The 72,089-nt window shown below is 39.5% G+C and overlaps 3 protein-coding genes across 4 annotated transcripts; 1 reads left to right on the top strand and 2 right to left on the bottom strand.

The window, feature by feature from the left end:
• Nucleotides 1–37,601: 37,601 nt before the first annotated feature.
• LOC104119177 (heat shock protein 83-like) lies at nucleotides 37,602–42,008 on the top strand. Its single transcript, XM_009630608.4, has 4 exons — nucleotides 37,602–37,924; nucleotides 38,463–38,604; nucleotides 39,656–39,936; nucleotides 40,262–42,008. The coding sequence occupies exons 1-4, from the start codon at nucleotides 37,787–37,789 to the stop codon at nucleotides 41,810–41,812; spliced, it is 2,112 nt and encodes a 703-aa protein (XP_009628903.1). The 5' UTR covers nucleotides 37,602–37,786; the 3' UTR covers nucleotides 41,813–42,008.
• Nucleotides 42,009–42,488: 480 nt separating this feature from the next.
• LOC104119178 (uncharacterized) lies at nucleotides 42,489–47,726 on the bottom strand. Of its 2 annotated transcripts, XM_009630609.4 has the most exons (4): nucleotides 47,581–47,726; nucleotides 45,399–45,791; nucleotides 43,397–45,268; nucleotides 42,489–42,824 (listed from the first exon to the last, which is right to left on the bottom strand). In XM_009630609.4, exons 2-4 carry the CDS (start codon nucleotides 45,746–45,748, stop codon nucleotides 42,746–42,748), a joined length of 2,301 nt encoding a protein of 766 aa, XP_009628904.1. In that variant the 5' UTR covers nucleotides 45,749–45,791; nucleotides 47,581–47,726; the 3' UTR covers nucleotides 42,489–42,745. The 2 variants fall into 2 exon arrangements, with proteins under 2 accessions (XP_009628904.1, XP_018634141.1); XM_018778625.3 differs by lacking the exon at nucleotides 47,581–47,726 and having other exon boundaries at nucleotides 45,399–47,531.
• A 17,202-nt stretch (nucleotides 47,727–64,928) lies between these two features.
• LOC138903667 (uncharacterized) lies at nucleotides 64,929–66,552 on the bottom strand. Its single transcript, XM_070192106.1, has 4 exons — nucleotides 66,460–66,552; nucleotides 65,852–66,343; nucleotides 65,568–65,770; nucleotides 64,929–65,268 (listed from the first exon to the last, which is right to left on the bottom strand). Exons 1-4 carry the CDS (start codon nucleotides 66,550–66,552, stop codon nucleotides 64,929–64,931), a joined length of 1,128 nt encoding a protein of 375 aa, XP_070048207.1.
• Nucleotides 66,553–72,089: the final 5,537 nt, after the last annotated feature.

The following is a 72,089-nucleotide window of genomic DNA, read 5'->3' as shown; positions in this document are numbered from 1 at the left end:
ATGACACTACGAACCTACTCCAAATTTTCCACTGCCGACCAAAAATCGCCAAATTTCTAATTTCGCCAATTCAAGCCTAATTCTACCACGGACCTCCAAATCACATTCCGGATGCACTCCAAAGTCCAAAATCACCTAACGGGGCTAATAGAACCATCAGAATTCCAATCAGAGGTCAAATGCTAAAAAGTCAAACTCAGTCAACTCTCCCAATTTAAAGCTTCAACAATGAAATTCTTTCTTCCAATTCAATTCCGAAATACCTGCAAACCAAAAACGACGATTCACAAAAGTCAAAGTACATCATACAGAGCTTCTCATGCCCTCAAACAACCGAGCGAAGTGTAAATGTTCAAAATGATCGGTCGGGTCATTACATATAGCTACTGAGATGAGATGGTAGAACATCCTTCTACAAGGTGACGACATCAGCCTAATCAAATACGCAGGGAGAAACATCCTGCTCTACATCAGTCGTGCTATTAAAATTCCTCGATTCCAAATTTATAACTAGTGTTTCACGTCGCATAAGATTGAATGGAAAGGAAATGAAGGCATAAGCCTCAAAGGAATCAAATCGCACGATGGGGAATCAAGAAGGGAAGTGCTCCTAACAGTCCTGTATCCTCTCGAAGATAAGTAAAGACGTCTCTGTACCGATCCGCAAGACTCTACTAGACTCGCTCATGACTCGTGAGACCTAAGTGAACCTAGTGCTCTGATACCATGTTGTCACCACCCAAAATCCATAAAGGTCGTGATGGCGTCGTACACTACTGTCAGGCAAGCCAACAATAATTACTTAATTAGGTTCTCATTTTATTATTTTTGAAATCATATTTTCCTTCAATTTAAATAGTAAAGAATAGGTATTTACAGAGTAAATAATAATACTTTTAACAAATTTAATACAGGACAACCCATAATCATCCCAAAATATGGTGTCACAAGTACATGAGCATTAACCAGTAATATAAAATAAAATACAACAGTTGTCCGAAATACAAATTGGAAAGGAAAAATGTAAATACTCCGAAGGAGACTCTGCTGGCTACGGGTCGACAAATGGAATGTATCTCACCTAGGTCCCCGCATGTATACACGCCTCTGCTCTGACATGGCCTCTATACATATATCTACCTACACAAAAATATGCAGCAAGTGTAGTATGAGTACGTAAGCAACGTGTACCCAGTAAGTATCTAGCCTAACCCTAGAGAAGTAGTGACGAGGGGTCGACAACGGCACTCACTAGTGGTCCAACATAAGGTACAGTAAAGAGGTAGCAAATATGAGGTTGAGTAAGTGAAATATACAAATATAGATCATGTGGTACAAATCCCCTCTCTTTACGAGGAACTCAAGCCCTTCAATAGAAATTCCCTCCTTAACCGGAGCATATATATATATAGGTATAGTGAAACCCATCAAGTGGCTACCATAATTCAAATCCGGAATTTACAGATACACTGGCATCTTGCCAAGTTTTACGCACGACTTCATGGGAATGTGATATAGGAAATGCCGAGGCGTACGACCCGATCCAACATAATAAAAAAATTGTGCACTGCCGAGGGTCGAACGGCCCGAACTATATGATAAATCAATTAACCTGCCGAGGCGAATGACTCGCTCCCATGAGAGTGTGGTACATAAATCCTGCCGAGGTAAACGACCCGATCCCATAAGAAGTGAAATACATAATCCTGCAGAGGCAAACGGCACGATCCTATTAGAATAAGAAGCTTTGATGGGTCTTTGACCCCATTCACGAATAAACGTGTGAGTTGTAATTTATTTAATGAAAACATTTCGATAAAACATATGTTATATATATACCGGAGCCATGTCGTAAGAGGAGGAATATTATCTGATGGCTAATTGTGAACCCGTGAAGTCTCTACAATAGCAAGTCTAGTCTCAAATAGAATGTAAAGTAGGGAAATTAATAAGCGAGAGACTACTCAAATAGTACAACTATAGCATGATGTGAACCTAAGTCTACCCGGACAATAACATGAATGTAGCTACATATGGGCTCTCGTCACCTCGCGCGTACGTAGTCCCCACAACAAGTAGCACACATCAAACGTATCACCTAGGGGTAATTTCCCCCTCACAGAGTTAGACAGGAGACTTATCTCGCTCCAAAATTCCATAACCGGCTCCAAAGCTTGTCTAACACCTCAAATCGATGCTCGTCGCTCCAAAACTAGTCAAACAATATGCAAATCAATAAGGATATACTCTAATACTCATGACAAATCAATTTAGACAAATTCCCAACTCCGCTTGAAAAGTCGATAAAATCACCCTCGGGTCCACGTGCCCGGATTCCAAAAATTTTCGAAGATAACTATTACTCATAACCTCACGAACTCAAATGTATAATTTATTTCCAATTTCATGCCCAAATTCGTGGTCAAAACCCAAAAATACCAATTCTAGGTTTTCTATCAAAATCCCACAATTTCTACCAATTTCCATGCTTGAATCCATATAAAATTATGTATTTAACTAGTAATAAATGAAAATCACTTACCTTGTGTTGCTTGATGGAAACCTCCCTTTGAAGCTCTCCAAAATCGCCCCAACCAAATGAAAAATGGGAGTAAATGGGCCAAATCCCCGTTCTTAAAGGACCCTTCTGCCCAGCGACTCCCGCACCTGCAGCCGCTTCACCACATCTGCGGTTTCGCAGTTCAGGCCAAAACCTCGCACATGCACATGCCCTCTGTCCAGCACAGCTCCGCACCTGCGATGCCAAATGCGGCCCTGCGGTCTCGCACATGTGGAGACCTTCCGCTTCTGCGACTCCAGCTGCCAGCTCGCATTCCGCTTCTGCGGAGCTTTCCTCGCATTTGCGGGCTCGCAGATGTGGAAACATCCTCGCATCTACGGTTACTGGCCAGCCTTCTCTCCTTCGCACCTGCGACTCGTGGCTCTCACCTGGGAGCTGGCACCTGCGGCCCTTTTCACGCAGGTGCGATTGCACCAGATATCGGCTACCTCAGCATTTCATCCAAGTCCAAACTTGATCCGTTAACTATTCAGGATCTACCCGAGGCCCTCGGGACCTCAACCAAATATACCAACACGTCCCAAAACACATCACTAACTTGGTCGATCCTTTAAATCACATCAAACAACACTAAAAATACGAATCACCCTCCAATTCAAACTTAGTGAGCTTTGAAACTTCAACTTCTACAATTGATGCCGAAACCTATCAAATCACGTCCGATTGACCTCAAATTTTGCACACAAGTCACATTTGACATTACGGACCTACTCCAACTCCCGAAATCGGAATCCGACCCCGATATCAAAAATTCAGTCCCGGTCAAACTCTCAAAAACTTTCAAATTTCTAACTTTCGCCAAATGACCCCGAAATGACCTACGGACCTCCAAATCCACTTTCGGACGTGCTACCAATACCAGAATCACCATATGGAGATATTCCCAGGCTCGGAATCTCAAACGGACATCAATAACATTGAAATACACTTAACCCAATTTTCATGAAATTCTTCCAAAATTTCAACTTCCATAATAGGCGTTGAAACGCTCCTGGTTCATCCAAAACCCGATCCGGACATACGCCCAAGTCCAAAATCATCATACGAACCTGTTGGAACCTTCAAATCCCGATTCCGAGGTCGTTTACTCAAAAATCATACTTTAGTCCATTCCTCCAACTTAAGGCTTTCGGAATTAGAATTTTCTTTCCAAATCAACTCCGAACTTCCCAAAATTAAATTCCGACCACGCGTACAAGTCATAATACCTGAAGTGAAGCTGCTCAGAGCCTCAAACCGTTGAACAATGCGCTAGAGCTCAAAACGACCGGTCGGGTCGTTACAATTTCGCTTAACGATTCGGCTTATCGGTTATCGGATTATAAATGTAGGAATCCGCTATAATCCAATAAGACAACGGGCGGATTGGTATCGGATTACACGTCATATGTAACTTTAAATAATTTTTTTTTGCTTTTTTTCCGTGTTCAGTATTTATATTGGGGTTCTGACTAATCTGAGTTTGCACCGTGTACGACTCATTATAGGGGGATGTATTCCCTATCAAAATTTTGTTCATTCCCAAAGCTCGAAACCGAATCATCTAGCTAAGAGCGTAGGTATCTTATCTATCCCACTATAATCCGTGGTGTTGTTTAATTCCTTTATGTTATTAAGAAATGAAAATTAAGCTCACTAATCAAACTAACTAACCAGTGGCATTATGACATTTTTTTGGAATCTCAGAAAAATTGGTAACCGCTATAATCTGTGTCACAACCCCTGCTATTGGGGTGAACATTCTGTGCGGGTAATCGTTGTACTGTGTAATAGCAAATTGACAGCAAATTAGGCGTTAAGCCAGCTAACTCCCACCATTACGACTTTATTATAGGCTTTAGTGCTGAATCATGAACATTTTAAAATCCCACTTGCCATAACTAATGATTAAATATTAAAAATTCAGCCATCCTTATGAAAATAAAACTCTTCCATGATTAAGTGGTTAGTTCCAAACATTTTGATGATTATCATAATTTAACTCTCAGAAACTGCCTGCCACGAAGTCTAAACTCTAAAGTGTAGGATTGCAAGGCATTTATTCACATATTGGGTGTGTTTGGTAAGAAGTAAAATGTTTTCATGGAAAATGTTTTCTTAGAAAATATTTTATTACTTATTTTTCTTTGTTTTGTTGGTGAGTGAAAAACGTTTTTCAGAAAATACTCATTTTGTTGAAATGAAAGAAAATACTTTTTACTACATCATTTTGTTGAAATAAAGAAAATACTTTTTTCTACATCATAAAAAGAAAGTACTTTTTTTGTTAAAATGAAAGAAAATATTTTTTCTACATAATAAAAAGAACGTATTTTTTTGTTGAAATGAATGAAAATATTTTTTTCACATCATGAAAAGGAAGTATTTTCTTTTGTTGAAATGAAAGAAAATACTTTTTCTACATCATGAAAAAAAAGTACTTTTTTTGTTGAAAAGAATGAAACTACTTTTTTACATTATGAAAAAAATAATCATTTTGTTGAAATTAAAAAGAAAGTACTCTATCTACAACATGAAAAAAAAGTACTCTTAATAATAATTCTATTTAGGGTGGGGATAGGTCAGGGTTGGAGATGATGGGGGGGTGGGGTGGGTTATGGGTGTGTGTGGGGTGGGCTGGGGTGGGGTGTGGGGGGAGGTTGGTGGGGATGGGGAATAGGGTGGGGAAGGTTGAAGAAGAATTTTGGAAAATGTTTCCCTTCTTTTGACAGGGAAAATATTTTCCTCCAATTGAGTTTATGAGAAAAATATTTCTCAAAATATTTAAACCAACCAAACATGAAAAAATTGAAAAAAGAAAATGTTTTCCTTTCATACCAAACACACCATTGTCTTTGTTGATAAGCATGGATTTTGAAAAGATTAGTCGATAAGCATGTATTTTGGAACGATTAGTTACCACGTTATTAACGAGACATTTTTCAACAACTTGCATCTTAAAAGGTTTATATTAATCACGCTTAGTTGTATATGTGAGTAAAATACAACTCGGTGCATAAAATATCTCGCATTCATGCAGGGTGCTGGAAAGGTCGCACTTCAAGGCGTGTGAAGTAGACAGTCTATCTTAATGCAATCATTAATAGCTGCTTCCATATTCCGAACTCGTGACATGTAGATCATACGGGCAAAGACGGGGCTAGGATTTTGATTTTATGAGTTCTGAATTTTAGACCAAAGACAACTTTATGGGCTCTGAATTTAGTATTTCTATATACTTAATGAACTTATTAACTCAAATACATTATTTGAGCAAAAGTTACTAGGTTCGGCCGAACCCATATTAGAATTTCTAGCTTTGCCCCTACATATAGAGACGATTTTATCATTGCTCCAAGGATCCGTTTCATTAACTTCTGATGATTTCTGATGGGATTCTATTCGTTAATGCTAGTACTAGTATGATCACTTGGGGAAAGATGTGGAGCTAGAGTTTTAATCACAATTAATTAGACATATGAAGATTCCTCGAATCCAACTTTAGTAAGTGGAAGAAACCTTATAATTTAACTTGAAATCTTTACTCTAAAGTTTTCGATCTTTATAATATTACTAAGATTTTATTTTTTGAGTTAGTTATCATTGAATTGTTTTCAGTAGTGCATGCGTGAAGATTTATCTTCATCAACTTTCTCCTATTGTGGAAATAATTAAAAAGATTTTATATGCAAAAAATTCCATTATTTCTAAGTAAGTTTTCTTTGCTTTTCCTTTATCTTTTGTCTTGTCATTAGATTTAATGTCCAAAGTAGCGTGGCATTTTAGGGGGAAATCACGATATGACTTTCTTAAGACTTTTAAATATTTTATATTATTTAACTATTATGACATATAGTATTTTTTATGTAGTCTCTAAATATATAAATTTTATTTTTAAAAATCAAACTTAAAATTTTTATATTCGAGTTCACATAAAAAAAATTAAATAATTTAACCATCATACTTCACAGAAACGAGGGCAGAAAGAGTATTAGTCAATTTACTTAGTCAAAAAGAGCCTAGAACATAGTTGAAGCAATATCGTGCATAAAACTTCAACACAAAATGTTGATGGAAGTTTATATCCTTCATAAGTATATTATATATTGGATTAAATTTTAATTACAATTACGTTAAAAGCTTCCCTATTTCTTGTGTTCATTATTTGAACTATTTATCCAATACAAAATTATTCACCACAAGAAATTACCATCTGTTAAAAAGCTACAATAAAATTTCAAAACTTTTAGTTTCTCATTATGTTCATTATATGACTTTTCTATAAATACAAGAAAAAATTATTATTTCATTTTATTGCCATGACATTAGGAATGTAATGAATCTCGTTTTCTAAGTTTTTAAGTTATTATTTCATTTTTTCAAGTTTTCAACTGTATAATTTTATCTAATATTTTAGAACTTTGAGTTAAACAATTCAAATCTTCGTATCTGTCGATAAGGTTTTTGATAATAGAATCAAGGTAGTGTACTGAGAGAAATGTCAAATTTGTATATCGAACTACCTGTCATATACTTTACTTTTTATCTTATAATACATGTGTTTACTAGTTATGTATAATAATAACAATATTTGAGCATTTAATTCTTGGGCCTTAAAGCAGAAGCTTTAGTGGCCTTACCCTTGAGCTAGCCATGCCTTTTCCTCTTTCTTTTTCAAATCTTACTATTTCTATCTATGTCTTTGGCTTTGCGATTTATATAGTATATATATTTGTTCCTTATTTCGACCTGTAAAATTAAAAAGTATGAAGTTTTCTCTTTCGATTTTAATATTCAGTTCAAGAACAAATTCCAGTTTTTCTTTAATTTTTGCTTCCAACTTTAAAACCCTAATCCCTATCTTGGAAATTTTGGTAATGGACACGGCGAATATCGTGGACTCGAAGAATACCTAGATGGAGAAAAATATTGCGATTTCTATGGACCGATGCCTACCAAAGACTTACTCATTTCTGCTTATGCATGACTAACAATTGCTGTCTTAAGACTTAGATACCAGGGAGGAAGAGGAAGGAAGTGCTCAATTCTACCCTAATACCGAAGCTGCTCAATATTACGTGAACCAATTAAAAGACGTGCACTGCACTTTCGTTATGAGAGCATATTCTTGCAAAGAAAATGCAGATGATAAAGGCATTGTGATTGTTGAAAGAGTTACATCTGTGTAAAGAATTGGTTAAAGAAAAAGAAAAAAGAAAAGTGGATGGGTGAACACTTGGGAAGGATCTGAATTTTTTTTTGGGCAAGTAATTTGATCAAATTATCTTATTTCAAGATTATTTGTTACATTTTTTTTTTGTTTTTCTAAAATATTTTCTGGCAAGCTGCATTTTATCTCCAATATATTCACAGTCATGAACGTATTCACTGTAATATTTCTAATGGTGTATTTTCGGACAAAGATGGCAATGTTCGGCTTGGCTTCTTTTCTATGAAAAATAATGATAATGTTGTTAATCCTCTTCCGTGTAATCTCTTATGATATGTTACTCTTTTTCTTGAAATGAATGGTAATTTTTTTTGTACTTATAATTGTTTTTGAAACTTGTAATTACTGCAGAGGATATACTCTTTTTCTTCTCTTTAATGTCCACTGTCGTCGCCATTCGTCGAACTGAAAGTATTTTACGATATATTTTAATTTGGGGAATACGACTTGTTATCAGGTGATTATTCCATGGATGAAGTCAAAGTGTTGTGGAACTTTGACGAGCTTTGGGCATATAAGATTTTTGTACTCATACTGTATCAAATTCTAGTATAGTTTATGATATCGTCCCACATAAATTGAAAAATCTAGGCTATAGACGTATAATATTTTTACTACTATTGGAGAGAATCATATTGATGAAAGGTTGATTTTGGAATTTTAAATTACTTAAAATAAAAATAAATAACTTGCGAAAGATTTATATTTAAAAGGCAGAATAGTTAAAGACCCCCTGAACTTGACACTTTTTGGCGAGTGTACACCTTAACTATTCGAGGTCCTAAATATCCCCTTCAACTTGATTTTTTGAAAGTTATTAACTCCTTAACGCGCTGCATGGCAAAGAAAGTAACTTCAAATGAGTTTGGGTACGTGAAAGTGCTATTTAATTGCCACATCAGTCTAAAATTACCATTTTTGTTAATTGTTATTCTATCTCCAACTATAAAAATGATGAAATGACTTTTTTTTTTAAATTCCATTCCCTATATCACCATTATCATTCATAATTTCATTCATCTTCATTATTCTCATCATATACTCATATTCATTTTGTGATATAACATCTTCTTCTTGCTTTAGCAAAATAACAAATTTCTCCCTAAACTTACAACATAAATTATGATTAATAGACCTTGTAAATACCTCAAAAATTAGGTGTACTTTCGGAGAACACTACCCACGGTAATGATGTTAATCCCCGCATATGGGACACATTTGGATAGTGATTGAGACCCATTTGGATTGGGTTTGCCGGTTTCTTCCACCGGAGTTATACTTAAAACTGATTTGAGTTATCTTCCACCAGAGTCTTCGCCGGATTATTCCGCTGGAGTTATATTTAAAACTTATTTGAGTTAGATTCGAGTTTCGCTGATTCTTCCACTAGAGTTGTAGTTGTATTTAAAACTGATTTGAGTTCAATTCAAAGGACCCATTTGATTCTTCCATCGGATTCTTCGTCGGATTTAAGTTGTATTGCCAATGAAATGGCGTAAAAGCCCTGATCTTTTATTAGAGCTTTAAATTTTTAATTAAATAAAAAATAATTTATTTTTCCACTGTGTACAACCACGTCAGATGAAAAATTCATATGAACCGCGCGTGGATGCACAATGCTAAGGTCCAACAAGTTAAGGAGTCAATAACTTTCAAAAAACCAAGTTGAAGGGGGTATTTAGGACCTCGAATAGTTAAGGTGTACACTCGCCAAAAAGCGTCAAGTTCAGGGGGGTCTTTAATTATTCTGCCTATTTAAAAAGTATCGAAAACCGTTGAATTCACTTATAATATTATATAACAAAATCTCAACTTCTACATGTATTTCTCTAAAGAAATAATTGCTTATTTCTAATATAATTATATTTTACTCACTAATAATTAAACAGCTAATTACATTCCACGAGGTTATGATAATGCATTGATTTACGATTAGTGACGATTAAATCATAAATTTTAAAAGTTTTTATTTTTTTCTTAAATTCCGTACACAATCAAATACTGTCACATAAATTAAGACTAAGGGAATTAGTTTTACATAAGATATGGAATGATCAAAGCCATGGGCCCATTAGAACGGAGCTCCTCTTCCTCCTGAAACTTAGATTGATTTTTTTTTTTGTTTTTTAATCAGTGTATTTATATTGGATCCTAACTAATTCGGAGTCGTATCTCATAAGGTCCATTAAAGGAAAAGTATTCCTTATTTTTTATTCTCGAGATTTGAACCCGAGTATCTAGTTAATCATGACGGAATATTAACCTTTCTTTTTTATAATTAAGTGATGTTCGAGTCGCATTAATTGTATGCATTTTGATTACTAGTATTAGCACCCATGCGGATGTGCGGACACTAACCATGTCAAATATTTGAGTTATTTGGATTATATGTAAATAATCTTAAAATTTAAACCTTCCCGATAAATACAGATAATCATTGGATATTAATTAAGAAACACTACATGAAAAAGATTAACCATTTCTCAAATCTCCTAGTTATAATTCAATTTTTTTTGGAACCATTCTCGCTGGTGTCATTGGATACTAAAAATAGTTAGGAACCAAAATAATAACTCATATTTATGGCAAAAACAATCAAGGTTGAGACTATGAAGGACTCTTTGGATACAACTTGACTCTTTTACTACTACTTGAACTCTTATTTGGTGTGTTGATATCTTTCAAAATATATTTTTATTTTTAAATTTCAGTATCTAAAACTTCATTTTTCAATAATAATTATTTTTATAATAATGTAAGTGAAAATATTATCCTTAATTCAAAACTCATTTTTGTAACGACTCGACCGGTTGATTTGCTTTTTAGGTCCCCATTCCCCTAAATAAGACTCCTCGTATGTGTTTTTACTTTTTTATGACTTACGAGGATGGTTAGTTCGTGTTTGGAAGGGTTCGGGTTGAAATCGGAATACTTAGTTCCTTAATATTGACTTTAAAAGGTTAAGTTTGGAAGGGTTCGGGTTGAAATCGTATGGTTAATAATATTGATGATTTTGGACTTGGGCGTATATTCGGATCGGGTTTTGGATGACCCGAGAGCGTTCCGGCGCCTAAAGTTGAAAGTTGGTTTATTGAAGGTTTTGAAGTTCTTTAAATTTGGTTTGAAGTAGGTTTTGGAGTTATCAAGGTCCGTATGGATTTTCGAGCCTAGGAATAACTCCATAGGGTGATTTAAGACTTGATCGCAAAATTTGGTGTCATTCCGAGTAGTTTAAGTATGATTCGGCGCATTCGGAGCAAGTTGGAAGAACTTGAAGCTCATAAGTTAATTCGATTTGGTTTGGATGTGATTCTTAATTTTGATGTTGTTTTACACGTTCCAAGGGTTAGAGCGAGTCCGTCTTATGTTTACGAACTTGTAGGTATATATGGTCAAGGCCCCGAGTGGCTCGGATGAGTTTTGGACGGGTTCGGATTGATTTGGGCTATGTTGAAGATCTGGGAGTTGTTGTTGTTGGTGCGACCGCTTCTGCGGAAGTTTGGTCGCAGAAGCAGCCATGCAGAAGCGAGGTGAACCTCGAAAAGTTTCAGAATCTGGGCACCTGGGCCCGGGGGTAAATTTAAGAATCTTCCAATTTGGGTTGGGTAATTACTCTAATAGTTAAATTATTAACTTTTGAACGTATATTGATTATTTTATATGACATTTGGCTAGTTGCGGATTGTTCGGCACCAAGTGGGATCTTTTGTAACGACCCGACCGGTCGTTTTGAGAGTAATAGCCCTGATCCCCTATTAACTGCTTTCCCCAAATCTTTTTCTGCTATTGTGACTTGCCGGGATGATTGGTTTTGAGTTTCGGAGTGTTTTGGGACACTTAGTCCCTAAATGAGAGCTTAAGCCTTAGGATTTGGACCGTAGTAGGAACTGTGTGAAGACGACTCCGCAATGGAATTCCATCGATTCCGTTAGCTCCGTTAGGTAATTTTGGGTTTAGGAGCATGTCCGGATTGTGTTTTGGAGGTTCGTAGCTCATTTAGGCTTGAAATGGCAAAAGTCGAATTTTTGGAGTTTTGGGCCGGTAGTGAAATTTTTGATATCGGGGTCGTTTTCCGATTTCGGAAGTTGGAGTAGGTCCGTAATGTTGATTACGACTTGAGCGCAAAATTTGAGGTCAATCGGACGTGATTTGATAGGTTTCGACATCAGTTGTAGAATTTTGAAGTTTCAAGTTCTTTAAAATTGAATTGGAGGGTGATTCATGATTTTTGCATTGTTTGATGGGATTTGAGAGCTCGACTAAGTTCGTATGGTGTTTTAGGATTGGTTGGTATGTTTGGTCGAGGTCCCGGGGGCCTCGGGTGTGTTTCGGATGCTTAACGGGAAGAAATTTGGACTTAGAAAAATCTGGTGCCTTTGCTGGTTCTGGTGTTTCGCACCTGCGGAAAATAGATCGCAGGTGCGCGAGCTGCACATGCGAAGATGGAAGCACAGATGCGAGAAGTCGAGAGTTGGCCTGGGGTCGTAGGTGCGAGGAAGTTCCGCATATGCGATGCCCGCAAATGCACAAGGCTATTCGCAAATGCGCGAGTTGCGCAAAAGCGGAAGGGACGTCCGCAGGCGCGAGTGCGCAGGTGCAGCCCTTCCGTCGCAGGTGCGTAGGCAGAGGTGGTAAGTGAGTTGCGCAGATGCGCACGTTTTCCGCACAAGCGCACCTGCAGGTGCGAGCCCAGGTTCCGCAGGTGCGGAAATACCTGGGCAGTGATTAAAACCGAAGGGCTTCGCGATTTTTATAATTTTTGGCTTTGCAAACTCGGGTTAGGGCGATTTTTGAGAGCATTTTCGAGGCATTTCTTGAGGTAAGTCCCTTGTGCTTATTTTTTGTCAATAATCTTGCCTTGTCATGTGTTTTCCCACCTAGTTAATGTGTATTTAAGGTGGAAATTTGGAAGTTGGAGGCTAGGGATTTGGAAGTTTGAATTGTGGATTGGAGAACCATTTGGTGTCAGATTTTAGTAAATTTGATATGGTTAGACTCGTGAGTGAATGAGCTTTCTAGTTTCGTGAATTTTGTCGGGTTTCGAGACGTGGGCCCGGGGGGGCGAGTTTGAGCCAATTTCGGATTTTGGCCTAATTTTGTAATTTTTCTTGTGGGATTCATTCTATTAGCACGTATTGATTTTATTGTACTGTTTTGAATAGATTCGGGCCATTTGGAGTCGAATACTCATGGCAAGAATGTGATATCGAGTTGATTTAAGCGGTTCGAGGTAAGTGGCTTGCCTAACCTTGTGTTGGGGACTTTCCCCTTAGGATATCTTGATATTATTTGGTGTGTGGGCGCCGTGTACGTGAGGTGACGAGTACGTACACGGGCTATTATTGCAAAAAAATCCTATTTAACCTTTTTAAATCATAAATTATTTCTCTTATTAATTTTATTAATATATTTAATTATGTAGTTTAGACTAGAAAAGCATGCTTACGTGTTTTAACTGCCTAATTGACATTCTGTGCGTCATGTTCAGTTAAGTCCTTATTTTCCTTATCTGTGTCCAGTATAAACTGTATAACTCGATGTCATACCTGTCATTTCATCTTGCGTTGCATATTTAAATTGGGACTACGGACGTATTTCGGGAGATCCCCCTGTACTGCATATTTATTTTGGGACTACGGACGTATTCCGGGAGATTCCCCTGTACTGCATATTTACTTTGAGACTACAGACGTATTCCGGGAGATCCCCTTGTACTGCATATTTTCTTTGGGACTACGCACGTATTCCGGGAGATCCCCCAGCACTGCATATTTACTTTGGGACTACGGACGTATTTCGGGAGATCCCCCTGTACTGCATATTCATTTGAAACTACGGGATGGTATCCCGAGAGATTTCCCACTGTGTTTACCTTGTTTTAAGCCGAGGGCTCCCTTAACTGTTAAATTTTCGAAAATTTCTTTAAATGTGTTACCGTAAATTCTACTTATATCTTTTACTGTTTAATTTATTATATTTATTCCGGTAGGGCCTTGACCTGATCTCGTCACTACTCGACCGAGGTTAGTCTTGGCACTTATTGGGTACCATTGTGGTGTACTCATGCACATCCCTGCACATGTTTTCGTGTGCAGATACAGGTACGAGCTATCAGCCTTGGGGATAGTGCATGCTGCTGATTCTAGGAGACTTCAAGGTATTTCTGCTTGCGTCCGCAGATCTTTGGAGTCCCCTTCTACTCCCTCGCCTAGATACTTTCTTTATTATCCTCAGACTTTTGTATAGAGCTACATAGATTATAGCAGCTTGTGACTTTGTGATATTCCGGGTCTTGGAAAATTATTTTGTATATGCCCAGTGGTACTACTCTTGGCTATTTATAATATGTTGTTTATCCTTAAAATGTTGTGTTTCCTTTATATTTTTCGCAATAGTAGGCTTACCTAGTCGTAAAGACTAGGTGCCATCACGACACCTTACAGATGGTTAATTTGGGGTCGTGACAAGTTGGTATCAGAGCACTAGGTTCGTAGGAGTCGCGAGTCACAAGCCGGTTTATTAGAGTCTCGCGGATCGGTGAAAGACGTCCGTATTTATCTTCGGGAGGCTATGTAACTATTAAGAACAATCACATTTCTTTGATTTCCTTGTCGTGCGAGTTATTGACACCAAAAATTCTAAGATTCTATTCTATTCTTTCTCACAGATGGTGAGGACCCGCAATGGGAGGACCGACGATTAGGCACCCAAGCCCCCTGCCAGAGCCACCAGAGGCTGGGGTCGGGGTAGAGGACGACCACGCGGTGCAGCCCGAGCACCTACGAGAGCTGCGTCAGAGGAGCCCCCAGCAGCTCCAGCTGAGGGCCAGTGCCGGAGATCCCTATTGCTACTCCAGCCCTCCAGGAGACTTTAGTTCAGTTCTTGAGCATGTTCAGCACTCTGGCTCAGGCTGGACTATTTTCGATAGCTCCCGCTATATCTCAGGCCGGGGGAGGGGAACAGACTCCCGCAGCCTGCACCCCTGAGCAGAGGGTCCAGGTTGATTAGGCCCCAGAGTATATTCCTATGCCCCTAGTGGCTCCGGTTCAGCATGAGATCAGGGTAGCTGCTTCTGAGGCAGAGCAGCTCAGACTTGAGAGATACAAGAAGTACCACCCACCTACTTTCAGCGGATTAGCTTCAAATGATGCTCTGGGTTTTCTTGAGAAGTGTCATCGTATTCTCTGCACTATGGGCATTGTGGAGACGAGTGGGGTTTCTTTCACCGCTTTCCAGCTGAGGGGAGCAGTATATCAGTGGTGGCGTGCCTATGAGCTGAGTAGTCCGGACGAGGCAGCCTCACTCACTTGGACTCACTTTTCAGAGATGTTCCTCAGAGCCTCAAGGATGCTTGGCGCGCAGAGTTCGAGCAGTTGCGTCAGGGTTCTATGACTGTGTCAGAGTATGCAGTCTGTTTCAGTGGGTTAGCTCGCCATGCACCGCCTCTGGTCGCTACAGTGAGAGAGAGGGTTCATCGCTTCATTGAGGGACTCCACCCCAGTATTCGGATCAGTATGGCCAGGGAGTTGGAGATGGACATCACTTATCAGCAGGCAGTGAGCATTGCCAGGAGAGTGGAGGGCATGTTCGCCCGTGACCGAGAGGAGAGAGAGGACAAGAGGTCTCAAGAGACTGGTCATTATTCAGGAGCTATGCACCAGCAGCACGCTATGGTAGGGGTTTTGTGAGTTGCCCTGTTCATTCAGCTCTTCCAGCAGCCAGCGGTGTCCCAGCTCCTCCTAGACCTCAGGAGCCCTATTATGCACTGCCAGTATCCAGTATGCCTCTTACTCGAGGTGCTATTACCGGCCAGTCCAGCAGGCCAGGTCCGAGTCAGTCTCAGCCGCCGCGTCCTCCGAGAGGTTGTTTTGAGTGTGGTGACACTCGTCACCTGGTTAGAGATTGCCCCAGAGCCAGGAGGGGTGCACCTCCACAGACTTATCATCCTCCATGTGCTCCACCGGGTCCTCCGGCCATTCTTCCAGCACCAGCTGCCACCCCACCTCCTCAGCCAGCTCGAGGTGGAGGTCGGGGAGGTCGAGGTCAGGTACTATGCCTTTCCAGCCTGTTCAGAGGCCGTTGTTTCAGATTCAGTCATCACAGGTATAGTCCCTGTCTGTCATAGGGATGCATCAGTATTATTTGACCCAGGCTCTACGTATTCATATGTGTCTTCTTATTTTGCTCCACATTTGGGGATATCTCGGGATTCTTTGAGTTCCCATGTTTATGTATCTACTCCTATAGGAGATTCTCTCATTATGGACCGCGTATATCGGTCGTGTTTGATTGCTCTTAGTGGTTTTGAGACCAGAGCTGATTTGTTATTTCTCAGTATGGTAGATTTTGATGTTATCTTGGGCATGGACTAGTTGTCGCCCCATTATTCTATTCTTGATTGTCACGCTAAGACCGTGACGCTGGCTATGCCAGGTTTGCCGAGATTAGAGTGGAGAGGTACCTTAGAGTATACTCCCCGCAGGGTCATTTCATTTCTTAAGGCTCAACGAATGGTTGAGAAGGGGTGTGATGCGTATTTTGCCTATGTGAGAGATGTCAGTATTGATACCCCTACAGTCGAGTCAGTTCCAGTAGAGAGGGACTTTCCAGATGTGTTTCCAGCTGATCTTCCGGGTATGCCGCCCGATAGAGATATTGATTTCGGCACTGATTTGTTGCCGGGCACTCAGCCCATTTCTATTCCTCCCTATCGTATCGCTCCTCCTGAGTTGAAGGAGTTGAAGGAGCAGTTGCTTGATAAGGGCTTCATCAGGCCCAGTGTATCACCTTGGGGTGCTCCGGTCTTATTTGTGAAGAAGAAGGATGGTTCTATGCATATGTGTATTGATTATCGGCAGTTGAACAAGGTTACAGTGAAGAACAAGTATTTTTCTGCCTCGCATTGATGATTTATTTGATCAGTTACAGGGTGCCAGGGTGTTTTCCAAGATTGACTTGCGTTCTGGCTATCATAAGTTGAAGATTCGGGAGCCGGATATCCCGAAGACTGCTTTCAGGACCAGATATGGTCACTATGAGTTTCTTGTTACGTCATTTGGGCTGACTAATGCCCCAGCAGCCTTTATGCATTTGATGCACAGTGTATTCCGGCCTTATTTTGATTCCTTCGTCATTGTGTTTATTGACGACATCTTGGTATATTCCCGATCTCGGGAAGATCATGAGAAGCACCGGAGGACCATGCTTTAGACTTTGAGGGAGAAGAGGTTGTATGCAAAATTTTCTAAGTGTGAATTCTGGCTTGATTCAGTGGAATTCTTGGTCCACATAGTGTCTTGTGATGGGATCAAGGTAGATCCGAAGAAGGTGGAGGCAGTGCAGAGTTGGCCTAGACCGTCATCAGCTACGGAGATCCGCAGTTTCCTTGGTTTGGCGGGGTATTACCGTCGCTTTGTGGAGGGATTTTCATCCATTGCAGCAGCACCTATGACCAGGCTAAACCAAAAGGGTGCTTCGTTCAGGTGGACCGAGGAGTGTGAGCAGAGCTTTCAGAAGCTCAAGACAGCTTTGACTACAATCCCAGTATTAGTATTGCCTACAGGTTTAGGGTCATACACTGTCTATTGTGATGCCTCGAGGATTGGCCTTGGAGCGGTATTGATGCAGGACGGTAGGGTGATTGCCTACGCATCTAGACAGTTGAAGGTGCATGAGAAGAATTATTCAGTTCATGATCTCGAGTTAGCAGCTATTGTTCACGCCCTGATGATCTGGCGGCATTATTTGTACGGTGTTCCCTATGAGATTTACACTAATCACCGGAGTTTGCAGTACTTGTCTAGCAGAAGGACCTTAATTTGCGTCAGCGGAGGTGGTTGGAGCTACTTAAAGACTATGATATCACTATATTATACCACCCGGGGAAGGCCAATGTAGTGGCCAACGCCTTGAGTCGCCGGCATATCTTCCGGCAGCTGAGAGGCCCTTAGCCTTGGATGTTCAGGCCTTAGCCAGTCAGTTTGTGAGATTGGATATTTCAGAGCCTAGCCAGGTATTAGCTTATGTGGTTGCTCGGTCTTCTTTTTATGACCGTATCAGGGAGCACCAATATGATGATCCTCATCTTCTAGTTCTTCAGGACAGGGTTCGACGAGGTGATGCCAGAGATGTGACTATTGGTGATGACGTTGTGATGAGGATGCAAGGCCAGATCTATATGCCCAATGTAGATGGGCTTCGGGATTTAATTCTTGAGGAGGCCCATAGCTCGCGGTACTCCATTCATCCGGGTGCCGCGGAGATGTACCAGGACTTGAGGCAGCACTATTGATGGAGAAGAATGAAAAATGATATAGTTGGGTTTGTGGCCAAGTGTCTCAACTGTCAGCAGGTTAAATATGACCACCAGAGGCCGGGTGGATTACTTCAGAGGTTAGAAATCCCAGAGTGGAAGTGGGAGTGGATCATCATGGACTTTGTAGTTGGACTTCCACGGACTTTGAGAAGGTTCGATGCTATCTGGGTGATCGTGGATCGGCTGACCAAGTCAGCTCATTTTATTCCAGTGTTGACCACTTATTCTTCTGAGAGGTTGGTTGAGATTTATATCATAGAGATTGTCCGCCTTCATGGTATTCCAGTATCCATCATTTCAGACAGAGGTACACAGTTCACATCACAGTTTTGGAGAGCCGTACAGCATGAGTTGGGTACTAGGGTGGAGTTGAGCACAGCCTTTCACCCTCAGACGGACAGAAAGTCCGAGCGCACAATTCAGATTCTTCAGGATATGCTCTGTACCTGTGTGATGGAGTTTGGAGGGTCATGGGACCGATACTTTCCACTTGCAGAGTTTGCTTACAACAACAATTACCAGTCCAGCATTCAGATGGCACCGTATGAGGCCTTGTATGGTAGGCGGTGCCGGTCCCCAGTGGGATGGTTTGAGCCGGGCGAGGCCCGATTGTTGGGTACAGATTTGGTCCAGGATGCCCCGGATAAGGTGAAGGTGATTCAGGAGAGACTTCGCACAGCCCAGTCCAGGCAGAAGAGTTATGCAAATCGTAAGGTTCGTGATTTGGCATTTATGGTTGGTGAGCGGGTCTTGTTTCGGGTATCACCTATGAAGGGTGTCATGAGATTTGGGAAGAAGGGCAAGCTGAGCCCGAGGTTCATTCATCCTTTTGAGATATTGCGGCGAGTTGGGGAGGTTGCTTATGAGCTTGCCTTGCCTCCCAGCCTAGTAGGAGTTCACCCGGTATTCCAAGTGTCCATGCTCTGGAAGTATCACGGTGATCCGACTCATGTATTGGATTTCAGCTCAGTCCAGTTGGACGAAGATCTATCTTATATTGAGGAGCCAGTAGCCATTTTGGATAGGCAGGTCAGAAAGCTCAAGTCAAAGAATATTGCTTCAGTAAAGGTCCAGTGGAGGGGTCAGCCGGTCGAGGAGGCGACTTGGGAGACCGAGCAGGATATGCGCAGCCAGTACCCTCATCTTTTCACAGTTTCAGGTATGTCTTTATACTCGTTCGAGGATGAACGATTGTTTTAAGAGGGGGAAGATGTAACGACCCGGCCGGTCATTTTGAGAGTAATATCCCCAATCCCTTATTAACTCTTTTCCCCAAATCTTTTTCTGCTATTGTGACTTGCCGGGATGATTGGTTTTGAGTTTCGGAGTGTTTTGGGACACTTAGTCTATAAATGAGAGCTTAAGCCTTAGGATTTGGACCGTAGTCGGAACTATGTGAAGACGACTCCGGAATGGAATTATGTCGGTTCCGTTAGCTACATTAGGTGATTTTGGGTTTAGGAGCATGTCCGGATTGTGTTTTGGAGGTTCGTAGCTCATTTAGGATTGAAATGGCGAAAGTCGAATTTTTGGAGTTTTGGGCCAGTAGTGGAACTTTTGTTATCGGGGTCTTTTTCCAATTCCGGAAGTGGGAGTAGGTCCATAATATTGATTATGACTTGTGCGCAAAATTTGAGGTCAATCGGACGTGATTTGATAGATTTCGACATCGGTTGTAGAATTTTAAAGTTTGAAGTTCTTTAAAATTGAATTGGAGGGTGATTCGTGATTTTTGCATTGTTTGATGGGATTTGAGAGCTCGACTAAGTTCGTATGGTATTTTAGGATTGGTTGGTATGTTTAGTCGAGGTCCTGGGGGCCTCAGGTGTGTTTCAGATGCTTAACGGGAAGAAATTTGGATTGGGAAAAATCCGGTGCCTTTGCTGGTTTTGGTGTTTCGCACCTGTGGAAAATAGACCGCAAGTGCGCGAGCCGCACATGCGAAGATGGAAGCGCAGATGTGAGAAGTCAAGAGTTGTCCTGGGGTCGCAGGTGCGAGGAAGTTCTGTATCTGCGATGCCCGCAAATGCGCAAGGCTGTTCGCAAATGCACGAGTTGCGCAAAAGCGGAAGGGACGTCCGCAGGCGCGAGCGCGCAGGTGCGTCCCTTCTGTCGCAGGTGCGAAGGAAGAGGTGGTAAGTGAGTTGCGCTGATGCACATGTTTTTCACACAAGCGCACCCACAGGTGCGAGCCCAGGTTCCGCAGGTGCGGAAATACCTGGGCAGTGATTAAAACCGAATGGCTTCGCAATTTATATCATTTTTGGCTTTGCAAACTAGGGTTAGGGAAATTTTTGAGAGCATTTTCGAGGCATTTCTGGAGGTAAGTCCCTTGTGTTTATTTTTGGTCAATAATCTTGCCTTGCCATATGTTTTCCCACCTAGTTAATGTGTATTTAAGGTGGAAATTTGGAAGTTGGAGGCTAGGGATTTGGAAGTTTGAATTGTGGATTGGAGGACCATTTGGCGTCGGATTTTAGTAAAATTGATATGGTTAGACTCGTGAGTGAATGAGCTTTCTAGTTTCGTGAATTTTGTCGGGTTTCGAGACGTGGGCTCGGGGGCCGAGTTTGAGCCAATTTTGGGTTTTGGCCTAATTTTGTAGTTTTTCTTGTGGGATTCATTCCATTAGCGCGTATTGATGGTATTGTACTGTTTTGAATAGATTCAGGCCATTTGAAGTCGGATACTCGTGGCAAGAACGTGATATCGAGTTGATTTGAGCAGTTCGAGGTAAGTGGCTTGCCTAACCTTGTGTTGGGGGCTTCCCCCTTAGGATATCTTGATATTATTTGGTGTGTGGGCGCCGTGTACATGAGGTGACGAGTACGTACACGAGCTATTATTGCAAAACAATCTTGTTTAACCTTTTTAAATCATAAATTATTTCTCTTATTAATTGTACTAATATATTTAATTGTGTAGTTTAGACTAGAAAAGCATGCTTACGTGTTTTAACTGCCTAATTGTCATTCTGTGCATCATGTTCAGTTAAGTCCTTATTTGCCTTATCTGTTTCCAGTATAAACTGTATAACTCAATGTCATACCTATCATTTCATCTTGCGTTGCATATTTAAATTGGGACTACAAACGTATTCCGGGAGATCCCCCTGTACTGCATATTTATTTTGGGACTACGGATGTATTCCGGGAGATCCCCATGTACTGCATATTTACTTTGGGACTACGGACGTATTCCGGGAGATCCCCCTGTACTGCATATTTACGTTGGGACTACGGTCATATTCCGGGAGATCCCCCAGCACTGCATATTTACTTTGGGACTACGGACGTATTCCGGGAGATTCCCATGTACTGCATATTCATTTGAAACTACGAGACGGTATCCCGAGAGATTTCCCACTGTGTTTACCTTGTTTTGAGCCGAGGGCTCCCTTAACTATTAAATTTTCGAAAATTTCTTTAACTGTGTTACCGTAAATTCTACTTATATCTTTTACTATTTAATTTATTTTATTTATTCCGGTAGGGCCTTGACCTGACCTCGTCACTACTCTACCGAGGTTAGACTTGGCACTTATGGGGTACCATTGTGGTCTACTCATGCCCTTCCTTGCACATGTTTTCGTGTGCAGATCCAGGTACGAGCTATCAGCCTTGGGGTTAGTGCGTGCTGCTCATTCTAGGAGATTTCAAGGTACTTCTGCTTGCGTCCGCAGATCTTTGGAGTCCCCTTCTACTCCCTCGCCTAGATATTTTCTTTATTTTCCTCAGACTTTTGTATAGAGCTACATAGATTATAGCAGCTTGTGACTTAGTGATATTCCGGGTCTTGGGAAATTATTTTGTATATGCCGAGTGGTACTACTCTTGGCTATTTATAATATGTTGTTTATCCTTAAAATGTTGTGTTTCCTTTATATTTTTCGCAATAGTAGGCTTACCTAGTCGTAAAGACTAGGTGCCATCACGACACCTTACAGAGGGTTAATTTGGGGTTGTGACATCTTTAGAGTGAACTTGTGGCCTGAAAGTGAGCTTTGAGACGAGGTAAGTCTCTTGTCTAACCTCGTAAGAGGGAATTTACCCCATAGGTGATTTAAATTACTATTCTCTTCTAATTATGAGGGCTACGTACGCACGAGGTGACGAGAGTCTGTACATAACTACTAATTATGCTTATGTCCGGGTAGTTTAGGACCCAAAGTATGAAATATTTATAATATTTGCACCCTACTTGTTAATTAAAGTGCTTAAATTATATTGGGAATTGATAGAGGAATTTTAAAAGACCGAATTTCACTTACTTAAGTTTTGGCGGGTTACTTGACCGTTAATAGAAATTGTGCTTCCTTGTGTATTAGCCTTGTAATAGCTTTTAAATCGGATATTCATAAGTATCCCCTCTTCTTGTGGAGTGGGCCAAACGCCTCGGTAGTAGAATAGATGCATCTATGATCCGTGCCGCTCGACCCTTGGCAGTGTACATATTATTCTGGATCGCGTCGTACGACCTCATCATAAATCGTGCATGATAATACTCGGAGCCTAATTATACTTGATATTATTTTATGGCTTGAGCGGTTATAATTATTTTATGGCAGACTTTGACTTGAAATTTATTATTAGTGAAAGAATTATTATTCACTGCTTGTTATGGAGTTATATTTATTATTTACATAAACCATGCTTATTTAGAATTTCTTGTATTTTATTGTTAGCCCATAGTAAGTGTCGATGTCGATCACTCGTCACTACTTCTTCGAGGTTAGACTAGATACTTACTGGGTATATGTTATTTATGATTCACGTTATACTTCTACACTAATCGTGGAGGATCTAAGGCAGGTGCATCTGGCGGTCATATTGGCGCGCACCCCCGTTACCCCGAGGTCTAGTGGTGAGCTGCTTCCGAGCCATTCTGTAGCACCTAGAGTCTCTCTTTTGTATCTATTTTCTGTCTACTTTAGTTCAGACAGTAGTTAGAGTTTTGTATATTCTTCTAGTTACTCATACACTTGTGACTACAGGTCTTGGTACACATACTAGTAGACTTTATGGTTTTGGAGTATTTATGTCACTATATTTGCGCACTCAGTTTGCCTTCGTTTTATTTTATTAAATTTTCTACTCCTTAATCTCTTAGTAAATAAACTTTAATTACTTGGAAACTTATTGAAAGAGTAACCACATGGTGAGTTCACCGTTGGCTTGCCTAGCGGCAACGTTATGCGCCATCACGCCCTATAAGAGAAATTAGGTCGTGACAACATGGTATCAGAGTACTAGGTTCATGTAGGTCTCACAAGTTATGAGCAGGCCTAATAGAGTCTTGCGGATGGATGCGAAGACGTTGTACTTATCTTTGAGAGGCTATAGGGCGTTAGGAAACTACTCTTTCTTCATATCCTATCGTGCATTTGATGTTGTGCTAAGTATCTTTCTCTTATTCTCTCACAAATAGTGAGAACGCGCGCGACAGATGTACCCGATCATGGAGGAGTTGCTCCCCTAGTTGCTAGAGGCCCAGGCAAAGGTCGAGGGAAGGCTCCAGCCCGTGATAGAAGACAATGACGTCCCAGATTTTCCCCAATTGTGCCACCAGTGGATCCAGTAGAAGATCATATTATTGAGGAGCAGGGCAAGGTACATGTAGCAAAGCCAGCCCCAGTAGATTTCATGTCTGCACTGGGATTCCAGGAGGTCATGGGCAGTATGTTGCGGTTCATGGATTCTATGACTCAGGTTGGTTTATTTCCAGCGGACCCAACCACATCTCAGGCGGGAGGGGGAGCACAGACAACTACCGCTCAGGCTCCAAGGCATGCAGTTGCAGTATATCAGACTTCGGGCGCACTACTCATGGGCGGAGTCCATCCAGTTGCAGCAGCTATACCTAAGCCTAGACCAGTTGCGGTCGGCGAACCGCAGAAGCTATTGGATTATGGACCAGGCTACATCCTCCTGTCCTTGGAGGTGAGCGACATGAGGACCCCCAAGACTTTATTGATCGGTGCAGGGACAGACTGCACAACATGAGGATATTGGAGTCCCACAGGGTGGACTTTATCACCTTTCAGCTGGAGGGCAGGGCCCGTAGATAGTGGTAGTCTTATCATCTCGCCAGACCAGCAGGTTCTCCTCCCATGACTTGGGACCATTTCACACGCCTCTTCTTGGACAGATATATTCTAGCCTCTCAGAGGGAAGAGTTGCAATTTAAGTTCGAGCAGCTCTAGCAGGGCCAGATGTCGGTGACCGACTACGAGGAGAAATTCTCTGAATTATCTCGCTATGCACTTATGAAACTTCTTACCGATGTCGAGAGCGTGTGGAGGTTCGTTGCAGTTTTGCACTCTGGTATTCAGGCCACTAGTGGTTGAGATGGGGACTTCTTACGAGCTAGTTATGGAGATAGCTCGGAGGATTGAGGGTGTCCGTCAGTGGGGCCGAGATCAGGCGACGAGGGATAAGCGATTTTGATATTATGGAGAATTCAGTGGTGCCCCGGCTGGAGGCAGGGGTTAGTTTTTGAAGGGTCAGTCTAGCAGGCCCACATATCCAGCACCGCCGCCTCCTCGGGGTGCTCCATTGCGTCCTTATTTCAGCACCATTCCAGAGAGATCCTACCGTCCACCAGCTATTCAGGGTTCCTCCAGTGGGCCTTCAGGCCATCAGGGTCAGACTTCAGGACAGCAGTCCCCCGTACCGAGAGGTTGTTTCGAGTGCGAGGATCTTGGTCATGTGAGGAGGTTCTGCCCCAGGCTTCTAGGCAAGGTAGTGTAGTAGGGTCAGCAGCCTATGATTGTAGCACCAGCTGCTACACCAGCCGCCCGGCCTCCCAGAGGCGAAGGGCAGGTGGGTAGGGGCCGTCCTAGAGGTGGAGGTCAGCCAGGTGGCGCTCTAGTTAGGTCCTATGCGGTAGGGATGCTTCAGTACTATTTGATGCAGGATCTATATATTCATATATTTCATCTCTGCTTGCTCATTTCCTGGGTGTTCCTTGCGAGTCCTTGGGTACTCCTATTTATGTGTCCACTCCAGTGGGTGATTCTGTTGTTGTGGATCGGGTCTATCAGTCTTGTATCATAACTTTCTGTGGTTATGAGACTAGAGCAAATATTCTGTTGCTTGATATGACTAACTTTGAGGTCATCATGAGCATAGATTAGTTGTCTCCATATCACGCCATCCTTGATTGCCATGCCAATACGGTTACATTAGCGATGCCAGAATTACCTATATTGGAGTGGAAAGGTTCGACTGTCAGTGCATCTAGTCGGGTTATCTCTTTTTTGAAAGCTCGACATATGGTCGAGAAGGGTTGTTTGGATTATCTAGCTTACATTCAGGATACTACTACAGAGACTCTGGTGATTGATTCAGTGCCAGTGGTCCGGGAGTTCTCCGATGTGTTTCTTTCTCATCTTCCAGGCATGCCACCGGATCGTGATATCGATTTCTGTATTGATTTGGATCTAGGTACCCAGCCTATCTCCATTCCACCGTACCGTATGGTTACGAAGGAGTTGAAAGAACATCTTGAGGAGTTGTTAGCAAAGGGGTTCGTCAAACCGAGTGTGTTGCCTTGGGGTGCATCGGTGTTATTCGTGAAGAAGAAAAATGGGACTATGCGGATGTGTATTGATTACCACCAGCTGAACAAAGTTACCATTAAGAACAAGTACCCATTGTCACGTATTGATGATTTGTTTGACCAGTTACAGGATGCCAGGGTGTTCTCTAAGATTGACTTGCGATCGGGGTACCATCAGTTGAAGATTCGTGATTCGGATATTCCGAAGATGGCTTTCGGACTAGATATGGCCACTATAAGTTTCTAGTGATGTCTTTCGGTTTGACTAAGGCCCCAACGGTGTTTATGGATTTGATGAACCTGGTGTTCAGGCCATATATTGACTCAATTGTCATTGTCTTCATTGATGACATTTTTATCTACTCACATAGCATGGAGGAGCATGAGTAGCATTTGAGAGTAGTGCTTCAGATCTTGCGGGAACAGAAGCTATATGCTAATTTCTCCAAGTGTGAGTTTTGGTTGGATTCCGTATCATTCTTGGGGCATGTCGTATGAGGCGAGGGTATTAAGGTAGATCCCTAGAAGATCGAGGCAGTTCAGAGTTGGCCTCGTCCTACCACAACGACCGGGATCAGGAGATTCTTGGGGTTAGCAGGTTATTATCGACAGTTTGTGGAGGGTTTCTCATATATTGCAGCACCTCTAACTAGATTGACCCAGAAGGGTGCTCCATTCTGATGGTCCAATGATTGTGAGGCAAGCTTTTAGAAGCTCAAGACCGCATAGACTTCAGCACTGGTATTAATGTTGCCTTCCAGTTCAGGGATGTATACTGTGTATTGCGACGCATCACGCGCTGGCTTGGGTTGTGTATTGATGCAGAAGGGCGAGTAATTGCATATGCTTCACGTCAATTGAAGCCCCACGATAAGAATTACCCTGTATATGATTTGGAGTTGGCCACGATTGTTCATGCTCTTAAGATCTTGAGGCATTATATTTATGGGGTGTCCTGTGAGGTTTACACCGATCATCACAACTTGCAGCATTTTTTTAAGCAGAGGGATCTCAATTTGAGGCAGTGCAGGTGGCCTGAGTTACTGAAAGATTATGATATTACCATCCTTTATCATCTGGGCAAGGCGAATGTGGTTGCGGATGCCTTGAGCAGAAATGCGGAGAGTATGGGTAGTTTGGCATTCATTTCAGCAGAGGAGAGGCCACTAGCTTTGGACATTCAGTCCTTGGCTAACAGAATTATGAGATTGGATATTTCATAGCCCATCCGAGTTTTGGCATGCGTCGTTGCTCAGTCTTCACTATTCGAGCAGATCAAGGCTCGCCAATACGACGATCCGCAGTTATTGGTTCTCAGAGAGACGGTACTACAAGGTGGTGTCAAGGAGGTTACTGTCAGTGAGGATGATGTTATGCGACTCCATGGTCGTCTATGTGTCCTAATGTTGGTAGATTGAGGGAAAAGATTCTAGAGGAGGCACACAATTCTCGGTATTCCATTCATCCAAGTGCTACGAAGATGTATCGCGACCTGAGGCAGCATTATTGGTGGAAGCAGATGAATATGGACATAGTTGAGTATGTAGCGAGGTGCCTTAATTGCCAAGTGGCCTACTCCATCAGATGGTTATACCTGAGTGGAAATGGGAGCGTATTACTATGGATTTTGTAGTTGGGTTACCGCGGACCTTGCGGAAGTTTGATGTAGTTTGGGTCATTGTCAACAGGTTGACCAAGTTAGCACACTTCATTCCAATTGTGACCACGTACTCTTCAGTGAAATTGGCCTAGATTTACATTTAGGAGATTGTTCGGTTGCATGGTGTGCTTGAATCCATTATATCAGATAGAGACCCTCAGTTTACTTCGCATTTCTGTAGGGCAGTACAAAGTGAGTTGGGGACCCGGGTAGAGCTCAACACAACCTTTCATCCGCAGACCGACGGGTAGTCAGAGCTGACGGTTCAGATCTTAGAGGATATGCTCAGAGCATGTGTGATTCACTTCGGAGGGCAGTGGGATCAATTCTTGCCTTTGGCTGAGTTTGCTTACAACAACAGTTATCAGTCCAGCATCGAGATGGCTCCATTTGAGGCTTTATATGGTCGACGATGTTGTTCGCCCATCAGATGGTTTGAGCCCGGTGAGGCTAAGTTATATGGTACTGATTTGGTGAATGATGCCTTGGAAAAGGTGAAGTGGATTCAGGAGCGACTTCGCACAGTACAGTTCAGGAAGAAGAGTTACACGGATCAGAAGGTGCGTGATTTATCATTTATGGTGGGCGAGAAGGTTCTCTTGAAAGTCTCGCCGATGAAGGGAATCAGGAGGTTCGGGAAGAAGGGCAAGTTGAACCCAAGGTTTATAGGTTCATTTGAGGTGTTGAGACGAGTTGAGGAGGTTGCTTATGATCTTGCTTTGCCTCCCAGTCTATCGGGAGTTCACCCGGTCTTCCACGTATCTATGCTCTGTAGGTATCATGCTGATAGGTCGCATGTGTTAGATTTCAGCACGGTTCAGCTAGATAAGAGCATGGGTTATGACGAAGAGCCAGTTGCCATTGTTGACAGGCATGTTTGCCAGTTGAGGTCCAAGAAGATTTCTGCGGTAAGAGTTTAGTGGAGGGGCCAACCAGTCGAGGAGGCAACTTGGGAGGCTGAGGAGGGCATACGGAGCAGATACCTCCACTTATTCGGCACTCCAGGTACGATTCTAGACCCGTTCGAGGACGAATGTTTGTTTAAGAGGTGGAATGTAACGACCCAACCGGTCATTTTTCTTTATAGTTCCCCGTTCCCCTAAATAAGACTCTCTGTATGTGCTTTTATTATTTTATGACTTGCGGGGATGGTCAGTTCGGGTTTGGAAGGGATCGGATTGAAATCGGAACACTTAGTTCCTTAATATTGACTTTAAAAGGTTAAGTTTGACTTGGGTCAATATTTCTATTAAATGACCTCGGGGTCAGGATTTGATGATCCCAATAGGTTCGTATGATGATTTTGTACTTGGGCGTATATTCGGATCAGATTTTGGATGACCCGGGAGCGTTCCAGCGCCTAAAGTTGAAAGTTGGCTTATTGAAGGTTTTGAAGTTCTTTAAATTTGGTTTGAATTAGGTTTTGGAGTTATCGAGGTTCGTTTGGAATTCCAAGCCTAGGAATAGCTCTGTAGGGTGATTTAAGACTTGCTCGCAAAATTTGGTGTCATTCCGAATAGTTTAAGTATGATTCGGTGCGTTCAGAGCAAGTTAGAAGAACTTGAAGTTCATAAGTTGATTCGATTTGGTTTGGAGTGTGATTCTTAATTTTGATGTTGTTTTACGCGTTCTGAGGGTTCGAGTGAGTCCATCTTATGTTTACGAACTTTTTTGTATATTTGGTCAAGGCCCCGAGTGGCTCGGGCGAGTTTCGGACGGGGTTCGAATCGATTTGGGCCATGTTGAAGAGCTGGGAGTTGTTGCTGGTGCGACCACTTCTGCAGAAGTTTGGTCATAGAAGCGGCCACGCAGAAGCGAGGTGAACCTCGCAGAAGCAGCTTGGGCAGCCTGGGGGGAAGTCGCAGAAACGAAGAAACGAGCACACCTGCGAAAGCGCAGGTGCGAGCCAGAGGACCGCAGAAGCGGTCGAGGTCGCATAAGTGGCATGGAAGCCGCAGAAGCGGGCCTTTTGTCCGCAGAAGCAAAGGTAGGTCAGCTGGGGGAGGGCCGCATCTGCAATGCACTTTCTACAGATGCGAAGCCGCAAAAGTGACCATTTCTCCGCAGAAGCGGAAGTCGCTGGGCAGTGAGGTCCATTTAATACAGGACTTTGGCCATTTTTGGTTCATTTATTTCACTTCTTGAGCGATTTTGGAGCTTCATAGAGAGGGGTTTCCACCTAACTATTGAAGGTAAGTAATTCCTACCCAATGTAAGTTAAATACATAGATTATAGGTAGATTTTAACATGTAAAATTATGAAAAATATGGGTTTAGATGAAAAACCTACGTTTCGATAAAGATAGGATTTAACCACGAAAATAGTTATGGGATTGAGTGAAAATTATATATTTGAGTTCGTGAGGTTATGGGTAACAATTTACTTCGAAAATTTCCGGAATTCGGTCACGTGGGCCTGAGGGGTGAATTTAAAAATCTTCCAATTTGGGTTGGGTAATTACTCTAATATCTAAATTATTAACGTTTGAGCGTATATTGATTATTTTATATAATATTTGGCTAGTTGCGGATTGTTCGGCACCAAGTGGGGTCTTTAGAGTGAATTTGTGGCCGGAAAGTGAGCTTTGAGACGAGGTAAGTCTCTTGCCTAACCTTGTAAGAGGGAATTTACCCCATAGGTGATTTAAATTACTATTTGCTTCTAATTTGGGGGCTACGTATGCACGAGGTGACAAGAGTCCGTGCGTAGCTACTAATTATGCTTATATCCGGGTAGTTTAGGACCCAAAGTATGAAATATTTATAATATTTGCACCCTACTTGTTAATTAAAGTGCTTAAATTATATTGGGAATTGATAGAGGAATTTTAAAAGACCGAATTTCACTTACTTAAGTTTTGGCGGGTTACTTGACCGTTAATAGAAATTGTGCTTCATTGTGTATTAGCCTTGTAATAGCTTTTAAATCGGATGTTCATAAAATATCCTCTCTTCTTGTAGAGTAGGGCGAACGCCTCGACAATAGAATAGATGCATCTATGGTTCGTGCCACTCGACCCTCGGCAGTGTACACATTATTCTGGATCGGGTCGTATGACCTCGGCATAAATCGTACGTGATAATACTCTGAGCCTAATTATACTTGATATTATTTTATGGCTAGAGCGGTTATAATTATTTAATGACAAAAATTGACTTGAAATTTATTATTAGTAAAAGAATTATTATTCACTGCTTGTTATGGAGTTATATTTATTATTTACATAAACCATGCATTTTTAGAATTCTTGTACTTTATTGTTAGCCCATAGTAAGTGTCGATGTCGACCCTTCGTCACTACTTCTTCGAGGTTAGACTAGATACTTATGGGGTACATATTGTATATGTACTCACGCTACACTTTTGCACTAATCGTGTAGGATCTGAGGCAGGTGCATCCGGCGGTCATATCGACGCGCACTCCCGTTACCCCAAGGCCTAGTGGTGAGCTGCTTCCTAGCCGTTGTGCAGCACCTAAAGTCTCTCTTTTGTATCTATTTTTCTGTCTACATTATTTTAGATAGTAGTTAGAATTTTGTATATTCTACTAGTTGCTCCTACACTTGTGACACCAGGTCTTGGCACACATACTAGTAGACTTTATGATTTTGGAGTATTTATGTAACTATATTTGCCCACTCAGTTTGCCTTTATTTAATTTTATTAAATTTTCTACTCCTTTATCTCTTAATAAATGGAATTTAATTAATTTAAAACTTATTAAAAGAGTAATCACATGGTCAGTTCACCGTTGGCTTGCCTAGCGGCAACGTTGGGCGCTATCACGGCCTATAAGAGAAATTGGGCCGTGACACTTTTAGTCGGCTATCTAAAAATTTAAAAAATTCATTAGCGAGTGAATATTTGTCACCAGTATGATTCCATTTTGATATTTGAAATTAACCATGTTAAATATTTGAGTTATTTGAATTATATGTAAATAACCTTAAAATTTAAGACTTCTAAATAATTATAGATAATCGTTAAATATTAATTAAGAAACACTACCTGAAAAAAGACTAACATTTTCTCAAATCTCGTAGCGATAATTTTATTTTTTCACCATTCTCATTGGTGTCACCGGAACCTAAAAATAGCCACAAAGCGAAATAATAACTCGTATTTATAGCAAAGCACAAGGTTGACACAATATGAATGATTCTTTGGTTACGACGTGACTCTTTTACTACGACTTGAATTCTTATTTGGTATGCTGTTATCTTTCAAAAAATATTTCTATTTTGAAATTCCTCTAAAACTTTATATATATTTCAATAATGATTATCTTTATAATGATGCAAGTGAAGAGAGTATCCTTAATTTAAAATCCACTTTAATCGGCTATTTAAAAATTTAAATGATTCTTTAGCCGATGAAATTTTATTTCAGTATGACTCCATTTTGAGTTTATCGATATCTCTAGCGACATATTTTAAATTTTGAATATCCTATATATACAGATTTTTTGTTCTTTGAATCATTAAATGTTAAATTAGTTGATTGTTATTATATAACATTGCATATATTGTCTTAAAATTGCCAAGTAGTTTTTTCTCGACACCATACTTGGCTTAACCTCAATGCAAACTACTCAAATTGCATTTAAATTCAAATTCGAATATCATATCTGTCACGACCTAAAATTCACTAAAGGTCGTGATGGCGCCTAACATCGCCGTCAGGCAAGCCAACGATTGTTCACCAATTTAACCACACATTTTAGCATTTTGTAATCAAAATTTTTCTTAATTAAATAGTATAAAATAGAATATACAGGGTAAAAGTGTTAATAACTACGTGATCTGCAATGACTAACAACAGTAGAAACCCCCAAAGCCCGGTGTCACAAGTGCATGAGTATCAACTAGGAGATATAATAAAATACAACATCTGTCTAGAATACAAAGTTAGACAGAAAAAATATAAATAACTCTAATGGAGACTTTGTAGGCTGCGGAGCGTAACATGGAATGCGGCTCACGGTAAAGTCCCAGCAATAGTCGCGTTGTTGAGCCCAAAAAACCATCACACATATAAGTACCAGCACAAAAAGTGCAGCAAGTGTAGCATGAGTACGTAAATCAACGCGTACCCAATAAGTATCTAGCCTATCCCCAGAGAAGTAGTGACGAGGGGTCAACATTGACACTTACTAGAGGTCCAATAAGACAGATACAGTAAGAGTGAACATGTATGAATCAGCGTAAATAAACGAAAATAACAGGTGTAGATATGTGGTGCAGCTCTCTTCTCAAAAATATCTCAAGCTCTCAGCTAGTAGTCACCTCCTCAATCAGAGTATATATAATATGGACCTTGCCAGATAGGTCGTCATAGTTAAATCAGGGGAAGCTCACAGATATACTAGCTTCTTGCCCAATATTACGCATGATTTCATAATAGTATTTCATATAAATGCCGAGGCGTACGGCCCGATCCATCATAAGATTACCAAACCATAGATACATTTATTTTATTGCCGAGACGAACGGCCCGATCCCATTAGTGTGCGCACTGCCGAGGGTCGAACGACACGAATCATAGATGTATCTATCTTGCCGAGGCGAACGGCCCGATCCCATTAGAATAAGAAGCTTTGTAGGGTCCTTGACCCCACTCACGAGTAGACGTGTGAGTTTTGTACATTAAGGGAAACCTTTCGGTGAAATGCAATATGCGGAAGAATTTCGTAAGAGGAGTACGATCATTTCGTGGCTAATCATGAAGCCCGTCGAATCTCTACTATATAGAGTCTATCACTCTACACAAGTTTAGTGTCAAGTCGCAACGTAAAATAAAGGAATTTAATAGGCAAGAGACAACTCAAATAGTACAATTATAGCATGGTGTGAATCTAAGTCTACACGGACATAGCATGAATCTAGCTACGTACGGACTCTCGTCACCTTGTGCATACGTAGACCCCGCAATAAGTAACACATAACAAATACATCGTCTAGGGGTAGTTTCCCCCTCACAGAGTTAGACAGGAAACTTACCTCACTCCGAAGTTCCATAACCGGCTCCAAAGCCTCTCTAACACCCCAAACTGAGGCTCGTCGATCCAAAACTATTCAAACAAATGTGCAAACCAATCAAAATATATTATAATATCCATAATTAATCATTTTAAACTCCCAACTTCGCTCGAAAAGTCAATAAAATCAACCCTCGGGCCCACATGTTCGGATTTCAAAAAATTCAAAGATAAACTTTACCCATAACACCATGAACTCAAATATATAATTTATTTTAAATTCCATGTCCAATTTCGTGGTAAAAATTCAAAAATACCAATTTCTAGGTTTCTTCCAAAATCTCATAATTTCTACTAATTTTCATGCTTGAATCCATATAAAACTATGTATTTAACTCACAATGTGAAGAAATCACTTATCCCATTATAGTTGATAAAGATGGAACTCCAAAAGTACTCCAAAATCGGCTCTCATGCACAAAATGAGATGAAAATGGGCAAAAATCCCGTTGTATAAAAACATCTCTGCTCAGACGCCCTTCCGCTTCTGCGATCAGCTTGGCCGCTTCTACGGCGTCGCTTCTGCAGTGAAATCCCCGCTTTTGCGAAATCGTGCCCAATAGCCATGTCCGCTTATACGCTCCAAGCACCGTATTTGCGTTCACACATGTGCGAAAATTGCTTCGCACCTGCGACCCCCGACCTGATCACCTCCAATTGCTTCTGCGACGCCTCACTCGTAGGTGCGGTTCGGCTTCTGCGGACACTAGACCGCATATGTGGTCTCAACCTTCCCCAGCCAAAAGTCGCTTCTGCGCTGGCCTAGCCACTTCTGTGGAGTCGCATTTGCGGCCCTGTTTCTGCAGGTGCGATTACACCAGCAACTAGCCAAAACCAGCATTCCTCTACTTCAAATTTAATCCGATTCAAATCCGAAATTCACCTGAGGCCCTCGGAACCCCGTCCAATCATACCACCCAGTCCCAATATATGACATGAACCTACTCAAGGCCTCAAATCACATCAAACAACAACAAACCTACTAATCGACGACCAAAATCCTTCTTAAACTTTTCAAACTTCCAAACTTCGACGAACGCGTCCGAACAATACCAAAATATTCCGGAATGACGCCAAACTTTGTGCACAAGTCATAAATCACGATACGAACCTATTTCAATGCTCGAAATCCTAAACGGGCATCGATATCATTAAAAAGTCTATTTCCAACCAAACTTAGGGAAATTCTTAAACTTTCAAAATGCCAACCTTCCATAATAGGCGTTGAAATGCTCCCGGGTGATCCGATACTCAACCCGAACATACACCCAAATCCAAAATCATTATACGAACCTATTGGAACCTTCAAATCCCGATTCCGAGGTCGTTTACTCAAAATTCAAACAAGCTTCCAAATTTAGAACTTTCCATCCGAATCAACTCCGAACTTTCCGAAATTCAATTCCCACCACACGTACAAGTCATAATACATGAAGTGAAGCTACTCAAGGCCTCAAACCGTCGAACGACATGCTAGAGCTCAAAACGACTGGTCGGGTCGTTACAATATTAATTTGTTAGTAATAGTGATTTTTTAAAAACGATACACAATATAAATTAAAAAATATATATTCTAAGATATCCTTATCTTATAATCTATATATTTGAGTTTAAAAAAATACTTGAAATCGATGAGATCAACTTCGTATTTTTTTTTATACTTAACAGAGATGAAACAGAAGAAGAAATTCGTTGTCATCTCTTATTTCTGATTTTTATATTTTTCATACATTTTTTTCTATATTTATTTTATGTTGCCTTATTTTTATGCCTTTCTTTATTTTGTTACAAATAATTAACTTATTTCGCTATAAAAGTATAGTTTTAATAGAAATTGACTACATAAGTTTATATTTTTAGTCTTTGGTTGAAATTCTTTCATATTTTTCTTTTAGCTTTATCTAATCAACCTAAATAGGTGCTCACACAACCACTTAAATTGAAAAATTGAAGGATGTGTAATTTATATATAATCAATATATAATATGCATATAATCGTTTATTGTCGGTATATCATCTATGTATATTAGATATAAAAAGTAAACAATAAATCTAGTCGGATATTTATGTAAATATTCCATAAGATTTCGGTTTCTTGATTTTATCCATGATATGACATATATTATAATAATTTTAAAAACGATCTACTAAAATTCAAAAATATCTTATCTTTTTATTTTTAAAATTACATTATATTTTAAAAAATAATTCCATTTCGAAATAATTTGTTTACATTTAAAAAGAAAAATATTTCACTTTATACCCAATTTCTTTTAAAATATATTTTTTGTTAGACTTGAAAATCGCTATTGAAACTATCAATTAGAAACCAATAACCCTCTTGTTGAATTCGAGAAAAAAAATCTTTCACATTATCTAATGATTCAAAACTAATATTCTTCAACGAAAAAAATATTATACTCTTGGAATGTTGGCTTGACTGCTGCTAAATGAAGAGGTTCGGCTTATACCCTTAAATTCCTAGAAGGTGCTAATTGAAATTAATGATAGCAATTGTATAGCCAAATTTTTGTTATTTGTTTGATATCCATTTATAAAAGTTGACTCTTTAAACATTCTTCAAAAAGAAAAGAAAAATAACTTTTTTTTTAATATTGGCTGATTTTTGTTATGTTTCTTTCTCCAGTATGTAGGTTTACTTCATTATATATGTAAGTAAACTTTTATTCGATTTTTAAACTCTTTTTTGTTATCTGGATAAACATAGACGTGTACCCTATATATTACATTTATTTTATAAGAAATTCACTTTATTCAAATCTAGCTATAGTGTTTTAAAGAACTATAAAATTATAGGGTTTTAAATGTGAAAGAGTTTTATAGTTATATGGAGTAGCTTTTTTTTCTTTTTTTTGCTAGAGGCGAAGTAGTATTTAAATAATTAGAAAAGATAATAACAAATTCCAAACATGATTGCATATTATCATTAACCGAATTAAGTATGATAAAATGATAACAAAAGATAATTTTTTAAAATTTTAATTCAAATTTAAAAACTTTATCTATAACTTCAGAATTATCCTTTATTACTATGTTCACAAAAACATAGGCAAATACCAAAATGTTACTAAATAAATTTAGTTTGTTTTTATTGAGATTTGAATCCTTGTATTACATACTTTTAATCACTTCACTGACTTGTCGACCCCATAATTGCGTGCAGTTAATAATGTATATATCTTCCATATTTTTTGTTTATGGGGATTTTGGTATCTACCTTCTACTCTAACCTACAGACAGGGACCCAGAAATTTGACGCGATGGGCATCACTATTCTGCTCAATCAGTGTCACCTAAAGGCTTTTTAGAATTTTGAGTGTCAAGTCATTTAAATTAATTATTTTCAAATTATACACATATATATATATATATAAGATTTTTTTTGAAGTTTACGGGGTCCAATGACACCTTAAGGCTACACACAGGTCCGCCTCTGCCTACCGACTTACCAAGATGTAATTTGTTAGTAATTGTTTAATTGTTTTGTCCTTCTATCCCAGATTAAGCTCCGAATTTTTTGAAATAGTCTAATCTAGGTGATCACCACCTCCTATTATAGTAAATTACTAAAACTTTACCGGCAAGTAACAATTATATTTGTCACATTAAAGAAAAGGTACAGTCGTACAGGTCATACGTCGCATATGCAGAATGTAATTTATAAGCTACATATTCCAAATGCAATATATAAGTTGCATATGTCGAATTGAAATTATAAATCGCAATGAATTAATAAGTTGCATTTATTGATTGCAATTTATGGTTGCAATTAGACATGCCCAAGTTTTTTCTCATTTTCGATTCCACTTTGGATCCTTATTCGTTATGTATAATTTTTCTTTTCTTCAAAATTTTAGCTCTTCATTTATAAATATCTTTATACATAGTAATGAGTTAGTATTCTTCAATATAGCGCAACACATATTTATTAAATGTATAAAAAATTTAACTGATAAAAAATTGAGTCCACATATGCATTAGTGTATTATCTTTTATTATAAGCATTCTTTATCGAAGAATTATAAACAAAGGGATTGGAAATTTATATGTAATTATAAATAAGGAAATCCAAAACGGTAACCCCATAATGGGAAAAAAAACAGGAGCATTAAATATAGACTTAAATCGCATACGCTTAATGAGACTTATAAGTCGCATTCTTTGAATACGACTTACTTATAACGTATAGACAATTCCAGAAGCGCAAAACCAGATTAACATTCACATATTCCAAATCTCTCTACATTCTTCTTCAAAACTAACCGACTCCTCTAATCACCTCCATATAAATAGCAAATCACTTCCATTTCCACATCTTCCAAAAGAAAGGAAAAAATCGAATTCTCACTGTTCTCTTGTTCAAATCCATTACTTTTTTCGTGAAAAAAGAAGCAGCAAATTAATGGCGGACGTACATATGGGAGAGAGTGAGACTTTCGCTTTTCAAGCGGAGATAAATCAGCTTCTGAGTTTAATTATCAATACTTTTTACAGTAATAAGGAGATTTTCCTACGTGAACTAATCAGCAATTGTTCTGATGTAAGTTTTGTTGAAAAGCTTAAACCGGTAGAGTTTATTTACTTAATTATGTCTTCTGACTCCTCATGTGTGAACCTGATATGTTTTCATGAGCCAAGTACGTAAAAGTTCTTATTGATAATTGCTGACGGTGAAACAGAAGTCAGGATCTTTGTATAACATTTTGAAGTGTGTCATCGTATCACTTAAGTATTTAAGTTGTTAGATAAAGACATAGTACTATTTAATTATGTTGAAGTTTAAATTTATGTGTTGTTTTGATTGTTGATTGAAGTTAATTGATAATAGTTGATGGGTTGACGCTCTGCTATGATAACATATTGAAGTGTGTGTATCATTTTTAAGTTGTTAGATAAAAACCTACTATTTAACTATGCTGCAGTTTAGATTTATGTGTACTATTGAAGTGTGTGATCGTATCATTTTTAAGTTGTTAGATAAAAACATACTATTTAAGATTTATGTTGTTTTGATTGTGGATTGAATTTATTTATTTTCGAGCTGAATTTGTTGAATTCTTTTGGTGGCATTTGTGTAGGCGTTGGATAAGATTCGGTTTGAGAGCTTGACAGATAAAAGCAAACTTGATGCAGTGCCTGAGCTTTTTATTAAGATTGTTCCTGATAAGGTGAATAAGACGTTTTCCATAATTGACAGTGGTATCGGTATGACTAAAGCAGGTATGTATGTTGATGAAGTGGATGAATATTAAATATTTGTGGCGAGGAAAATTTATATATTTAAACGAATAAAGATTTTTTTACAGAGTTTAACATGTAAGACTACTTACAATGTTGAATTGATGATCATGGAAGTCAGTGGCGGATCCAGCATTTTAAGTTAATGGGTGCTCAATGCTCACTATTAATTAGTGCTAGCAAATGATGGGAGGAGTCGGATTGATATGGACGGATTGAATACGTTTTAGACAACACGGATAAAATTTTCGAACCTCTCGGATAAAACATAGATTTAATGACGAAAAATATGAATATTCACATTTTCTTGAATATTATCATTATTGTGAGGATTCCAAACCACAATATAGACTGTCAAAACTGATGGTGGTAAATTGAATATATTTTCTTTTTTTTCCACGATGAACTAAATGAATTGAAGAAAGAAAAAACGGCAAAGTTAAGAACAAAAGGGAAAGCTATGTAAAAGGGAGACGAAAAAGAAAGTCAAAGAGTGCACTACGTAAGAATCGAACTCCGGATCACGCAGAGCACATATTTAGATTTCATTAACCGGTAGCACTCACCAGTTTGTTTGAGTAATGGGTGCTCACCTAAATATATATCCATTTCATGCGAAATTGTCTATAAAATTATATATGTTCGATACCATGGGCAATGGGTGCTTGAGCACCACAATTTTCTATGTGGATCTGCCCATGATGGAAGTGCATGAATTCTCAACATTAGTGGTGCAGACAAATTTATGGATTTAAGTATATACATTAACAGTGTAAAGATTCTTTTACACTATCAATATAGTTTAACTTGTTATAGCAGATTAATTACTATGTTCGAGTGAGTAGATACGATCTCCATCTTCTTTTGTTTTTGACATTGTATTTTGCACCGAAAAGTAGAAAGATAAATGCATTCCCTCCAATTGAGTGTAATAGCAAATGAAATTCGATATTATAGTTGTTTTGCATAGATGTTCTGTTGGTGTATTAGTAGTATTATGATATTTGAAAAAGTGGTTATGTTTTGAACACAGATTTGGTGAACAATTTGGGAACAATAGCAAGATCTGGAACAAAGGAGTTTATGGAGGCGTTGCAAGCTGGAGCTGATGTTAGTATGATCGGACAGTTTGGTGTTGGTTTCTACTCTTCCTATCTTGTGGCTGAGAAAGTTGTGGTGACGACCAAGCACAACGACGACGAACAGTATGTATGGGAGTCGCAAGCTGGTGGATCGTTCACTGTCACCCGTGATGTCAATGGCGAGCCGCTGGGGAGAGGTACCAAGATCACCCTCTACTTAAAGGAAGACCAGGTACCAATATCGTTCATTGTTTCATTTTCTTGGACGATACTTAATAGTTGAAAATATATTGTAGTTTTGGTCATGTTAGCACTTTTGTAGGAGCTGTTTAGCCTTTCATAGATTTAGAACATGGTCTGAGATTAGTTTGTTGAGTAACATGGTCAATGAGGATTCATATAGCCGACCTCCTTGTTTGGGACGGAGGCATTATTGTTGTTGTCGTTGTTGCTTGTTGTGACGAGACGGAACAATCCATGAAAGTTATTACCTTTAGGCTTTTAGTATATTGAAGTTCTTAATCTCAAGTAAATATGTTTTTTTGTACTTTATGCAGGTTGAATACTTGGAAGAGAGGAGAATAAAGGACCTTGTGAAGAAACATTCCGAGTTCATTAGCTATCCGATTTACCTCTGGACTGAGAAAACCGCCGAGAAGGAAGTTAGCGATGATGAAGACGAGGAAGGCAGGAAGGAACACGAAGGCGATGTAGAAGAAGTCGACGAGGATAAAGAGAAGGACAAAAAGAAGAAAAAGAAGATTAAGGAAGTGACTCGTGAATGGCAGCTAATCAATAAGCAGAAACCAATCTGGTTGCGTAAGCCTGAAGAAGTGACTAAGGAGGAGTATTGTTCTTTCTACAAGAGTCTAACGAACGATTGGGAGGATCCTCTTCACTGGAAACACTTTTCTGTTGAGGGGCAGCTCGAGTTCAGGGCGATTCTGTTCGTTCCAAAGCGAGCTCCGTTTGATCTCTTTGACACGAGTAAGAAGCTTAACAACATTAAGCTCTATGTGCGTAGAGTTTTCATAATGGACAATTGCGAAGAACTCATTCCAGAGTATCTCGGATTTGTTAAGGGCGTGGTGGATTCTGATGATCTTCCGCTCAACATTTCGCGCGAGACGCTTCAACAGAACAAGATTTTGAAGGTTATTAGGAAAAATCTTGTGAAGAAATGCATCGAAATGTTCTTCGAAATTGCTGAAAACAAAGAGGATTACAACAAATTTTACGAAGCGTTCTCCAAGAACATCAAGTTGGGTATTCACGAAGACAGCCAAAACAGAACCAAACTCTCTGATCTTCTCAGGTTCCACTCGACAAAGAGCGGTGATGAGATGACTAGTTTGAAGGACTACGTTACGAGGATGAAAGAAGGACGAAAGGACATCTACTACATTACTGGTGAGAGCAAGAAAGCTGTTGAAAACTCTCCGTTCCTTGAGAAGCTCAAGAAGAGAGGATACGAAGTTCTTTTCATGGTTGATGCAATCGACGAGTATGCTATTGGGCAACTGAAAGAATACGACGGAAAGAAGCTGGTATCTGCCACTAAAGAAGGACTGAAACTTGAAGAAACAGAAGAAGAGAAGCAGAAAAAGGAAGAAAAGAAGAAATCATTTGAGAACTTATGTAAAGTCATCAAAGATATTCTTGGAGACAGAGTAGAAAAAGTGGTAGTTTCCGACAGGATCGTTGACTCTCCGTGCTGCTTAGTAACTGGAGAATATGGTTGGACAGCAAACATGGAGAGGATAATGAAAGCGCAGGCGTTAAGGGACAGCAGCATGAGCGCTTACATGTCGAGTAAAAAGACGATGGAGATCAACCCGGACAACGGAATAATGGAGGAGTTAAGAAAGAGAGCTGAGGTTGACAAGAATGACAAGTCTGTTAAGGATTTAGTGCTGCTGCTCTTTGAGACTGCTTTGTTGACATCTGGTTTCAGTCTTGATGATCCGAACGCGTTTGCTGCGAGGATTCATAGGATGTTGAAGTTAGGTCTTAGTATTGAGGAAGATGAAGCCAGTGGAGATGACACTGAGATGCCTGTATTGGAAGAAGTGGGTAAAGAGGAGAGCAAGATGGAGGAAGTTGACTGAGAAACAACTACCAGAAGTAAGCATGTTTGGATATAATTAGGTGGGATAGGGTTGTTGTTGTGGGTGTCTGTTTCACTGTTTTTGACGTCTTTTTGTCTATTGTCTGTACTTGGTTTTCTGGTATATGGTAGTGTTTCATTTCATGTGCGTCCGCGGTATTATATGCTGTGTTATATATAGTGTACAGTTGTTTCAAGCTTCGGCTTTACTATTTAGTATACTTTTCTCTGTAGAAAAGGTTTGTATAAGGTCTCATATTGCGCGTAATATGGACGAGATTCCCAGTCAGTTCATATCTATACAACGTGACTCAGTCAATCACGAACAAGACATGGCAAATAAACAAAAACATAGATCTTTGCTCAGATCATATGCAGCCAATATGCATATTTTGATTAACGATCTTTCCTTACAACAACGACAACAGTGACCAATATGCATATTTTGATTAACGATCTTTCCTTACAACAACGACAACAGTGAGATCCCACAAGTGGGGTCTGGGGAAGGTCTGCGTATGAGTGGGGTTTGGGAAAGTTATTGCGTACGCAGACCTTACCGTGTGAAAGTAGAGAGACTGTTTTCGAATAACGATATTTCCAATTCAAGGGAGAATGACAACAATAAAACCAGTATGCGCGACTTTAATAGACTAGTTCTGACTAATGAAACCAACTAAAAGAGATGACAGATTATTTCTTTAATCAAAGATCTAACTAAGGTTTTCCATCAACTTAACCACAAGATATCTGTCAAACAAGTATCTAAGTAATTTAACTTTTAACTCTAGTGAACAAAAAAAAAGGGCCATCCAATGTACAAGGCATCTTGCGTTCATGCAGGTATTCATACAGCCTACCCTAATGCAAGCACTAGTGGCTGGTGCTTCCACGGTTCGAATCCGCGACCTATGGTGAACAAGATACCAGAACTTCACTCTGTGCCTTCAAGGTGTTCAGTTACCAAGCCCGTAACAAGTAGAGGATCTGGTTCTTCGATCTGATTTAGCTTCCTGTTTCAAGAAGACGAAGTACTTTTCAGTTATAGACAGCAATATTTGCAGACAATGATATCAAAATCAAACATGCAAAGAAGAATGCATTTCTTCAAAGATTTAAAGGGCAGCAACAATACATACAACTTTACGACTAACTGGAAACAAGCAAGATTTATAGTTGCTGTGAAGTATTATTTCTGAATTTCACCGTACAAAGAACTACAGGCCGAGGACTCATTATACTGCAACTTTTGATAAGCACAAGAAAATCCATTCTCGCCAAGCTGAATGAGTCCTTCTAATAGGTCTATGACAGTGAAATGGAGAAACACTGTCCAACTATCCCAGAATGAGACGACACTGTCATTCTCGATGCATTATATGCTAATACATCCTCATACCCCTTTCCCATAAAAAATGAAGAAACAAGCATAGATGATAGCAGATGGTCCACAGGATACGCCATCGTTGACTAATTAAGCATCATGCAGTGGGTAAGAGTATGTATTAAACGATATACGTGCAATGCATCCATTTCTTTGATATTATTAGTATACATTCATCAAAGAAGAGTTGAGTACACTTACCCACATGTCTTCTTATTGTGACCCAGGCCCTTACACTTGCTACACTGCATTTGCCGTTTAACCATGTCAAAAGCGTCGACCTTTTTCATCTTTGGTCTGCCAGGTGGACGTTTGGTTGGTGGGGGAGTAATAATAATTGCCGCATCAATTTCACCACTTGCTGGTTTTTCCAGGTTAGGTATGGGGTTAATCGATTCAGCGTATGTTACATGGTAACTCTCGGTTGTGAAGTATCTGGAACAATAATCATATGGACTCCTTCCTATGCATTCAAAAACAGCAATAGCATGGCAGCAAGGCATCCCATTTAGTTGCCAACCTTTGCAACTACAATCCCATTGATCAATATCAACTACGTCAACAGACTCACCACGAACTTCAAATGTGCTCCCGTGCGAGGGTAATACTTGAAGTGACCTTGCTTTTGACGTTTCGCTCTGAAGTTTCTCTTCCATCAACGGTGTCAATCCTGTAGCCCACTGACTGGACTCGACACGCCTAGTATAGATCAATTCCATTATCTTCCCTCGTAATACATCGACCATTTGAACTATCGGCAGCTCATTCACCTCCATAACCCAATCATAAAAAAGCTGCCCAAAGTTGGATGTCAAGAGTCCATACCTTGTCCCACCAAAAAGGGCGTTGGCCCAATGGTCGGGCTCACTTCGAGTGACCCAATCATATGCAACAGGTGAGATTGCTCTTATATTCTCAGCACAGCGTTCAAAACTCCGAAGTGTTGGGGCACAAGCAGCAGTATATAAATCTTGGATCATAAGACGTCTAGCTTCATGAGAAAACTGTCCTTGCAAATCATTATTTAATTTTTCCGCAAGATAGCGCAGGCAATAACCATGGTAACCCTCTTCATTAAATATATCGTTAAATGACTCCCTTATGCCCCTTTGGAAATCACAAACAAATGTTATAGGACAGGACATTGAGACAGCAGATTTAAGTTCTGAAAGAAACCAATGCCAGTTGTCCTTGGTCTCCTCATCTACAACCGCAAAGGCTAAAGGAAAGACACCATCATTCCCGTCAACACCTACCGCTGCCAACAATGTTCCTTGATATTTTGCATAGAGAAGAGCGCTGTCAAGGAATAGAAGAGGGCGGCAACCTTGTCGAAAACCAGATAATGAGGCATGAAATGAGATAAATAGACGATGGAAGCTCGAGTCATCCTTTGCCACAACTGTAGCAACACTACCTGGATTAGTTTCTACAATTTTCTCACATAATAAAGGTAACTGACTGTATGCCTCTCTGTAAGAACCCTGAAGCTGCTCTCTTGCCTTCTCTTTTGCACGTCTTGCCTGAGAGTAGTTCAGCTGAATGCCATATTCACGCTCAATATCATTTGCAATATCCTTTGGCTTGTAATTGGGAGCATACTTCAACTTTTCCTTTATTATATTTCCCATCCATCCCCTTGTGGACCGGTACCCAGCTTTTACTGCAGCTCCTTCACATGTATGCTTCGGGTTCATTGTCTTAATACATATTAGCTCGGTGGTAGGCAACTTCGATGCATATATTGACCAAGGACAACCTTCCGACTTGCATTTAGCAGTTACTCGACGACTTTCATTTTTCTTATATTTATAAGTGAATCCTTGGGCAATCGAGTACTTATGTAGAGCTTCACGGAATTCAGAAAAGCTGTTAAATCTTTGGCCAACGCCAGTAATTGCATTCTCCCACTGCATAGCTGCTTTGCGATGCTTCTCATCATTGCTATTGCTACTTGGATAAACAGCTAGGGGACTAGTATCAACTGGGGCTTGAAGCAGATCATCAGGATCGACTATATCCACGGGGTTAGCAGGGGTAAGTGGAGGCTCCGACACAGTAGTCCTGCTCGACCTTCAGAGTTAAGCAAGTCATAAAGATATTTAAGAAATCAAAAACAGATTCAAAAAAACACTCAAGTTTTGACATATGCATGAGGAAGCAAAATAAACAAACAGAACTGAATATAAAAAAAAGTAAATACCTACTGGCAGTCACATTTGGAGTACTTCGAGCAACGGGTTCTTCTACAATTATAAACACCTCTACTTGTTCAGAATCCTTGAAGAAGTTGATCATACGCTTGAGGTCCTTATCTTTAGATATTGTAATGAGAGTCTTCTTATTCCCAGGGAGAAAATACTTAATCGTCATTCCATCAATACCACACTCAAAGTTTTCCGCTACTTCTTGCTTAAAATCTTTCAGAAGTGTCTGGCTATCAAGGTCTAGAGCATATGCCTCCCCACCAACATATGTCAAAGATCCATCTTCGTTGTTGATCACAAACTCCCCTCCAGATTGACAAATGGCAATTATTTTCTTGGAGGCCATCGCTAGGCCAGCATAAAAACTTCAACCGAAAAAATTGCACCAACTAAAAAGAACAAACCTTTATCATACACCACATAAAATAGAACGCAACGCAGAAAAAGTTATAAGATCATGAAAATCAATCTATATATCCAAATGAATTAATAAAGTTGAAGTCTTTAGAACATTGAGAAGCAATAGGCAAGTAACCATAGGCATAATCAAACATGAAGAGTTTCAAAGTCACAACAACAACAACAAACCCAGTAATCCCACAAGTGGAGTCTGCGGAGGTTAGTGCGTACGTAGACCTTACCCCTACCTTGAAGGTAGAGAGGCGGTTTCCGGCAGACCCTCAGCTCAAGGCAAGATGAAAATATAGGGAAAGTTTAAAGTCAAAAAACAAAAAAAACAAAGAAATTTTGTTATGCAAGGCAGATAATGGGATGCGCCTGACAAATAAATTAATGGGATCATGAAAATTAAGCTACATTCCCAATTTAACATATAAAGTTGAAGTCTTTGGAACATTAAGTAGCTATAATCAAGTCACCAAAAGCATAATTAAGCTAGAGACAAAAACCCCAGATGAAAATCAAGCTACATTCCGATTTAACAAATAAAGTTGAAATCCATTGGTATATTAAGAAGCAATAATCAAGTCACCAAAAGCATAACTAAGCTAAAAACAAAATCCCATATGAAAATCAAGCTACATTCCATTTTAACAAATAAAGTGGAAATCTTTGGTATGTTAAGACAATAGTCAAGTCACCAAAAGCATAATTAAGCTAAAAACAAAAACCCCAGATGAAAAGTTGACTACATTCTCAATTTAACCATTAAAGTTGAAGGCATTGGGATATTAAGAGGCAATAATCAAGTTACCAAAAGCATAATTAAACTAAAAACAAGAATCCCATATATGAAAATCAAGCTACATGTCATTTTAACAAATAAAGTTGAAATCTTTGGTATATAAAGAGGCAATAATCAAGTCACGAAAAGCATAATTAAGATAAAAACAAAAACTCCACATGAAAATTTGGCTACATTCTCAATTTAACATTTACAGTTGAAGTCTTTGGTATATTAAGAGGCAATAATCAAGTCACTAAAAGCATAAATAAGCTAAAAACAAAAACCCCAGATGAACATTTGGCTACATTTCACAATTTAACATTAAAGTTGAAGTCTTCGGACTATTAAGAAGCAGTAATTAAGTCACTAAAAGCATAAATAAGCTAAAAACAAAAAAACCCAGATGAAATCAAGCTACATTCTCAATTAAACCAATAAAGTTGAATGTCTTTGGAATATTTTGGATAAAGGTGGTGTGGCCAGCATGTGCGCACCTCGACTATTCATCGGATACCTACTACCTCTCATCAGCACAGTCGGTTATATTTGCCTAGTGTTTCTAAATTCTTTGGAATATTAAGAAGCAATAATCAAGTCACCAATAGCATAATAAAGCTAAAAACAAAAACCCCAAATGAAAATCAAGCTACATTCCAAAATTCTTAACAATAAAGTTGAAGTCTTTGGACTATTAAGCAGCACTAATCAAGAAACCATAAGCATAATCAAACATGGAAAGTTCAAAGCCAATAAAACATCAAACCTAATCAAATAAGACTTAATCAAGAATACCTAATCAACATAATACAATTTAATATGAAACATAAGAGAGACTAGTGGGGAAAAAAACAATCTTGGTCAAAAATTACAAGTCAAGAAAATTCATGGGGCAATGTGAAAAATTGTATTTTTTTTTCAAGAATGGAGGGGAAAAAATGAGATTGGTACTTATATATGATAATAAAAGAAGGGATTTTAGTGTTGAAACTTACTGGAATTTTAGATTTGCATGAGGACAGAGCGAGGTGTATAATAGGGGAAATTGAACTCTTGGAGATGTGAATGGATCTATTTTGCCATTTCGGGGAGGTGAAATGTAATTTGCCCTAGAAGATTTATTGACCACTTTGGCCCTGATACTTGGCTGAAAATGTCAAACCTCACCCTCCCTCAGTCCCTTGGCCGCACCAAACAGCTCCCTTTTTTTTTTCCTTTTCTTTTATGCTTTTGGTTCTCATAAAAATTGCTCTAGTTGATGTGAAATTATTTTTAAGAAAAATAATATATTTAATATTTAAAAATAATTTAACTTTAAATTCTTGTGAGAAATTTTTATAGCCAATAAATATTATAAATTTATTGTGGCATGTTTAAAATTACAAATTCAAATGGCTTATAGTCATACAAATATTATGACACATCTAAAATTATAAGTTTCAAAAGTCTTCCATCTTTCTTAAACTCATTATTGATGAGTCGTTTTACTCGCACCAAAGTTATACAAGGATTATATTATATTTATTATAATCTAGAAACTATATTATTGGATTACTAAGAATATATATTTCCTTTTTGCGTATGTTTGATTTATTGCATTAAAAATGAGATAAACACTATGTATGGAATTATAAACTTTATAATTTTACCTGTGCTTTTAAAGTATAAATAACTAAAAAGATGAAAAATGATTTTATTAAGTCTTTTAGGTATTATTTTAAATCTCCATAAAAATTACCACATGTTGGATTCGATATAAGATAATACTATAATTGCGGTATAAAATTATACTAATTGTTTTTTTTTTTTTGGAACCGACAATAAGACAAAGTTATTTTCAAATTCCAATAATCCAATGCTCCCAGAGAGTAGAGCACTTTAATTGCGATGCCAAAATTTTAAACTGATTAAATTAACACCTATTGTCAAAAAGAACAGTAAATTCAGTAATATCCAGCGCCTAGTGACATAAAATTATTGATTATTTAGTAGAATACTTTACTAATAATGTCTGTTATCTACAAAATGACCATGATTGGAAGAATACGAAGGGGGGGAAATGCTTAACCTGGGATCTTCTCTTTGTTTAATTATGTCCGGTATTTATTATCAAATGTTTATTTATTTAATTTTGACCATATAGGAAATTTCTATATTGGTTTTTATTGGATTAAAACCAATAGGGGTCAAGTGGCTCTAAACATAGTTGAGGAGTAAAGTGCATAACCATAAAACTTCAAACAACCCACAAAACTTTAAGGGAGTTAACTATATTTCAATCCAAGTATGGATTATTCGCAGTAGCAGTAGTAGTGTCTCCACTTTCAATTTTAGTTGGTTCGAGTCAAGCTAAAATAAGTAGCGTACATTCAATTTGGATCGATTTCAAAATGATTAGTATAAAAAGGATTTTGAATACGATAACTTTTTTTTTCCAAAACAAATTCTCATTTGTTTGCACTTAATGGATATCTGAATTTTTTTAATTATTCATATCTCAAATATTAAGTGTGTTTGTTTTTAATGTCTGAATCTTAATCATTTAGGTCTTAATCATTAAGTATTTTTTTACTTCACAACTACTTAAAGCCCGTTTGGCCAACTACCAAAATCTGCTTATTTTGAAAAGTTCTTTTTTCAGAAATACTTTTTTTAAAAGTACTTTTGAAAAAATATTGTTTGTGTTTGACCAATTTATTTAAGAAGTATTTTTGCAACATTTGGTAAACAAATTATGTTTGGCCAATCTTTATAAAAAGTACTTTTGAGTGTCAAATTACCAAAAACGATAGTACCAAGGTCTTATAATTCTTTTAAATAGAAAAATAAACTTAAATATTTATCGTAAGAGACTTTTATTATTATTTTATTTTATTTTATTAAAATATAAAATATAAAGTAAGCAAACATATACAGATTTAAATCAATTTTACATATATAATTATACCAAAGTATATGATATTATCTAGTATAATTACTTATTGTTATATGGTAATTTGAATATGTCACGACCCGAAATTCTCACATTCGGGACCACGATGACGCCTAACATTTCACTTGCTAGGCAAGCCAACGTTAGAATAATATTATCCATTTTAAAATAATTTTAAACTAATTAATAACAAAGAAATAAATGCGGAAGTAAGTTTGAAATGTAGTTAATAATCCATAATAATAGCGATGTCTAAATCCCATCCTAGAACTGGAGTTACAAGTGCATGAGCTTCTAAAATGATACAAATAAGGGTCTGAATAAAATAAAGTTGTCTGAAAGCAAACACACGGCTAAAGTAAAGTAGACGGGGACTTCAGAACTGCAGACACTATGCAGTTATACCTCAAGTCTCCTCTGGGTAGCTGAAATCCGAGCAAGTTTATGCTACACCGCTGGGACCAACTTTGAAATCTGCACAAGAAGTGCAGAGTGTAGTATCAATACAACCAACCCCACGTACTGGTAAGTGCCGAGCCTAACCTCGACGAAGTAGTGACGAGGCTAAGGCAGGTCGCTTTCAATAATAACAATAATAATAATAATAATAATAATAATAATAATAATAATAATAATAATAATAATAATAATAATAATAATAATAATAATAATAATAATAATAATAATAATAACGGGAATAGTAATAAGACCAGTAAATAATATTAATAATTAAAATCAATTCAGCATTCACAATCCCTCATCTTGTTTCCATTGCGGCGTGCAACCCATTCCCCCAAGATAAACTTTAAATAAGTCTGTTGCGGTGTGCAACCCGATCCCCCAATGTATTTACTTTCATTTCCGTTGTGGCGTGCAACCCGATCCCCCAATATATTTTAATAACTCATAAATGTAATAAAAATTACTCCAATAAATACCAAGTTCAATGAGAAACTATTAAACATTAAGGCACAATAACTATAATTTATTTATGAACAAACAATGATAATTAGCAATTAATTGTGGAAATCATGGAGAAAATAGGCAGTTTAATATTTAGTATGCTACATGTCAAATAGAAATTAAGACACATAAGTCAAATAAGCATGTGACAATTATTGCAGGAATTCAAGAATTAATATTTGACAAGGAATATGAGTGAAACAATTAATATAATAATTAATTCATGATTTAAAATGATTTATGATTTTTCAAGTAATTATGCAAACAATTAATTTGACGACGTATAGATACTCGTCACCTTACCTATACGTCATACACATGCATCTCACATAACAAATAATTTAAGGGTTCTATTCCCTCAAGTCAAGGTTAACCAGGCACTACCTCGCTTTGCAACCAAATTTCAAGAATTCAATAAACATTTGCCTCGCGAATTCGTATCCGAAATCTTCAAATCTAGTCATAAACAACTCAATATACTCAATACAAATCGTAGGAATTAATTCCATATGAATTTATAAATTTTTCGGATAAAAATCCGAAATTTATTTTAAAAATTAATAGTGGAACCCACGTCTCGAATCCCGAAAAAACTCGTGAAATCCGAACACCTGTTCCGATACGAGTTCAACCATACAAAAATGATTGAATTCCAACATCGGATTGACTTTCAAATCTTCATTTTACATTTTTGGAAGATTTTATAAAAATATAATTTTTCTTCCATAAATTCACGGATTCATGATGTAATTGAGTATGGAATCATGAAATATAATCAATATAGGATAAGGAACACTTACCCCAATGTTTTCCCGTGAAAATCGCCCAAATATTATCTTACCCGAGCTCAAAATCGAAATGGTTGAAAATGGATCGAAATCCCATTTTCAGAACTTAAGTTCTGTTTGCCCAGATTTTTACTCATCGCGATCGCGTAGAACAATTGCTGCCTAGGTCCATTTTACTCTTTGCGATCGCGAAGCATATTTTGTTGCCCGGAATTTTAACTCTACGCGATCGCGTAAATGGCCATGCGATCGCAGAGAGCATTTTTTCAACCTTACGCGACCGCGTAATGACTTGTGCGATCGCGTAGCACAAATTTGGTGCTTCAGCTTCTGCCTCATTCCTTCTTCGCGAACGCGAAGCACAAAATGTCCCAGTCCAACTTTCCTCTTCGCGATCGCGAAGCACAACGCACCAGATGACAGCAGAAGCTAAAAACTAGATTTTTCTCAAAGTTCAAATGGTCCGTAGGCTATCCGAAACTCACCTGAGCCCTCGGGGCTCCAAACCAAGCATGCACACAAGTCCAAAAATCTCATACGAACTCACTCGCGTGATCTAAACACCAATTTAACACCTAGAATTACGAATCGAATACCAAATCAAATGAAAGTTTTAAGAAAACTTTAAAACTTCTATTTTCACAACCGAACATCCGAATCACGTCAAATCAACTCTGTTTCTCACCAAATTCGACAAACAAGTCATAAATGACATAACGGGCCTATAAAACATTTTAGAACTCGAATCCGACCCCGATATCAATAAAAGTTAATTTGTAGTCAAACTTGGAAATCTTTAACCTTTAAATCACTAGCTTCCGTTAAATGGTCATAACTTGAGATAGGGACCCCCAAATTAAATTTCGGGCATACTCCCAAGGCCTAAATCACGATACAAACCTACCTGAACTGTCAAAACACTGATCCGAATCCGTTTGCTCAAAATGTTGACCAAAGTCAACTCAGTTGAGTTTTCAAGCTCTATTTCATAATTTAATCAATTTTTCATATAAAAACTTTCTTGAAAATTATACGGACTGCGCACGTAAGTCGATGACTGATGAATAGTGCTTTTTCAGGTCTTAGAACACAGAACTAACAATTAAATTTAAATATGACTTTTTGGGTCATCACATTCTCCACCTCTAAAATAAATGTTCATCCTCGAACGGAATTAGAAATGTATCTGAGCTAGTGAAAAGGTGTGGATATTTACTCCACATGTCCGACTCGGACTCTCAGGTAGATGCTCCTACCGGCTGACCTCTCCATTGTACCCGAACTGAAGGATAACTCTTAGACCTCAACTATCGGACCTGCTGGACTAGAATAGCTACCGGCTCCTCCTCACAAGTCAAATCCTTGTCCAATTGTACTGAGCTGAAATCTAACACATGGGACGGATCACCATAATATTTTCGGAGTATAGACACATGGAACACCGGATGAACTGCTGATAAACTAGGTTGTAGTGCAAGCCTGTAGGCTACTTCACCCACCCTTTTCAAGAATTTTGAAGGTTCCAATATACCTAGGGCTCAATTTGCCCTTCTTTCCGAACCTCACTACACCTTTCATAGGTGAAATCCAAAGCAATACTCTTTCTCCAACCATGAATGCAATATCACGAACCTTACGGTCGACATAACTCTTTTGCCTAGACTGAGTTGTGCGAAGCCGATCCCGATTAACTTTGACCTTATCCAAGGCATCCTGTACCAAATCGGTACCTAACAACCGAGCCTCTCCTGGTTCAAACCATCCAACTGGCGAACGACATCACCTTTCGTATAATGCCACATATTGAGTCATCTGAATGCTCGACTGGTAGCTATTATTATAAGCAAACTCCGCAAGTAGCAAGAATTGATCCCAAGAACCTCCAAAGTCTATAACACAAGCGCGTAGCATATCTTCCAATATCTGAATAGTGCGTTCTGACTGTCCGTCTGTCTGCAGATGAAATAATGTACGCAACTCAACCCGCGTGCCTAACTCACGTTGTACAACCCTCCAGAAGTGTGAGGTAAACTGTGTACCTAGATCTGAAATAATAGACACGGGCACACCGTGAAGGCGGATAATCTCACGAATTTAAATTTCAGCTAACTGCTCTGAAGAATAGGTAACTGCCACTGGAATGAAATATGCTGACTTGGTCAACCTGTCTATAATGACCCAAACTACGTCAAATTTTCTCTAAGTCCGTGGGAGCCCAACAACAAAATCCATAGTGATACGCTCCCACTTCCACTCAGGAATTTCTAACTTTTGAAGCAAACCACCAGGTCTCTGATGCTCGTACTTGACTTGTTGACAATTTAGACACCGAGCTACACATGCAACTATGTCCTTCTTCATTCTCCTCCACCAATAATATTGCCGTAAATCTTGATACATTTTAGCGGCACTTGGATGAATAGAATACCTGGAACTGTGGGCCTCTTCCGGAATTAATTCAGGAAGCCCATTCACATTAGGAACACAAATACAACCCTGCATTCGCAGAACTCCATCTTCCCCCACAACAACCTGTTTGGCATCACTGTGCCGCAACGTGTCCTTGAGGAAAAGTAAATGAGGATCATCATACTGCCGCCCTCTGATGCGCTCATATAAAGAAGACCGAGCGACTGTGCAAGCTAAAACCCGATTGGGCTCTGAAATATCTAACCTCACTAACTGATTAGCCAAAGTCTGGACATCTACAACTAACAGTCTCTCACCAACCGACATATAAGCAAGGCTGCCCATACTCACAACCTTTCTACTCAAAGCATCGGCCACCACATTAGCCTTTCCGGGGTGATATAAAATGGTGATATCATAGTCTTTCATCATTTATAGGATTTAAGATGAGATCCTCCATAACCATCTTCACATAAAGCGGCCATCCGCCTCACCCGATGTATGCAGGTGGAGGTGTACGTACAATACCACAACTCTAATCAAGCAGCCCTGCCGCCTCACCTCAATGTATGCGGGTGGATGTATAACCACAGTACAAAGAACCTACACAAAGCGGCTATGCCGCCTCACCCCAATGTATGCGGGTGGTGGTGCCACAACAATACCAAAATCATACACAAAGAGGTCGTACCGCCTCACCCAATGTAAGCGGGTGGAGGTGCAGTCCCACAATATAATAATCCCTACACAAGCGGTCATGCCGCCTCACCCCAATATATATATGTGGGTGGAGGTGTATGACCATCACAATCTCTATACCATAATCCCCACACAAAGCGGTCATGCCGCCTCACCCCAATGTATGTGGGTGGAGGTGTATCACAATCACAATCTCTATAAAACTGGGCATAATAACCTTCACATAAATCACGACTAAAAATTATAACATGTGGATACGTAATCCATAGTTTGGGACACATCCTCAATTTATAATGCAATATGATAAGAGCATTTGAAATACGAATTGAACATATATCTTCATCACAAAACCTATCGGAATACTCGATTTATAATCAACATCTCGGAACTTACAAGGATAATGAGAATTCCAATTTTTAAAGAAGAGTTTAGCCAACATACCTCAATTGAACTTCCTTAAACTCTTAAACGCTCCGAATTCTTAGCAACTTCAATATATTTTATAAATATAATAAATTGAACCACAATTAGGAAGATGATTATGGTTCTAGCTCATTTGAGCATTTTATCAAACACTAGGTGTGCATTAAGGTTCAAGGTCCTTTTATGGAGGATTCCATCCTCCCACAACCCCAACCTTTATCATTTTTATCTCAACAATCTTTCTTCACCCTTTGATAACACATGCATGTAAAATAACCAACCCTCTTGCCCAAAAATTATCTTGCTTATTATCCATTTCCATACAAAATTCGAAATTGAGGGTTAGGGTGTAGAATCTTACCTCTAGGATAAAGACCTAGTGAGTTTCCCTTCTTAATCTTCCAAATCTTGAGCAAGAATTTAAGAACAATTATTAAAGAATCACCTTCTCACTCTAGGGCACCCTCTCTCACTCTAAAATGCCAAATGATAGCTCAAAAATGACCCAAAGAGTGTATTTAACGAAATAGGGTCGGGTTTTAAAAACCCAAAAATGGAGCTCCGGAACAAGTTCTGCGGTCGCATATGCGACCGCATAATGGTTATGCGGACCGCATATCAGTCGCATAATTGGTTACAAAATAGCCAAAAGAACTGCATGTGTATGCGGTCACTATGATAGCCAAAATAGCCAAAAGAACTGTTATGCGGTCGCATAGTCGACCGCATAGCTGCTTCCAGAATAGCCCTTCTCTGCCTCAAATTGAGATCCTTTTGTTTGAACAGATAATGAAGGCTATGATGATCAGTAAATACCTCACACAAGACACCATAGAGGTAATGCCTCCAAATCTTCAGCGCCTGAACAATGGCTGCCAATTCTAAGTCATGAACATGATAATTCTTCTCGTAAACTTTCAACTGCCGCGACGCATATTCAATCACTTTTCCATCTTGGATCAATACTGTACCAAGTCCAACGTGAGATGCATCATAATACACCGTATAAGATCCTCAACATGTGGGTAATACCAACACTGGCGCCGTAGTCAAAGCAGTCTTGAGCTTCTGAAAGCTCAACTCATACTCGTCTGACCATCTGAATGGGACAACTTTCTGGGTCAGTCTGGTTAATGGGCTTGCTATACATGAAAACCCCTTCACGAACCGACGATAATAACCTTCCAAACCCAGGAAACTCCGGATCTCTGTAACTGAAGTAGGTCTAGGCCAATTCTGAGCAGCCTCAATCTTCTTAGGATCCGCTTTTATGCCTTCTGCCGATACAACATGCCCCAAAAAGGCAACTGAGTTTAACCAAAACTCGCATTTTGAAAATTTAGCATATAACTGATTATTTTTCAAAGTCTGGAGCACACTCCGAAGATGCTTCCCGTGCTCCTCTCGACTGCTGGAGTAAATCAAGATATCATCAATGAACACAACCACAAAGGAATCCAAATAAGGCTTGAACACCCGATTCATCAAATCCATAAATGTTGCCGGGGAATTTTTCAACCCAAATGACATCACTAGGAATTCGTAATGCCCATACCGAGTCCTAAAAGCTATTTTAGGGACATCAGATGCCCTAATCTTCAACTGATGGTAACCAGACCTCAAGTCGATCTTTGAAAACACCTTGGCACCCTGAAGTTGATCGAATAAGTCATCAATTCTTGGCAGTGGATACTTGTTCTTGATAGTAGCCTTGTTCAACTGTCGATAATCTATACACATTCGCATTGAACCATCTTTTTTCTTTACAAATAATACTGGTGCACCCCAGGGTGAGACACTAGGTCCAATGAACCCCTAATCGAGCAAGTCTTGTAATTGTTCTTTCAATTCTTTCAACTCTGGCGGTCCATACGGTATGGTGGGATAGAAATGGGCTGAGTGCCCAGTGCTAAATCAATACATAAGTCAATATCTCTGCCGAGAGGCATCCCCGGAAAATCTGCAGGAAATACTTCTGGAAATTCACGGACAACTGGTACTGAGTCCATAGAAGGAACATCCGTACTGGAATCGCGAATATAAGCCAAATAGGCTAGACACCCTTTCTCGACCATACGCTGAGCCTTCATATAAGAAATAACTCTGATGGTAGAATGGCCAGGAGTTCCTTTCCACTCTAACCGAGGTAACCCCGGCATGGCTAGGGTCACCGTCTTAGCAAGACAATCCAATATAGCATGATAAGGTAACAACCAATCCATACCTAAGATGACATAAAAATCTACCATATCAATAAGTAGAAGATCCACACTAGTCTTAAGACTATCAATAGTAACCACACACGAACGATAGACCTGGTCTACTACAACAGAGTCTCCCACCGGTGTAGATACACACACATAAGCACTCAGAGAATCATGAGGCACAACCAAATACGAAGCAAAATAGGAGGACACATGGGAATAAGTAGATCCTGGATCAAATAGAATTGAAGCATCTTTATGAAAATCTGGAATAATACATGTGATCACAACATCAGATGGCTCGGCCTCAGGCCTAGCTGGAAAAGCATGAAATCGGGGCTGGGCCCCCACCACTCTGAACTGTGTCTCTGGGACGGCCTCAAACTTGTTGGCCTCCACCTCTAACGGTCTGACTTCTACCTCTAATGGCCTGACTTCCACCTCTAACTGCCTGACCCCTACCTCTAATTGGCTAAGCAGGCGGTGAAGAAACTGGTGCCGGTATGATGGCACAAGAATCCTGTCGAGATCTGTTACTCAACAACCTAGGGCAATAACTCCTAATGTGACCAATGTTCCCACACTTATAACACTCATCTTGATGATGTGGCTGCATGATAAGCAGGGATTTTGACCGATTATTTGCTCTCTTGAACTGCGATTTAGCTCAAAGATGCTTAAAGGCATTCCCGGAAACTAACAAAATGTGCTTACTTGCAGAAATATTGGGATATGAGCCAAAGAAGTCAAAATCAACTCATAAAGGAGTCAAAAGTGAACAAGAACCAAAACATGGAAAAAAGGCCAGCAGTGCGAACCACACAATACTAGTGCGGTTGCAGAGAGGAGATTCAGAGAATAGTATATGGGCAAGCTGAAGGAGCGCAGACCGCACCAAAATTGTGCAACCGTAGAATAACAATTACGGCCACACTCACTATTATGCAATCCGCATGAGTGAAGAATCAGAGAGTTGGATTCAAGTTCAAAATCAAGAAGTGCGGACCGCATCATTTTTATGCGGTCGCACAATTAGAAGCGTGACCGCACTCGTTTTTATGCGGACCGCAGAAGCCCCGAAGTTCCAAGCCCAAAATTCCAAGAATGCGGACCGCACAATAATTGTGCAGCCGCAGAAGCTCAATGTGTGGACCCACTAGAATTATGCGGCCGCACAACCTCTGCAGGGGCAATTTTCAGCTTAGTATAAATAGAACTTTTTGTCATTTTTAGGTTAGGTAACGTTAGAGAAGAGCACCTTGTCGCGCCCCGTTCTTCTCGCAAAAATTGGGTTTCGACGTGGACAACTCTTTTTAAAATGGGAGGAAGGGTTATTAAAAGAGAGTCTCCACCTAACGGATTGAGGTGCGTTAGGGCACCTATTGCAAATGACTCGGGTTTACTAGTTTGCGTCACCAAAGAATGGGTAAGGGCTCAAATTAGCTCGAGGAGAAGGTGTTAGGCACTCCTCGAGGTCCACAACGGTGGGTTCCGACCAAACTCAAATCATGTGAATTAGTCTCCGAGAGAAGAGGAACAACGTGAATAAAGAACGAATTATTTTAACAGGAATGGGGGGGGGGTCCTAAGTTTTTTAGCCTAAAGGATCACCCTGTGCGATATAAATAATACTTCGCAACTCCCCCAAGACGGGGGTGTTACTTATATTATTCAACGGGCACAGACTATCATCTCCTTCTACCCGATTGCTATCTTTAAGTTATTTACCTAAAGCGCTCTAATCAATTCTAAATCGTACCCTATGAGTGCACTACCCGTCCCTTGCCTATGGCCTAGGAGGCATTTGGACCTCTATTTTGGATGATTCTAGACCTAACTTAGGTTGCTTAAAAATGATAAAAACTAGGCGACATACAAAATAAATTGGACTTTCATGTAAAGCAAATAAGGGCTCAGATTAGCCTCCACACTTAGGCAGCAAATGCACGCAAACAAATTAGGCATTTTGACAATTTCAACTAAAGTCCTTAGATCTTATAGACATGATTTCCATATGATTCAGGATTTTAATCATGCGAGCAGTTATGCAAAGTAATTTCTAAGTGGCTGCATAGCTGTATACTGATTATAAGTATAAGCGGCTGAAACCTATAAACATGCTATCTAGGTGATTTACTCAGTATTTGGCAGTAATAAACATGAGAGATATTTAGAATTACTCAGTTATTCCTATAGGCATGCTTTCTATTGGCGTTAACGAGGCAGTGTTTTAAAACCTACTTTTAGTGCTTAACATAGATAGTGATTACCCTATAGACATGATTCCTACCCTTGATGATGGAAACTGGTTTTAGTTCTTATATACTAAATGAGCAAGTATAACAATAACATATCAATCAATTAAGAATCCTACGGGCATGACTTCTAAAAATACAGATTTATAAATGACCCTATGGTCATGATGCCTAATGAATATGCTGCAATGCAAATTGAACTTTGATTATTTTATTCCCTATAGGCATGGTATCTAAAAAGCATAATAGCCAGGTTAGCCACATAGCTTATTCGAGCAAGTAAACACATATAGGCATTTTATCTACAGAGCACATTCAAGCAAAATAAACACCTATAGGCAGGTTATCTAATATACAATAGCAGAATCTATTTGAATAAAGTAAACACCTATAGGCAGGTTATCTAACACACAATAGCAGAATGAGCAAAGTAAACACCTATAGGCAGGATTTCTACCCATGCGAATGTTAAAATAGACCTAGTTTCCCAATTTACTAATACCCCAATCGTTATTACAAATAATTATTACAGACCAGAATTGAATGAATAAATTACAAAGTATAAAAACTATATGGAGCCTACAGCAGGCCTAAATACACCTGGACAGGCCAGGCCTTCAACTCATAGTAGTTCCAAAAGCCTATGTTTATAGATACACAATAACCAGTAGTGAATGATTCACCCATATTTCAAGGATAAGCATACAGAACCTAAATCTCTAGTGTGTCAGAGTTCCCAAGGGCTTCAAGAACCCAGGACAGTGCTCACACTAGAGAAGAATGATCAGAACAGTTCAAAGAAGACTAGGGACCAAATCCTAGTGTGTCAGAGTTCACGAGGGTCTCATATGAACCCTAAGCAGTGCTCACACTAGCGCGGCCAAGGAACAGAACCTAAATTGCTTTGGCTTTCAGCCAGCAAAGAGTGAGAATTCAGAAGGACCAGATAATAGAGGAATAGAATAGAGTCAAGGTATTTCACTGAAGGACAGAATCCAAATTGAGCATATACACACAAATAATAGGCATGCTCGAACCTATGCAGACTTAGTCAAGTTTCAGGAAATAAACTCAATCACATGCTAACAAGACAAGTCATAAGACAGATTTATAATGATAAAGGGAATCTAGATTAAGTTAAGTGCACAAATTAGTGTCATAAGAAGAAATCAATTAGCAACAGATAAGGACATGTTAGGAACTAATTAGGGTAGTTACTAGGGGGTGACAAAATATAATAAAGACAAAGTCAAACAAGCCACATTATGATGCACTCAGAAACATACTTGTTATCCTATTAAGGAAGACATCTATACCTAGTTAACTATTCTATAGCAGAAGATATGAGAACATGTTCAAAGAGCCAGATAATAACAAACATAAACTTCAAGAGATTGCTATCAGTGACATATAAGTTAAGCAGAATCGAACTAACAAAACTCAAAGTAGATTTAAACATGTCTCAAACTACAAATGACATAGCGTTTCCGATAATATAGTCTAATTGAAGTAGCACATTAAACAAATAATCAGAATGAAATGGCAGAGATATGACAACTCACTAGTTAAGATGAAGCAAGGAAGAAGAAAATCCAATAGTATTTTGAGTATCACCAAACAAAGCAAGAACTTAGCAATTTTTGGCCTTGGCTTTCAGCCGGCCAGGAATGAAAAATACAGAACAAGTTTCTTCAAGAATGAAGAACGTACAACCCTAATTTAATAGCTTTTCTTTTTTAAAATCATTTTTGAAACGTTTCAAAGGGGAGTGGGGAGGGGTTTTTATAGTTTAGAAACTGAACACATAAATACAGAAATATAATTAATTCAAATAATCAGTAAAGAAATTTTTTTTGAAACCCTAGTTTTTAGGTAAACTCCACAAAATCAGCAGAAAATAAAGGCAAAGAATCACATATTGTATAAAATGAACATAGACATGAATATTATTCACAAAACACAGAACCGAACCAGATTTGGTTCAAATAAAAAGGATATGAAACCCTTTATTTAGGGCAAGTAAAAATAATCGGCAGAAATAGACAGATTCATACATAATAAGGAGAATATAGACGAGATAGTACTTAATATTAAAGTTTGAACCAATTTTGGTTCGAATCATAGAGAATATGTAAACCCTAACCTTAGGGTTAAGTACGAATCAACGAGATAGGAGAGAATCATTTCAAAATAACGTGCTTGGACTCAAGGTTGTCCAGATTCAAGAGACAAACATAGATTTGGATAGAATCAAAGCGGGGTACTTGCCATGTTTAGGGAAGTACTAAGTTATATCGTAAAGAATCAACCAATAAAGGAAATATGTCGAAATGGTAAGTAAATGGGAAGAAAATCCCATTAGGAACGGGATTAGAGGAGGATTTGGAGAGGCGGCGGGCTAGGTTTCATGAGAGATGAGAGACGAGAGGGTTCCAGGGTGGAGGGGTGGTGTATAATGATTAGGGTTAGGGGTTTTGGTATAGTTAAAGGGGGAAGGTGTAACGTGGGTCGTTGATCTCAGAGATCAACGGCCACGATTAATCGGAGGTTCTTTGTCGGGTTAGTGAAACGGGTCGCGACCGGGTATGGGGTTGGGTTAATTTGTTTGGGATCAAGGGTTATTGGGCTGGGATTGGGTAGTTAGGTCCGAAATTAAAAGGAATTTAGGGCTAGATTTTAAATACCCAATGTTTAATAAATAAATAATTTATAAAAGTAATTAATAAATATCAAAATTGTCATTTGTGCATGAAAATGATTAAAAACAGTTAATTAACATTATAAAAATATAAAAAGTTATTTTCTGCATAAATAATATAATTATACATGCATATGGGCTATTATTGCTAAATGTGCAATTTGGCCCCTAGAAAAATGCAAATGTAATTATAAGAAATGCCCTAAAAATATTTAGACCTCATATTGGGGTAAATGATAAGTTTATATGATTAAATCATCATAAAATAATTTGGAGGATAATTATTGGAAATTTATATAATAAAAATGCGGAAATTAATTAATTTAAAGCCTTTAAAAATTATGGAAAATTATGAAAATACTTGTATATGCTTGTAAATCAAATGATGATGCATATGTAATATTTTGAAAGTATATATATATATATATATATATATATATATATATATATATATATATATATATATATATATATATATATATATATATATATATATATATATATATATATATTTGAAAAATATGAGGAAATAATTGGGTATGAACAGCTGCCTCTCTTTACCCAAGAAGGATAAAAGAGTTGTCGGGTAAAGAAATGATGACCAATTTTGACCGTATGGGGTGATTTGAAATGATATATATATATATATATATATATTTGAAAAATATGAGGAAATAATTGGGTATGAACAGCTGCCTCTCTTTACCCAAGAAGGATAAAAGAGTTGTCGGGTAAAGAAATGATGACCAATTTTGACCGTATGGGGTGATTTGAAATGATATTGGCCGGACCCTAGTCTCTGAGCTGCCTACATATCCCTGGTTTCACAGGAATCAGGCCATGTGTAGTTCCGGATCCAACGGTGGAATAAATCGATGGGGTTACAAACAAGATATTCTGAATAGGACAATATCGGGATTGGGAATAGATGTGTCTGAGAATGGTTATGGATATTTGAGCGGGTATTGTGATTGGTTACGTTTGAAATAATTGAAGGATATGGACGTTGAATGGAAACTGGAGCGAAGATTGCTCCCGTTAAGATAACGGTTACTTCCTGGATCACCTGCAAACTCAAATCATGATGTATGTACAATATGTATATTGATTATTGCATAAATTTAAACATGATACAAATTCCATCTAGACCATGGAGATCGTCTTTGGACGGTGAGGATGATGTCCTTAAACCATGACGTCCGGGCCATAAATTGTGAGATAGGGGATTCGCAGGCGATGAAATGATGTTCTCGGGCTATGAAGATGGTGCCTCCGAACCATGATTCCTGTGAGTAATGATGTGCAAGATTAAGGGATCCTCAGTCCATGGCATGGTGTCTTCCGGCTATGAGGATGATGCCTTCGGACTATGACGCCTTCAGACAAATTGGCTAGATATCAGTCCATGATATGCAAAGTCATGATGCTTGAGATAAAATAAGACAGAGCTTTGTCTTGTGTAGAGTTGGGAGCAGATCTTAGTCCCGAGAGAAGAGTATAATGCAAGGTTTGGAATAGAACAACATTTGTGGTTATGCAAGAAGAGACAATGCTTAGTCTCGTGCTAGGAAGGCAATGCTTAGCCTTATGCAGATAAGGAGGCAGGGCTTAGTCTAATGCAAGATTTGAGACAATGCTTAGTCTCATGCAGGGGGAAGGCAATGCTTAGCCTTATGCAATTAAAAAGGCAGGGTTTAGACTCATGTAAGGTTTGAGACAATGCTTAGTCTCATGCAGGGGGAAGACAATGCTTAGCCTTATGCAATTAAGGAGGCAGGACTTAGCCTTATGCAGGATTTGAGACAATGATTAGTCTTATGCAAATGGAAGGCAATGCTTAGCCTTATGCAGTTGAGGAGGTAGGGCTTAGCCTCATGCAATATTTGAGACAATGCTTAGTCTCATGCAGGGGAAAGGCAATGCTTAGCCTCATGCAAGGTTTGAGACAATGTTTAGTCTCATGTAGAGGGAAGACAATGCGCAATTAAGGAGGCATGGCTTAACCTTATGAAGGATTTGAGACAATGATTAGTCTCATGCAAATGGAAATCAATGCTTAGCCTTATGCAGTTGAGGAGGCAGGGCTTAGCCTCATGCAGGATTTGAGACAATGATTAGTCTCATGCAAATAGAAGGCAATGCGAAGCCTTATGCAGTTGAGGAGGCAGGGCTTAGCCTCATGCAAGATTTGAGACAATGATTAGTCTCATGCAAATGGAAGGCAATGCTTAGCCTTATGCAGTTGAGGAGGCAGGTCTTAGCCTCATGCAGGGTTGAGACAATGCTTAGCCTCATGCAATTGGAAGGCAATGCTTAGCCTTATGCAGTTGAGGAGGCAGGGCTTAGCCTCATGCAAGTCTTGAGACAATGCTCAGTCTCATGCAATGAATAGATAATAAGTGATATCGGAGTATTTCTTAGCTGGAGATGAGTTCGGTAGCTTTGTTGTTATGAAGACAATGATTCTAAAGTGCGCACGTACTAGCGACTATCTCTTGTTCCTGCAATCAAAGAAAAATTGTGAGTTTGCGGGGGAGGTTGGTTCGTGCCTTTGTCTGCTCCGCTCCGCATTGGAATTCTGTTCGAGTTACCATGGGTAGCATCTGGCTAAAAATAAAGTTTTCGAAAAATATGCATCCATAGTTATTCAAAAGACAGTAATGTGCAATTTAAAAATTGATTAGATGAACCAATAACTGCGACATTGTTAGAGACATTGCGACCTTCTTGCCATAGAATTTTAAGGGTCCTCCTCAAAATTCTGCCCCAGTTACCTACACGAATCTCTCTCTATTCCGCATACAGTGCCGTTGGCTGAACTTGCTTCGGAATTTTGAGGGTCCTCCTCAAAATTCTGCCCCAGTTTCCGATTATGGGGAAAATGGAAATTTTATTGCATTGTGACCGAACCCACAGGGCTGCCTACATATCCCCTCTTATACGGGAATCAGGTCAAGCGTAGTTCAATTACATCATATGAAGAAATGCAAAAAGGTGTAGACATAGTATCTTTTGACTGCGTCTGAATTGATAGGCTCTGGCCAATTTTCTCCATCCATCTCTGCGAGTATGAGTGCTCCTCCTGTTGGTACCCTGTGAACCATATAAGGCCCTTGCCAGTTGGGTGAGAATTTTCCTTTGGCTTCATCCTGATGTGGGAAGATCCGTTTCAGCACCAACTGCCCTGGTGCGAACTGTCTGGGTTTGACCCTTTTGTTGAAAGCTTTGGACATTCTGTTCTGATAAAGCTGACCATGACACACTGCATTCATTCTTTTCCCGTCAATGAGAGCTAATTGCTCGTAGAGGCTCCTTATCCATTATGAATCACTGAGTTCAACTTCTTGTATGTTTCTCAAAGAAGGAATTTCTACCTCGGCGGAGATGACGGCTTCAGTACCACCAATAGATAAGGAGTTGCCCCGGTTGATATGCAAACTGTGGTACAGTATCCTAATAAGGCGAATGGTAACTTCTCGTGCCACTGTTTGTGATTCTCTACCATCTTCCTTAGTATCTTCTTGATATTTTTGTTAGCGGCCTCCACGGCTCCATTCATCTGGGGTCGGTATGTTGTGAAGTTTTTGTGCTTGATTTTGAAGGTTTCGCACATGGATTTCATTAGATCACTGTTGAGATTGGCGGCATTGTTAGTGATGTTGGATTCTGGAACCCCTAATCGGCAAACAATACGATCCCTGACAAAATCTGCGATGACTTTCTTGGTTACAGCTTTGTAAGATGCAGCTTCAACCCACTTTGTGAAATAGTCGATGGCCACTAGAATGAACCTGTGCCCGTTTGAAGCGGCGGGCTAGATTGGTCCAATGATGTCCATTCCCCAAGCGACAAAAGGCTAAGGTGCGCTTGTTGCATTAAGTTCATTTGGAGGTACCTGTATCATAGATGCGTGTATCTGGCACTGATGACATTTCTGGACATACCGGATGCAGTTTGTTTCCATAGTCATCCAAAAGTATCCGGATCTGAGTATCTTCTTGGCTAGTACAAAACCATTCATATGTGGGCCGCAGGTTCCAGAGTGTATCTCCTCGATCAATTTGGAAGCTTCTTTGGCGTTAACACATCGTAATAATCCTAAGTCTGGAGTCCTTCTGTACATAATCCCTCCACTTTGGAAGAAATGGTTGGACAATCTTCGGAGCGTGCATTTTTGAGTATGATTTGCATGCTCAGGGTACTCTCTTTTTGCCAAGTACTCTTTGATATCATGGAACCATGGATTCCCGTCTGCTTCTTCTTCAACATAAGCGCAGTAAGCCGGCTGATTATGAATCCTTACCGGAATGGGGTTGATGAAATTCTTGTCCGAATGCTGTATCATGGAGGACATAGTGGCCAATGCATCTGCAGACTCATTCTGATTCTAGGGACATGTTGGAACTCTATCTTCGTAAACCTCTTCATCATCTCTTGCACATGATATAGATATGGTAATATCTTGGTATTCTTCGTAGCCCATTCTCCCTGCACCTGATGTACCAGCAGATCTGAATCGCCAATTACCAGTAATTCCTGGATATTCATGTCAACGGCCAAATTGAGTCCCAATATGCAAGCCTCATATTCTGCCATAGTATTGGTGCACGAAAATCTAAGTTTCACAAATAGCGGATAATGTTGACCTGTTTCTGACACCAAAACGACTCCAATACCCACTCCTTTGAAGTTTGCGGCTCCATCGAAAAACACTCTCCACCCGTCGTAGGCTTCGGCGATATCTTCTCCTACGAATGATACTTTTTCATCAGGAAAATATATTTTAGTGGTTCGTATTCTCCTCCTACAGGATTTTCCGCAAGATGATTTGCTAATGCCTGTCCCTTGACTGCCTTCTGAGTTACATAGATGATGTCAAACTCACTCAACAATATTTGCCATTTTGCCAGCTTCCCTGTAGGCATGGGTTTCTGGAAAATGTACTTCAGAGGGTCCATCCTTGATATGAGATATGTGGTGTAGGTACAGAAGTAGTGCCTCAGTTTCTGGGCTATCCAGGTCAAGGCACAGCAGGTGCGTTCCAGTAAAGAATACCGTACTTCGTAGGGTGTGAACTTCTTACTCAAATAGTATATGTCATGTTCTTTCCTTTCCGTCTCGTCGTGTTGTCCCAAGACACAACCGAAAGCCCCATCTAATACGGAGAGATAGAGTAGCAGTGGTCTACCAGGTTTTGGCTGGACCAGGACTGGCGGTATGGACAAATATTCTTTGATTCTGTCAAAAGCTTTCTAGCAGTTTTCAGTCCAATTGGTTGTGGCATCCTTCTTTAACATTTTGAAAATCGGCTCACAAATCATGGTTGATTGTGCTATGAAGCGGCTGATGTAAATAAGACGTCCGAAGAAGCTTATCATGTCTTTCTTGTTCTTTGGAGGCGACAAATCCTGGATAGTCTTGACCTTTGATGGGTCTAACTCAATTCCTCGGCGGCTGACGATAAACCCTAATAACTTTCCTACAGGGACCCCGAAGGCACATTTTGCGGCATTCAATTTCAAATTGTACCTCCAAAGCCGATCAAAGAATTTCCTAAAGTCTGCTATGTGATATGTACTTTTCTTGGATTTGATGATGACATTATCCACATATACCTCTATCTCCTTGTGTATCATGTCATGGAAAATAGTTTTCATGGCCCTCATATAAGTTGCCCCAGCATTCTTCAGACCAAACAACATCAATTTATAGCAGTACACCCCACATGGTGTGATAAAAGCTATCTTTTCGGCATCCTCTTCATCCATCCAGATCTGATGATATCCCACGAAGCAATCTACAAAGGATTGGAGTTCATGCTTGGTGCAGTTGTCGATTAGTATATGTATGTTGGGTAACGGGAAATCATATTTGGGACTTGCTTTGTTTAGGTCTCGATAATCGACGCATACTCTGACTTTCCCATCCTTCTTCAGAACTGGCACGATGTTAGCCAACCAAGTTGGATATTCAACCACTATGAGAACCTTAGCTTTGATCTGGTTTGTGACTTCTTCTTTGATTTTCAAACTCATATCTAGCTTGAACTTTCTGAGCTTCTGCTTTATCGGCGGACACATTGGGTTGGTAGGTAGTTTATGAGCCACTATGGACGTGCTCAAACCGGTCATGTCATCATAGGACCATGCAAATATATCCTCATATTCCTTCAAGAAACGAGTGTATTCTTCTTTCTCTGATGGTGACAGGTGAATGCTTACACGTGTTTCCTTGACTGTTTTGGAGTCTCCTAGATTAACTGTTTCAGTCTCATCCAAATTGGACTTAGGCTTGTTTTCAAAGTTTTTCACTTCTCTGATAATTTCCTCGGGTATTATATCCTCTTCCAGATCCTCTGAATCATTATCCTTATGCTACATTATCTCATTACATGTCACAGTCGTAAGTTCATCGGGATAGGTAATAATAATGCTGTAGAGAAAAAAATGTAAAGAATAATAATAAATACTAAAAACAACAATGCATTTAGATAAATCTTGAAAATGTAAAAGAGGTACGGCTCGATGACCCGAGCAATTATTTCAAAACAAAACATGCTTTAAACAAAATACTGAAAATGTCTTAAATGCTCATAAAAATTGCTATTAAAATAAATGATGCTAGTTGCCAGGCTACCCAGGAACTCGATGGGCCCTTGATGGTGCAACAGTCTAGTTCTTGAGAACAACTCACTTCTCCACAGTCTGAATAATGAGGCCTTTCTCCTCCTCCTCAACTATCGCACTGCAATCCATGTCTCTATCATCCATAAACAGATTCCTTATACCGGTTAGAACTTCATTTTCTTCGGACTCCTACATCATGTCATCTTGGTGAAACGACTGGCTCAAATGTGGTAGTGGTTTCTCTAGAGGGTAATAAGGACCACGCTATGGTGGCGACACATTCTGATACTCGTGCCTGGTGTATTCATACCCAAGCCCAAAAGTTATGCAGTGACGCTTTAGCTGTATTGGTTTGGTGATCCCATGGGGATTCTTGCCGAGACCTTTACCAGGCTCATACCCTATCCATGCCAATATGCCTTCTATATTACTGCTCCACCATTTGTCCTTTTCAATTGCGTTGACGCGCTTGATGCGATGGTATGTTTCTCTACCCAACTTCCTTCTATTCTCGATGACCGGAATAGTTTGACTGGTGTAAATGGCATTACTTCTGTCCCCATGGATGATCACTTCTTGATGGTTCCACTCAAACTTCATGATCTGATATAGAGTAGAAGCTACGGCCCCAGCATCATGTATCCAAGGTTGTCCCAACAATAGGTTATAGGTAGCAGATATGTCCAACACTTGAAACTCAACATCAAACCAGGTTGGACCCATCTGTAGGATGAGGTTGGTCTCCCCAATTGTGGCCCTTTGAGACCCATCAAATGTTTTCACATTCATACTTCCTACTCGTATCTCGTGCAGGCCTTTACCCAATATTTTCAGAGTAGTTAGTGGACATATATTAAGACTCGAACCCCCATCTATCAGGACTCTGGCAATGAACTTATCCTCAAATTGCACTGTGATATGCAGTGCCTTATTATGACTTAGTCCTTCTGGTGGCAGCTCGTCTTCATGAAAAGTGATCTTGTGGCTTTCCAACACTTGTCCTACCATATTGGCCATCTCTCCACTGGTACTGTTGTTAGGTACACAAGCCTCATTCAATACTTTCATCAACGCGTTCCTATGTGCCTCAGAATTCTGCAGTAGTGATAGAATGGATATCTGAGCAGGAGTTTTGTTCAAATTATCAACCACAGAATACTCCCTTGCTTGCACCTTTCTCCAAAGATCATCCGGACCGGTTTCAATGATGGGCTGCTTGGAAACGGCTTCTTTACTTGTTCCCCCCAAATGCTCGGGCATGTAAACCCTACCAGTTCTGGTCATACCTTGTGCTGCAACAACTTCTTCCATTTTTGCTTTTCCTTTCCTCCTGGCTTCTCAACTTCGATTGGTGCGTGAGTTTGTACCATGATAGGTGTGAGAGTGACTGGAGATGTTTCAGGATTATCCCCTTCTCGAATGAGTCCAATTGACCCTTCTGAGTCCCATTATTCATCAGTCTCTATCATGTTTATTCCCTCGCCCCTATGATCCGGGAGGGGATTGTTGCAGACATTAGGTGCAACCTCCTTTGCTTGTATAACCTTTCATGTCGGAGTGGTAGGCAGATTTTTTATTTGGATTGACCCATTGAGAGGAGTTTTTTATGGCAACAGCGGGAATAGGGGTGACATATCCAGCAACTTTCAGTCTCTCGTATAATTGATCGATGGGTTCAACAATAGGGGCGTATTGTCTGGGTGTCCTGCGGTCGAAATTTAGTCTGGGTTTCTGATAGTTTTGGCGGGCTAGTGGTGAGTGATAATATGCTGGCTGGGTGTTATAAGTATGGTAGGTAGTGGCGGGTTGTGGATATTTAGGAGGTGAGGGCTGATATGTGGGTGGAGGTGTTTGGTATGTAAGAGGAGATATTAGGCCTTGGGCTACCATCATGGCCCCTACTTCTTTCTTCTTGGATATACCCCCTGACTGCAATGCTTTGTTTGTAGCCTGTAATGCCTCAAAATTAGTTACCATTTCGCTCTTGATCCCTTATTCAATCCTTTACCCTAGCTTGATGATGTCGGAGAATTTGTGGTTCTTGATAATCATCAACCTTTCATAGTATTGTGGATCCTGGGCCCGGACGAAGAACTTGTTCATCTGCTCTTCTTCCAATGCCGGCCTTACTTTTGCAGCTTCTGATCTCTATCAAGTAACATACCCGCAGAAAGTCTCTATTGGCTTCTTCTTGATATTCTGTATGTAGAAGACGTCTGGTGCATTCTCCGTATTAAACCTGAATCGATCCATGAAATCTGATGCCATGCTTACCCAACTAACCCATTTCTTGGGATTTTGACTGATGTACCAAGATAGGGCGTCCCTAGTGAGACTTCTCATGAACAGCTTCATGCGAATCCTCTCATCCTTTCCAACTCCTACGAGCTTGTCACGGTATGTCCTTAGATGCACCTTTAGGTCACCTTTTCCGTCAAACATCTCGAACTTAGGAGGTTTGTAACCCTCCGGCAGTTCTACGTCTGGCTGAATACATAGATCTTCATAATCCAAACCCTTAATGCCTTTACCCCCTTCGACACCCTGGACTCGGCTTGTGAGCTTCTTAAGTTCCTCTGCCATATTCTTGATGAGCAGGTCCTTCTCATGTGGGGTTTCTACGTATATGGGGTTACTTTGGTGGATACCGGGGATTTGGGTGTAGTGATGATCATTGGTTGAGTTCTGCGGATCGGGGGTAGGTTGCGGTGTATTTTGAGGAGTATGGTTGGTAGTAGTTTGTGGATACTGAGTCGAAAGATGTTGGTGTTGAGGAGGGGTTGGCACTGGCGGAGGGTTAGGATTTTGATGAGGTGTGGCGTATTGATGAGGTGCGGGAGGATTTTGTGGATATTGGTTTGGTGTGTTTTGAGGAGGTGCTGGGTTCTGGGCGTTTTGCTGGTTAATATCGGGAACATTCAGGGTAAGGGAAATGTTTGCCAAGTTATGGACCTGCTCAAGTTCCCCTTGTAGCTCCAGTATCTTTTGCTCTAATTGTAAAACCAAGTCGTTCTGTACCGGAGTACTCCGACCATCCGAAGTCTCAACATTCTCTGCATGTGTAGCGTTGTATTTCCTAATATCGCTCAAATCATCCATCTTAGCTTTTCCCTTACTTTTAGGATCACTTGGAGGAGTAGGAGGTGGAGGGCCTTTGGATCTGGTACGATATGATGATGATGCCAGTATGCACGAACCAACCTTAGGGAATGGCAATAATCTAAACAAAGAAAATCAAAAAGGTAAACAAATCAATAGGGGATTTTGGAAGGATATTTGCAATATTTAAACATGTATTGCGGAATTATAAATTCGCTTCCTAATTTTGGGGACCTCATTGTGCCTGAAGTAGGCCTAACGACACATAGATTTGGAGAAACTTGATGCCGATAACTGCCTCATTTCATTAATGTAATAAATAGATCAAACCTATAAAATGACAATAATTAAAAGAGCTGCTAGTGGCATTTGCCTTATTACAATCAATTTTTAAAACGACTCTAGAAA

This window comes from Nicotiana tomentosiformis, chromosome 12 (genome assembly GCF_000390325.3).
Source record: "Nicotiana tomentosiformis chromosome 12, ASM39032v3, whole genome shotgun sequence".
Taxonomy (NCBI): Eukaryota; Viridiplantae; Streptophyta; class Magnoliopsida; order Solanales; family Solanaceae; genus Nicotiana; species Nicotiana tomentosiformis.
Note: the sequence above shows the minus strand (reverse complement) of the source record. Positions and strands in the feature narration are given on the sequence as shown.

Excerpts from the sequence above, each read along its gene's own strand:
- LOC104119177 (XM_009630608.4), top strand. The coding sequence starts at position 37,787 with ATGGCGGACGTACATATGGGAGAGAGTGAGACTTTCGCTTTTCAAGCG. Across the intron at positions 38,605-39,655 it reads TATCGGTATGACTAAAGCAG|ATTTGGTGAACAATTTGGGA; the intron begins GTATGTATGTTG and ends TTTTGAACACAG. Across the intron at positions 39,937-40,261 it reads TCTACTTAAAGGAAGACCAG|GTTGAATACTTGGAAGAGAG; the intron begins GTACCAATATCG and ends TACTTTATGCAG.
- LOC104119178 (XM_009630609.4), bottom strand. The coding sequence starts at position 45,748 with ATGGCCTCCAAGAAAATAATTGCCATTTGTCAATCTGGAGGGGAGTTT. Across the intron at positions 45,269-45,398 it reads CCAAATGTGACTGCCAGTAG|GTCGAGCAGGACTACTGTGT; the intron begins GTATTTACTTTT and ends TTAACTCTGAAG. Across the intron at positions 42,825-43,396 it reads CACAATAAGAAGACATGTGG|GAAGCTAAATCAGATCGAAG; the intron begins GTAAGTGTACTC and ends TTCTTGAAACAG.
- LOC138903667 (XM_070192106.1), bottom strand. The coding sequence starts at position 66,552 with ATGGCAGAATATGAGGCTTGCATATTGGGACTCAATTTGGCCGTTGAC. Across the intron at positions 66,344-66,459 it reads TTGGCGATTCAGATCTGCTG|AATCAGAATGAGTCTGCAGA; the intron begins GTACATCAGGTG and ends ACATGTCCCTAG. Across the intron at positions 65,269-65,567 it reads AGTGATCTAATGAAATCCAT|GAGCCTCTACGAGCAATTAG; the intron begins GTGCGAAACCTT and ends ATAATGGATAAG.